Source organism: Gossypium arboreum, chromosome 1 (assembly GCF_025698485.1).
Source record: "Gossypium arboreum isolate Shixiya-1 chromosome 1, ASM2569848v2, whole genome shotgun sequence".
Lineage (NCBI taxonomy): Eukaryota > Viridiplantae > Streptophyta > Magnoliopsida > Malvales > Malvaceae > Gossypium > Gossypium arboreum.
The window spans coordinates 103,676,412-103,748,500 of record NC_069070.1 but is presented as its reverse complement, the minus strand read 5'-3'; the positions used below and the strand labels follow the sequence as shown (position 1 = coordinate 103,748,500).

At 33.0% G+C, this 72,089-nt stretch overlaps 1 protein-coding gene, 2 long non-coding RNA genes and 1 other non-coding gene across 5 annotated transcripts; 3 read left to right on the top strand and 1 right to left on the bottom strand.

The window, feature by feature from the left end:
- The first annotated feature begins 36,406 nt into the window (after nt 1–36,406).
- LOC108480537 (ent-kaur-16-ene synthase, chloroplastic) lies at nt 36,407–42,662 on the top strand. 2 transcript variants are annotated; one of them, XM_017783570.2, is made up of 14 exons: nt 36,407–36,687; nt 36,878–36,933; nt 37,038–37,323; nt 37,394–37,574; nt 37,839–38,047; nt 38,135–38,255; nt 40,323–40,420; nt 40,513–40,736; nt 40,854–40,966; nt 41,067–41,165; nt 41,317–41,532; nt 41,656–41,797; nt 41,956–42,201; nt 42,293–42,662. In XM_017783570.2, the coding sequence occupies exons 1-14, from the start codon at nt 36,642–36,644 to the stop codon at nt 42,596–42,598; spliced, it is 2,343 nt and encodes a 780-aa protein (XP_017639059.1). In that variant the 5' UTR covers nt 36,407–36,641; the 3' UTR covers nt 42,599–42,662. The 2 variants fall into 2 exon arrangements, with proteins under 2 accessions (XP_017639059.1, XP_017639061.1); XM_017783572.2 differs by having other exon boundaries at nt 36,669–36,687; nt 37,249–37,323.
- A 4,651-nt stretch (nt 42,663–47,313) lies between these two features.
- LOC128284201 (uncharacterized) lies at nt 47,314–48,853 on the top strand. The gene is made up of 3 exons (XR_008274569.1): nt 47,314–47,426; nt 48,073–48,195; nt 48,300–48,853. It is a non-coding gene; the product is annotated as an uncharacterized LOC128284201 (long non-coding RNA).
- Nucleotides 48,854–49,871: 1,018 nt separating this feature from the next.
- LOC128282202 (small nucleolar RNA R71) lies at nt 49,872–49,978 on the bottom strand. Its single transcript, XR_008272424.1, has one exon. It is a non-coding gene; the product is annotated as a small nucleolar RNA R71 (small nucleolar RNA).
- An 8,942-nt stretch (nt 49,979–58,920) lies between these two features.
- On the top strand, nt 58,921–61,756 carry LOC128294076 (uncharacterized). The gene is made up of 3 exons (XR_008284275.1): nt 58,921–59,527; nt 59,952–61,319; nt 61,419–61,756. It is a non-coding gene; the product is annotated as an uncharacterized LOC128294076 (long non-coding RNA).
- Nucleotides 61,757–72,089: the final 10,333 nt, after the last annotated feature.

Here is a 72,089-nt window from a genome sequence, read left to right as displayed (position 1 = left end):
TTGTAGTGAAAATCTTTTTAGAGTTTAACTTTGAAAACCAAAAATCCATTTTATTCGATGTAAGTAATTTTGTAGTTTCATTTTAGAAATTGTCAAATACTGACGAGATTATCAAAGAGCAAGGTGAATTTAGAAACAAATTACAAACCCAAAAGATCAAATCATAGATACATCAGTGCAATCCCAATCCAAGCTCCTATACACTGTCCAATCTTAAGTCAGATGTTTACCTAAACAGATAAAGATAAGACAAGGGTGAGCTCCCAAATTTGGCGTATGGCCAAATTCAAATACAAATAAACAGTTCATAACATCTAAAACATAGTAATGTAAATAATTTAACAATAGTTATATAACCAGTACAGAATAGACCTAGAGTATCACAGAGATTCAACAATGATAGCACAACAGCACAGAACAAAACAAAATAGAACAGAGTAGAACAAAACAGAACAGAGTAGAACAGAACAAGAAATGTATGTCTATATCATTACAGTATTTGTCAAAACTATTCAGAGTGTAGATCTATCAGAAAACATGCTACCCAACTTCACTACACACCAAAATAGAGTTCTCCAGAACTCGTCTAACCAAATTACACCAATAGATAACTATGGACAGTGCCACCTGAATTTGTAGTTAAAACTGCCAGATCAAATAGATGTGGTCAAGCCACAATATTGCAGTCAAGTTTCCAGAACAGAATTGTGGATAAACCACCAGATAATGCAAATCATTAAACTGCCAAAAACATTCTCCTTTCACATCATCCCAAATCCCATGCAATATGTCATGGCATGCATATATAGAGTCAGAGTAATAAGCATGTAGGTCATGCTATCGAACCATAACAGAATCATTAGGCATGGGAATCCATGTTTTGTAAAAAAGATTTATCAAACCTCAACAGATTGCATCAGATTGTCATGAAGTCACATACATGGTTGTATATCAGAATCAATACCAATCAATTCAACATATTCAAATATCACATATTCTTAATCAATAGAGTAACACAAGAGCGTACCATCAGACTTAACAGAATACAGATTGTACCTAGATAATTCACATACCTCAATGCATCCAAATAGTGTACATTGTACATTAACAATCATCTTTACTTATCTTAAATCAAAACAGAAATATGTATCACATTGTAACACCCCAAACCCGGCCTAGACATTATGGCTGAATCTGGCGATGTCACATGGAATGGAATTTGAAATCGAATTTATCAAGTTAAAATCGTTTCCATTTGTTAGCTCTTATTTATCTTTCATTAATTTCAAAACTATTTCCTCGTTAATTTAATTTGTTTAAAACATATTATGTAGCAGAAGCTTTTAAAATAGTGATATTTAAAGAAAATCGTTCTTGTTTTAGGAAAACGTTGTATTTAATAAAACCTAGTTTTCATTGCAGTTCTAAAGCTCATGAAAATAGTTAAAATCCAAAGTAACGGCAATAGTCCAGATTACATCAAAATACTCTAAAAATAATAGGAATTAAAAACCTTAAATGGAATTAAATCAGTTCAGTTGCCATGTGGTCACCATTGAGTCCTCCGCCGCATTGATCTATTTAGATCTGGGGGTTACCTGTACAGATAAACCAAAAAGGGTGAGTTTATGTAAACTCAGTGTGTAATCCCCATAGAAGACATGCATACAGTCAAACAATAATTATCAGTCAAATACAGTTTGGGCCTAACCCCATTACAAATTCAGGTACAGTTTAGGCCTTAGCCCAATCAGATATAGTCTCAGATATAAATTAGGGCCTTAGCCTATCTCAGATATAGTATACATACAGTATACAGAAATCAATATCCTACCCACCAGCCTCTACATATCATCTTCGACCATCTCTACACACCATGTGAGGTTTAAAACACCGACCTAGCCCTACACACCAAGTCGTACTGAATGCGGCACTTATCAGTAATATTGTAGTTGAGCTGCCAAATAATAGACATGAAAGCCTTTCAGTACACTTCCTCCAATAATCAATCATCCCACCCCAATGCAGATGCAACTAAACATGCTCAATGCAGATGTACATTATTACATGCTTATATTCAGTTATCAGTTATACATACAGATCAATAAACATACATTTATTTAACATGCTCAATACATATAGTATATGTTCAGATCAAACAATTTAGGTTCTAAGTAACACTTACCGACCCTACAGTAGGTTCACAGTTGACTTGGGTGACCCGTGCAACCCTAAGAAACATTTTAGCTAACTGGGCCCAACGCCCATGTGGTTTGCCTGTGTGAGCCGCACGTCTGTGTGGCCTACACGCCCAGATTGGCCTTGGCCCGTGTGGATTATACAGCCTGGCCCAAATTTCACATACCCGTGTGGACTACCTATGTGGGCCCACACGCCCGTATGCACTACCCGTGTGGGCCCACATGCTCGTGTGGCTTACACGCCCAGTTCGTTCATGCATGTGTGTCACACACGACCTATCTGGCCATCACACGGCCATGTCACTCGCACACGGCCTACCACACGGGTGACCACACGCCCATGTGGCGTCGACAGTTCGCAGTTTTGGCTTTAGCTGAATCCCATTTTCTGTGTTTTCGAGTACACACCTGGTATTATTTTAGTGCGAAAGCTATCCTGAGCCTTCCAAAACCTTGAATCAAAATATCCAACAATAATTTAGCAGATTGCTTAAGCAAAACGACACAATAGTTAACCAAGACCAGACTTACCACCAACGACAAGTTACTTCCAACGCGAACTAAACTGTCGAAGAACTACTCATTGCTTCACAATTTGCTCCTAAACACGAATTATCACCACCAATTACTACAAATCGACATCGCTAAAATACCAAACAAAAATTAAACACATAGAACTCTAACAACAAAAAAATGATAACACGATAGAACCATCAACCGCTATGAAGAGAGAATATAAATTAACGGCTTAGTCGAAGAGAGGAAAATGACAACAACCACCAAGAAAAACTGGAAGAAGGAAAAAAACGTCCACAGAGAAATTTTTTTGGAAAGGGAGAGAAAATTTAAAAATAAATAAATAAAAAGAAAGAATCAAGATATGACACAATCCCCTTATTTTTCTCCTACTCCCCATATGATCTCAACTTACTCAAATTTTCAGTCCAGCTGAAATTCTATTTGACAGCAGAACCAAAAATAACACTCTCTTGCTAATGCAGGGATTCGAACGTAGGACCTCCTTACCACACACAGACTCCTTACCACTTGAACCAGTAGGCTCATTCTGATGTGAAATTAAAAGTAATTAAATATAAGCTCGCCGAACAAGTGTAAGGCTTAAGTCAGAAGAATGCCAAAATTTGCCAAAGGTAGGGCTTAAACCCAAGACCTCTCAGACACTCCCAAAACACTTAACCACTAAAGCAGACACACAGTTGTGTCAAAAACTTACAGAAGCATGATTATAAAATTTGGGGCGCTACACACATAGCAGATTATTCACCAATAGATCAACAATTCCTAAGTTTTGTAGCTTAATACAGATCATACAGACCCTACAGAAGGCCTACATTTGAGCCAAACGACGTTCACGGCCTAAGGGGAAATTTCAAAATTTTGACCCACATGGCCTGGCACACGCCTGTTTGGTCCTCTTAGTGTCTCACATGGCCTGGAAACACGCTTGTGTCCCTAGCCCATGTGACCCTAAATAGGGCATCACACGGTCTGCCACACAGCTGGACACACAACCGTTTGGCACACACGGCCTACCATATGGCCTAGAACATGGTTGTGTGGTGTCAAAGGCCATGTTTTTTTTACATTCACGAATTATAAAAATTCGGGTTTTTGTTACCCACCTGTTAGAGATTCAATGCAGAAGCAGCAAGGAAGAATTTTTGTCTCTAATACGACATTATAGTGACAAATCAGACGACTCATTCATAAAAAAATCGTTAAGATTAGCATCCAAAATTGAATTTACGTCGAAGAACTTTCGACACAAAACCTTAAAATTGAAACTTATCAGCAGCCAAATTGAACCAGGCAAGAGAAGTCAAATCCCGTACAGAATCAATTTGGCGTGTAACAGCCAGTTTTCAATGAAATCAAAATAGTGGTTTCGGGACCACAAACTGAAGTTAAAATATTTATTTTATTATTATTTTATTTCTTATAGCATGATAGTAGTATTGTTGAAACATTTTGTTAAGAATTTTTACCGTTTACATGCTTAATTTGATAAAAAGGACTAAATCGCGTAAAGTGAAAAAGTTGAGTTCTAATAGCTAAAGGTATTAAATAGATATAGAACCTTAAATTTTGAGTCCTTATGTGGCAATTAAACCATAAATGTTGATATTGGAATATGATGGCTTGGTATAAGTGAAATTATAAATGTTTTTAAAGGTTATATATGTAATATGGTAAATAAATGACAAATTAAATAAAAAAATCAAGCTATCATCTTTTACCTTTCTTCAACAGAAATTTTAAATAAAAAGAAACCATGAAAGCTTCCTAAGCTCAGCCATTGTGTCTTTGGGTGCATGGTATGTATTTTAGTTCTGTTTTTAATGATTTCTATGTTTTCGAGATCATTGTAGCTTAATCTAGCTAGCCCGGGACTAATTTGTGAAATTGTTAAATTATTAGAGTTTTTTCATTAGTGAATATGTATGAGTTTTGATGATTTATGAAATAAAATGATTAGTTGTGAGATAAACAACTTTTGTTAAGTGATTTTTGGTGAAATTGTCAAATAGGAATTAAATTGAAAAATAGAAAATTTTTACATGGTGAAAATTTTTCTAAAATGTAAATTTGGGTTAAATTGAATAAAATACATATTGAATTAAGCTAAATTTATCTGTTTAGATCAAGACAAACCTAATATGGCTTTAGATCAGGGTAAAGATAAAGTTTCGATTAGTCGCTTCTGTATCTACGTTTAATCGTCGAGGTAAGTTCGTGTAATTATCTTGTATTTATATGTTTTAATTGAATTATACATGTGTTGTGAATTTCCATATATATATATATATATATATATATATATATATATATATATATACCGATTGCATATCCAACGACGTACGATAATTACCTAGCTCCGTTTGAACCTTACAAATTCGTAGGATACAAATGACATGTAATTAGGGTTTACATGATTCGGGTGTTGGTCCTAAACATCCTACCGATGGCTGAGGTCCGGAATGTGTTGCAAATACTCTATAGCTCATGTGAGCATACATGTACAGGATTTGATGGCTGAGGTCCGGCATGTGTTGCAGATACTCTATAGCTCGTGTGACTATCCCGAGTATCCAACGATATTCTAATTGGTTCAACGGGCATGATTTGGAAAGAGGACGGTAAAGGTTCGATATGAACTATGATATAAACACATATGAATTTCATTGAAATGGTAATACATGGTATATTGAGAGTTGATATGAATAATATATGTATTTGATACATGATAAAATGTTGTGCTCATCCAAGATCATATTGCCTATGTTATATGTTTAAATGGCTAACATGTTTGTGTACATGCTTAGGCTTTGGCCAAATTGTGGTTGGAATATACCATGTTAACTTACCTATTATGTGTTTAAATGGTAAGTGCTATTTTATATTATATGAACTTACTAAGTAATTATGCTTAGTCTATGTTATTTTCGTATTTTATAGTAAATCTGAAGCTCGTTCGAGTTAGAAGCTTGTCGAAGTTATATCACACTATCCATCAGCTATATCAGTACTTTTGGATATTTCTAAATTTGGTTATTATGGCATATATAGGTATTTTGGTTGATAAAGTAGCCATTGTTCTTGGCTTGTGTTTATGGCATTTTGAGTGATGATATGGATTTAGTTTTGGCATGTATATATATATATATATATTTGGCTTTTAAGTGGTTGATGTTTTGGCTTATTATGGTTGAATGATTGAAGATGAAATGGTAACTTAAAATACATGTATATATGGTCTTGTGATATGTTTAAATATGGTGTCTTGATACTTTTGTTCTAAATGTCATGAATGGCTATAAGTGCTAGTTGTTGAATGGTACATTTGGTACCTTTTGGTATGAAATTGATAGGTAAATCAAATGGCATGTATTGGTATAAACTTAGCTAAAGGTTAGTTATACATTTGGTCAAATTTTGTTTATAAGTGTACATGTTTGATTGTTAACATTGAGGTGCCCTTTGGGCATATTGGTTGTATGCAAATGTATCATATTTGATTTGCTTGATTATGTATGGCTTTGATGTATTTTGATGGCTTGTTGAATTGTGAAAAAATTATTGTAAGTACATGCATGAATAGGTGAGAAAAATGGCTTGGAAATTGCTTATTTCTCATCCATACGGGCAGAGACATGGGCGTGTGTCTCAGTCATGTGTGACACATGGCCATGCGACATGGCCGTGTGACCTAAGTTAGTGAGTTACATAGGCTGGGACACGGTCGTGTGTCCCTACTTTGAATGTCCGTGTTTCAGGCCATGTGACCCCTGCAGTTTTGAAAATTGTCATTATTTTCTGAGAAATTCTATAAGTTTTCGATTTAGTCCTGACTTGGTTCTAATGTGTTTTTAGGGCCTCGAGGGCTCATAAAAGGGACTAAATGTATGTTATTGATTACTTTTGCTATGTTCAATGATATGAATTTAAATGTTTAAAATTTTTGTTAGTTTGAATCATAAACTCTAGTAATGTTCCGTAATCCTGTTCCGGTGACGGATATGGGTTAGGGGTGTTACATGGCATAACATACCAAAAAGAAAGGTAACTTGAAGAGAAGAATCAAAGCGAAGAAAAATAAAGAAACAGAAGAGAAATCGCGAAAAATAAATGGAAAATGAATGTGGAATAAACACATGAGGTTTATGGGAAGATTAATTAACCACAAACAATTGTAACACCCAAAATTGGGCCTAGTCAAAACAGTGGTTTCGGGACAGCAAATACGATGTCAAAATATTTATTTTATGATTATTATGAGGCCTAGAATATGAAATTAAGCATGTGTTAAAGTTTCATGAAGAAATTCTTAGTATAAGGTGTCCAATTGGAAATTATGGACCAAATTGAATAAATTGTAAAACTTGGATTCTAGAAGCAATTTGCATGAAATTGCTTTAGATTATTAATTAGAAGGTCTTAAAGAGTAATTTTCCTAATTTCTAAGTTTTTCGACAAAAATGGGCATGCATAGAAAATTGGAAGTTTAGTAAAGAAAGGCATTTTGGTCATTTGGTAATAAAATCAATAAAAAGGGAAAATGAAGGCAAAAATCAGCCATTCTTCTCCCCTTACTGCCGAAATTCCAAGGGACACCATAGCTAGGGTTTCTTCACTTTCCAAGCTCAATAGTAAGTGACTCCTAGCCCCATTTTTAATGTTTTTTGTATTTTTGAGATCCTTGTAACATATTCTCTCCATTATTTTAAGCTAGGATTCATGTATGCAAAATAACCCATGTGTAACATGTTTTTTCTTTGATGCTTTATGGGGGAATATGAAAGTTAGATGTGTTTTAAACATCTTTTCCTAAGTGATTTCCAAGAAAAACCCCTAACAGGACCTTTTTGAAAAAGGTACAAAATATGTGGTAGAAATATGAAATAGAGGAAAATGTGGGCTAGTATGAGTTTATAATACATTCAGCTAGGCTTGGATAACCAAGAAATTGCATGTATTTCATTTTACGAGCTTAGGCATTAAGTTGTAAAATTTTGAAATTTAGGGGCAAAATGGTCATTTTGCTTGGGGTGAATGTTAGGTCCGGAATAAATAGCATGAGGTATTAATAATTTATTTTTACTGATAAAGACCCCAAGGAACCGATTCGGGAGATCGATCGTGGAAAACGAAAGGTTTCAGAATAATTGAAATACGAAACCTAAGCAATTACCAGGTAAGTTCATATAACTTGAATGTAAACTATCTTTAAATACATTAAAGATGTATGTACATGTATGAACTATAATAGTAATATTTATTGTATGACAACTCATGAAATAATAATATTATGATGAAATGTCCTGGTTGAATAAAAAGGGATGTCTGATGGATTACTCGAAAATGAAATAAGGGTATAAAGGATTTAGCCCGGACGGGTGATCCTACAGTGATCTACCATCCCAAAGAATATATGTGCTTTGACGGATTTAGCCCGAACGGGTAATCCGAATAGGATTTGAATTTAGTCTGGACTGGTAATTTAGACCTGAACTCGTAGGAGTATATGTCATTATTGAGAATTTAGCCTGGACTAGTAATCTTGACATTACTCTGTGAGTTACGTTGTGGGGGATTTAGCCTGGACTGGTAATCCCGCCATAAAAGTGAGGTTCACGGGAGTGCGTATTTAAAGGATCACTTGCATGATTTGATGGTAACGAGATATCCATTGAGATTCCAAGAAATTCGACGGGATTAAAATGTTAAATGGAAATAGACATGTTTGAATTGATGAGCTCATCTATGTAGGATGTTACATTGTACTGGCATGAGACTAACTTGATGGGTGAGTACATGTGATAGGTAATTTTACTACGAATGTTTGGCCTAAATGTCTTATATAATTTCATGCTAAATAACCGGTAAGTTTACTTTCTCATTATCCAGACTTACTAAGCATGTTAAAGCTTACCCCCTCTCCTTTCCCTGTTTTACAGAGCTCGTGGACTCGTGAAGATTGGAAGATGATTGGAGCATTGTCAACACTATCAACTTGTCTTGCTTTGGTATATAAATACTTTATTTTATTTTAAATGGCATGTATAGGTTTTGGTTATTTTGTGATATGTGTCATTGGTTAGCATATGTAAAGGCTTAAATATTAAACTTATTCTTTTTGTATATGGCTATAAGACATAGCTCATTTTTTATGTAGGCTATGACCTACTAATTGTGCTTTTTTGTGGTTAAATGTTCTAGTGATGATTAAATGTGGTATATTATAAATAGATATATGAAATGTGGCCAAATCGTTTGGGATGGTTAAGTCCTAATTGGCAAAGAGTTATAACAATGAGCCAAGTTTGAATGAGTTTTTGAATGAGATGGAAATCCTAAATACAAAGAGGATAAATTAGCATGTACATAACCAATTATATGATGTTAACATGCAATAGATCATTTAAGGTAGTACTTGGACCTATTTAGGCCATGTTAAACCTCATTGAGGTTCATGAATATAAGTGGTTGTTGAGGGTGACCATTGGCTTAGATTGTAGCCTCCAAAAAAGTCTATACGGATAGACACACGGGCGTGTGTCTAGGCCGTGTGTGACACACGGTCAGCCCCACGGGCGTGTGGTATGGCCATATGTCCCCTTCACCTAAAATTTTTAGGTCAGAATGCATGGTAGTAAACACACGGGTAGAGCCACGACCGTGTCTCTCAACCGTGTGGAGGACACGGCCCAGCACACGAGCGTGTGTCTTGGCTGTGTATCCCTAAATACATGATGATGTCATAAACAAAATGCTTAAGTTTTTGGGCACAGGTGACAACAAGGGTGTGTTTCAAAGCATATGGGCGTGTGCATTGCCTCCACACAGGCATGTGAGGCTTAACCTAGGAAATTTTCCAAAAACTTTCTCAAGTTCTCGGTTTAGTCTCGGACCATTCTCAATGTATGTTTAGGGCCTCGTAGGTCCATAATAGGGATATTATGAATATGATTAATTGGTTTTAATTTGGAACGAAATTTTTTAGCCCAAAATTTTTTGAAAAGGTCATGTTCGTACTCAGTAATGGGGTACGGGTAATTATGAATATGATCTCGGGTACGAGTAAGGGGTGTTACATTTAGTGGTATACGGGTAAGAGGTGTTACATTTAGTGGTATCAGAGCTACAGTTTAGTCAGTTCTAGGACTAACGTAGCATATGTTGAGTATATCTATACATGCCATTATACAAGTTATGATAGTGTGACATCTTTTAACCATTTTTAATTGCATTTGAATATAGTAAATATCTTCCAATCAAGCTCAAGATGAGAGAGCCGAGAGCCATGCTCCAGCTTTTATTCAATGAGCTACTGCTAGTAGTAGTAGAAGGCCTGTGTCTAAAGGCCGAGAAGAGGCAAGAGTTGCCTTTTTTGAGATGATGGATGAATGGTTTGGGGATTATTTGAGAAACTGCCCTAATATACCCAAACCTCCTCCACCCCTTGTTCGACCTGAAAGAGAAGTGCCACAAGGTGTGGTACCCGTAAGAATTGGTAAGGCTCCTATGGACAAACTTAGGAACTATGGAGCCGAAGAGTTTAGGGCCACAATTGATGACGATCCGGAACGTGCCAAATTTTGGCTTGAAAATACCATGAGAGTTCTTGACAAACTGTTATGTACTCCTAAGGAAAGTTTGAAATGTGCGGTTTCGCTATTGAAGGACACTGCATACCACTGGTGGAAGACTGTGTTCTCAATAGCACCGAGAGAGAGTATCACATGGGAATTATTCTAAGCGGAATTTAAGAAGAAGTATATTAGCCAAAGGTTCTTGGACTAGAAGCGGAAGGAGTTCCTAGAACTCAAACAAGAAAACAGAATTGTGTCAGAATACGAAACAGAGTTTGTGAGACTAAGTCAGTATGCAAGTGAGTGGGTCCAATCGTAGGCGAAAATGTGTAAGCGCTTCGAAAAAGGTCTGAATGAAGAAATCAAACTGTTAATCGGGATTCTGGAAATAAGAAAGTTAGCTACGTTAACCGATTGAGCCAAGAATGCTGAGGAATTGAATAATGAAAGAAAGCAAGAAAAGAGAGAAGCTAAAGCTTCGAGTAAGAGATCTAGCAGCAGAACGCACTCCTTTCCCATGAAGAAATTGAAGAGTCAACAAGAACGTTCCACTACATCGGTGGGATATTCAGGCAAAACAAGAAGCTCTAAACGACACAACCCAAAGTCTTCCTCCCCTGAAGTAACTAGTGTAGGGAGTGTAGATGATCAAAAGCCGAGATGTAAAAGCTGTAACAAGTTTCATTTCGGGGAATGCCGAATGAAGAGTGGGGCATGTTTTAGATGTGGTTCCCTTGACCACTTCTTTAAAGATTGCCGGAACGAGCCGATAGAGAGGTGGATTTAGCCCCAAAGTCTAATGTTCCTAATCCTCGAGGTAGACCCCCACGACATCCTGGAAGTGCAAGTGGTAGTCGAACTGCTGTCAAGGATACGATTGTAAAATTAGAGGCTCGACCCCCGGCAATGACTTATGTTATTTCCTTAATTGATCCAAGATCGACCCATTCCTACATATGCATGAAATTGGTGTCTAGCATGAACATGTCTGTGGAATCAATGAAATTTGTAATTAAGGTGTCGAACCCTCTAGGTAAGTTTGTATTAGTAGATAAATTTGTAAGAACTGTCCTTTGACGATTCAAGGACATTGTTTTCCGACAAATCTTATGCTTTTGCCATTTGACAAATTTGATGTAATACTTGGTATGGATTGGTTGACCATCCATGATGTGATAGTAAACTGCGGTAGCAAGTATATGGAATTAAAATGTTTAGATGGTGACATTCTCCGGGTTGATTCGAATAAGTTGAATGCACCGTCGACTGTGATTACTTCTATTATGGCTCAAAGGTATATGAGGAAAGGATATAAGCTTACCTTGCGTTCATATTGAATACTAAAGAATCTAAATTGAAGATTGAGTCGGTACCGATAGTCTGTGATTAACTGGACGTGTTTCCAAAAGAGCTACCAAGGTTACCTCTTGTTAGAGAGGTGGAATTCGATATTGAGCTAGTATCGGGAACGATGCCTATTTTTGTTGATCCGTACAGAATGGCCCCAATGGAGTTGAAGGAGTTAAAATCATAGTTGTAATAATTGACTGACAAAGGTTTTGCAAGACCGAGCTTTTCACCTTGGGGTGCTCCCGTTTTATTCGTGAAAAACAAAGATAGATCGATGAGGTTGTGCATAGACTACCAGCAACTCAATAAGGTGACTATTAAGAATAAGTATCCCTTGCCAAGGATTGATGACTTGTTCAATCAGTTGAGGGGAGGCACCTTATTTTCAAAAATAGATTTGAGATCCGGCTACTACCAATTACTAGTTAGGGAGGCAGATGTGCCTAAGACTGCCTTCAAGACGAGGTATGGTCACTAGGAGTTCCTCGTCATGCCTTTTAGTCTAACAAACGTCCCAGCTGCGTTTATGAATTGGACAAATTTGTAGTAGTATTCATAGATGATATTTTAATTTATTCTCGGAATGAGTCCGAACATGCTGAACACTTGAAGACTATTTTACAGACTTTACGGGATAAGCAACTCTATGCTAAGTTTAGCAAGAGTGAGTTTTGGCTTTAAGAAGTCAGATTTCTTGATCATATTGTGTCAGAAGATAGCATCCGAGTTGATCCGAACAAAATTTCTGTTATTGTCGAGTGGAAGCCGCCAAAGAATGTAATAGAGGTTAGAAGCTTTTTAGGCTTAGCTAGTTATTACCGACGCTTTGTGAAAGGATTTTCGATGATTGTAACTCTCTTGACGAGGTTACTGTAGAAATATGTTAAGTTTGAATGGTCGGACAAATGCCAGCAAAGTTTCGATTAATTGAAGACATTATTGAAAAAAGCTCCAGTTTTGGTACAACCCAAATCGGGAAAAGAATTTGTGATTTACGGTGATATATCCTTAAATGGACCGGGTTGTGTGCTTTTGCAAGAGGAAAAATTGATAGCTTATGCCTCGAGGCAACTGAAACCACACGAGAGAAATTATCCGACTCATGACTTGGAGCTAGCTGCTATTGTATTTGCTTTAAAAATTTGGAGACACTATTTGTATGGTGAAACATGCCGTGTATTCACCAATCACAAGAGTCTGAAGTACTTGATGACTCAAAAGGAATTGAATCTGAGACAGCGAAGGTGGCTGGAGTTGATTAAGGATTATGAGCTTATGATCGATTACCATCCTGGTAAGGCGAATGTAGTTGCCGACGAGTTGAGTAGAAAGTCCTTGTTTGCTCTGAGGGCTATGAACACGCGTTTGATGTTATCTGATGATGGTTCAATTTTAGCAGAGTTGAGAGCCAAACCGACATTTTTCTAAGAGGTTTGCGCAACTCAGATAAATGATAGTGATTTGCAAGTCAAAAGAGCACAATGTGAAATGGGAGTTGAATCAGATTTTCAGATTGATTTTAATGGTTGTTTAATGTTTCGAGATAGGGTCTGTGTACCCAAAGATGATGAGATTATTCAGAAAATTTTGCAAGAAGCGCATGATAGTCGTCTGTCAATTCACCCGGAAAGTACTAAGATGTACAATGATTTAAAGACCATGTACTGGTGGAATGGTATGAAAAGAGATATCTCTGAATTTGTGTTGAAATGCTTGATATGTTAGCAGGTCAAGGGTGAACACCAAGTGCCTTCAGGTTTATTATAGCCTGTAATGGTTCTTGAATGGAAATGGGACAGGATCACCATGGACTTCGTGACTAGACTACTGTTAACCCCAAAAAAGAAAGATGTTATTTGGGTTGTAGTGGATAGACTAACGAAGTCGGCTCATTTTATTTCTGCACGGGCAGATTACTCTCTTGATAGATTGGTCGACTTATACATATCCGAGATTGTGAGATTACACAGGGTATCGTTGTCGATCATTTCAAATAGAGACCCAAGATTCACTTCGAGATTTTAGAAGAAACTACAAGAAGCCTTGGGTACAAAGTTGAGTTTTAGTACGTTGTTCCATCCACAGACTGATGGTTAGTCTGAGCGAACGATTCAGACCCTTGAGGATATATTATGGTGCTGCGTACTTCAATTTCAGGGTAGTTGGGAAAATATTTACCATTCCGCCTACAATAACAGTTTTCAGACGAGTTTAAAGATGGCACCTTGTGAGGCGTTCTATGGCTGGAAGTGCCAGGCTCCATTGTATGGGATGAAACTCAAGGAACACCCAATTCACAGGGTTAATTTAATCAAGGAAACCGAAGAAAAGGTTAAAGTGATCCGCAATTGTTTGAAAGCGACATCGGATAGGCAAAAGTCATTTACCGATTTGAAAAGGAAAGAGATTGAGTTTCAAGTCGAAGATAAAGTGTTCTTAAAAGTGTCTCCCTGGAAAAAGGTTTTGAGATTTGGCCAGAAAGGCAAATTGAGCCCGTGGTTTATTGAACCATACGAGATTACTAAATGAGTTGGGCCTTTAGCCTACCTATTAGCCTTGCCATCCGAAATGGAAAAGATTCATGATATATTCCATGTGTCCATGTTTCGGAGATATAGGTCGGACCCCTCACATGTGATTTCACCAACGGAACTTGAGATTAGACCGGACATGACCTATGGGGAAGAATCGGTCAAAATTTTAGCTCGAGAAGTCAAACAATTAAGGAAAAAGAATATAGCCTTAGTAAAAGTTCTATGGCACAGACACGGAGTGGAAGAAGCCATATGGGAACCTGAAGAAACCATGAGAAGTCAATATCCAAACCTGTTTACTGGTAAGACTTTCGAGAACGAAAGTCCCTAAGGGGGAGAAATGTAACATCCCAAAATTGGGCCTAGTCAGAACAGTGGTTTCGAGACCACAAATCTGATGTCAAAATATTTATTTTATGATTATTATGAGGCCTAGAATATGAAAGTAAGCATGTGTTAAAGTTTCATGAAGAAATTCTTAGTGTAAGGTGTCCAATTGGAAATTATTGACCAAATTGAATAAATTGCAAAACTTGGATTCTAGAAGCAATTTGCATGAAATTGCTTTAGATTATTAATTAGAAGGTCTTAAAGAGTAATTTTCTCAATTTTTACGTTTTTGGACAAAAATGGACATGCATGGAAAATTTTGGAAGTTTAGTAAGGAAGGGCATTTTGGTCATTTGGTAATAAAATCAATAAAAGGGGAAAATGAAGGCAAAAATCAGCCATTCTTCTCCTCTTGCTACCAAAATTCCAAGGGACACCGAAGCTAGGGTTTCATTTTCCAAGCTCAATAGTAAGTGACTCCTAGCCCTGTTTTTAATGTTCTTTGTATTTTTGAGATCCTTGTAACATGTTCTCTCCATTTCTACCCATATTTTAAGCTAGGATTCATGTATGCAAAATGACCCATGTGTGACATGTTTGTTCTTTGATGCTTTATGGGGGAATATGAAAGTTAGATGTGTGTTAAACATCTTTTCCTAAGTTATTTTCAAGAAAAACCCCTAACAGGACCTTTTTGGAAAAGGTACAAAATATGTGGTAGAAATATGAAATAGAGGAAAATGTGGGCTATTATGAGTTTATAATACATTCAGCTAGGCTTGGATAACCAAGGAATTGCATGTATTTCATTTTACTAGCCTAAGGACTAAGTTGTAAAATTTTGAAATGTTAGAGGCAAAATGGTCATTTTTCCCGAGGGTGAATGTTAGGTCCAGAATAAATAGCATGAGGTATTAATGATTTATTTTTACTGATATAAACCTTGAAGAACTGATTCTGGAGATCGATCGTGGAAAACGAAAGGTTTCGGAATAACTGAAATACGAAACCTAAGCAATTACCAGGTAAGTTCGTGTAACTCGAATGTAAACTATCTTTAAATACATTAAAGATATATGTACATGTATGAATTATAATAGTAATATTTATTGTATGACAACTCATGAAATAATAATATTATGATGAAATGTCCCGGTTGAATAAAAAGGGGTGTCTGATGGATTACTCGAAAATGAAATAAGGGTATAAAGGATTTAGCCCGGACGGCTGATCCTATAGTGATCTAGCATCTCGAAGAATATGTGTGCTTTGACGAATTTAGCCCGGATAGGTAATCCGAATAGGATCTAAATTTATCCTAGACTGGTAATTCAGACCTGAACTCGTAGGAGTATATGTCATTATAGAGGATTTAGCCTAGACCGGTAATCCCACCATAAAAGTGAGGTTCACGGGAGTGCGTATTTAAAGGATCACTTGCATGATTTGATGGTAACGAGATATCCATCGAGATTTCAAGAAATTCGACGGGATTAAAATGTTAAATGGAAATAGACATGTTTGAATTGATGAGCTCATCTATGAAGGATGTTACATTGTACTGGTATGAGACTAACTTGATGGTTGAGTACATATGATAGGAAATTTTACTACGAATGTTTGGCCTGAATGTCTTATATGATTGCACGCTAAATAACCGATAAGTTTACTTTTCCATTATCCGGACTTACTAAGCATGTTAATGCTTACCCCCTCTCATTTCCCTATTTTACAGAGCTCTTAGACTCGTGAAGATTGGAAGATGATTGGAGCATTGTCAACACTATCAACTTGTCTTGCTTTGGTATATAAATACTTTATTTTATTTTAAATGGCATGTATAGGTTTTGGTTATTTTGTGATATGTGTCATTGGTTAGCCTATGTAAAGGCTTAAATATTAAACTTATTCTTTTTGTATATGGCTATAAGACATAGCTCATTTTGATATAGGCTATGACCTACTAATTGTACTTGTTTATGGTTAAATGTTCTAGTGATGATTAAATATGGTATATTATAAATAGACATATAAAATATGGCCAAATCGTTTGGGATGGTTAAGTCATAATTAGCAAATAGTTATAACAATGAGCCAAGTTTGAATGAGTTTTTGAATGAGATGGAAATCCTAAATACAAAGAGGATAAATTAGCATGTACATAACAGATGAGATGAGGTTAACATGCAATAGATCATTTATGGTAGTACTTGGACCTATTTAGGACATGTGAAACCTCATTGAGGTTCACGAATATAAGTGGTTGTTGAGGGTGACCATTGGCTTAGATTGTAGCCTCCAAAAAGGTCCACACGGATAGACACACGGACGTATGTCTAGGTTGTGTGTGACACACGGTAAACCCAACAGGCGTGTGGTATGGCCATGTGTCCCCTGCACCTAAAATTTATAGGTCAGAATGCATGGTAGTAAACACATGGGTAGAGACACGGCCGTGTCTCTCAGCCGTGTGGAGGACACGGCCCAACACACAAGCGTGTGTCTTGGCTGTGTATCCCTAAATGCATGATGACATCATAAACAAAATGCTCGAGTTTTTAGGCACGGGTGACAACACAGGCATGTCCCAAAACACACGGGCATGTGCATTGCCTCCACACGAGCGTGTGAGGCTTAACCTAGGAAATTTTCCAAAAACTTTCTTAAGTTCTCAGTTTTGTCTCGGACCATTCTCAATGTATGTTTGGGGCCTTGTAGATCCATAATAGGGACATTATGAATATGATTGATTGGTTTTAATTTGGAACAAAATTTTATAGCCCGAAATTTTCTGGAAATGTCATGTTCGTGCTCAGTAATGCCCTATACCTTGTCCTGATCTTGGGTACGGGTAAGGGGTGTTACAACACTAAACTACCACACAAAGCAAGTCAAAATAAAATGCTTCCCTATTACTTTCAAATGGATTCAAACACCCAACCAAAGAGTACACAGAAGCTTAACCATTGAACCACTAAGCTCATTATTGTCATCAATTGATCGAAATCAACTTATAAATCACATGTCCAAAGATAGAGTTTTAATTAAAAATAGAAAAATTTCAAGACATAGGATTCAAACCCAGAACCTCGCATTTATAACTAGAACACTTAATCACTGAACCAGATCAATTTACTTATAAATATTTTCCAAAATCTAGACTCAAATTTTAGAGATAACTCGGTTTTTAGGATGTTACATGACGTGTCATGTAATTTTTTTGGTTTTCTTCTCCTAGTTAAACATTAAATATTTGTTGCAGTCGAACTCTGATTAGTGTAGATTATTTTAATATTATTTGGCGTGCAAATTTAGCCTATAAATAGACACTTTTCTACCCTAGAATTTTTGAACCCATTACACATTTAGGTATTAGCTTTGACAAGATTTCAAAGAATTTTGTGTTTACATTTTGAGGGTTTGTATTTCGAGTTTCAGGAGTTTAGTTTTTATCTCCATCGTTGTACTCTTCTTTTTTTTGTTTTTTATAGTGAAATTATCTTTACCTGTGATTTTTTATCCTCTTGGGGGAGGTTTTTCCACGTAAAATATTTTTGTTTGATCTTTTCAATTTCTTTGTTATTTTACTTGTTTGTTGCTTAATCAAGTTTATCCCCTATAATACATTTATATGAAATGCCTTATGATTCATGTAATTGAGATGATATTGTAATAGCATGATAGTCGAAATTAAGTGTTATAAATGACATGTTAAACAAGCATTAAAGCATGTTAATAAAAGGCATGAGACAAGAAATGTTGATATGGTTTATATATATAGTGCACATGCTTAACTTAATTATACTTGTTTATATTTTTTTTCAAATTATGTTAACACCACTGAACTCTATTGCTCAGCGTACAATTTTGTTTATTTTCGTGCGTAGGTATTAATTAGGACTTGAGAATTTGAAGAAATTGACAACATCTAGAACTCAATCCTCGTCTCATCAAAGTGTGTAAAGTTGTTTTATATGTTTTATTAAGGTTGGCATGTACCTAGTGTCAAACTAGACTTTAAAATTACTCTTATATGTTTTAGTATTCTGAATGCTCAGAATAGTAGCTTGGGCATGTTTAAGCAAGTATGAAGTTATGCAAATGTGTAATTATATAAGTATGATAGTAGGCTTGACCATAATGGTAAGTTAATGCCATGTTTCATGTTTTACTTGCATTCCAAGTAAGTAAAATTATTGGTTGAAATAGGAAATATTGTGATAATGATTGTAGGTATGTTGTTGAATGTGTTAAACTAAGTTTGAATGGCTTTAGAACTTGATTTTGATGTCTCATAATGTTTAGAATTGAATTGGTACATTTTTGGACTAAATTAGGTGAGTTTTAGGGTTATTTTTGGGTCTTGGCAAACTTGTTTCAGTAGAAGTGGTCAGATATATCGGAACAAGTAAGTTAGTAGCCATAAATGAACAATAACACCCAGAAGTATCGACACAAGTGCCCACTTGTACCGATATAACTAGGTCTAAAAGGGGTCATTCTCTTGTTGTGAATTGTTTTGACTTCCAGAGACCCGAACTTGGTCACGATCATCTTGAACACCTAGAACTCGTTCAAAAATGTTTCTAAAATGTTTAAAATGACTTGAAAATGTTTTTAATAAATATGAATGTTTTGTATAGTTTGTTTGACGGTTGTATTGAATTTGAAATATAAGTTAGTTCAAGGTGATTCGATAACGAATGTCATGTCTCATATTCAGACCTGACAATTTGGTCAGTTGTGGGGTGTCACACAAAATTTTTTATTGATGTACATATTTCATGTATTATTATTTAGTTTCAAACCATACGTTTCATTATTTATTTTATGTTATTTTTAAAGTAACCTCCTAATTTTAATTACTTAGTTTTCGTATACGTAAAATGAGGATCTTTTGGTAATTTAACAATGGAGTTGGTTCTTGGTTATGCATGACACCAACTCAGTCAAAATCTTTATATATAAACCCCTTACTAAGTTGGTGTCACGAGTCAATCGGGTACCAACTTGATTAAGGAAACAACAAAATGTCCTTCCGTAATTAAATAAGTTATATTATTTGAAGGCACTTTAGTCATTTTCAAAAAAAAAAACTAATACAAAATTTATAAATGGTGGAATTTGAACCCATGCTATTTAAATCAATAAAACAATAAATTTACCATTGAACCAAAACTTTATAATAATATAATAATTACATTTTTATTGTACTATGCATACTTCATTCCTTCACCGGTTGTACATCTATACTATTATTTATGCAATTTTTATCGATGTACATATTTAATGTGTTATTATTATTAATTAGTTTCAAATTATATGTTTCATTGTTTGTTGTATGTTATTTTTAAATTAACTTTTGTGTTTTAAATACGTAATGTCCACGCGTATACGCATGCGATAGAATTTCTAGTTTATACTATTATTTAAACCCTTGACTAAGTTAGTGTTATAAGTCAACCGGACACCAACTTAGTTAGAGAAATTACTTTGATGTCCTTTCATATTTAAAACAAGTTATATTATTTGAGGGTGTTAGACATTTTATTTAAAAAAATAAAAAATGCATAGGGTGGTATTTAGACCAAGGTAGTTAGTATCGCACTGGTAGGTGCACTGTTTTTCTACTAGAACCAATACATACCGTAATCGGTCTGTTTTAGTTTCTTGTTTCGAAATTATCGATATGTTTAAAAATATTTAATTTAAAAATATATATATCAAATAAATTAGATTAAATAATTTCGAATATAAAAATATTTATTGATTATATAAAATGCTCATCAATAAACTTTACAAATTAAATTTCATCATTTAACAAATCTAAATTAAAAAATTTATATCTCACACATTAAACAATAAAATTATATTAAAAATCTACAATAAAATCATTCCATACTAAATATATAAAATAAAATTTTAATAAATGTTGTGTTCATGGAACTTTTAAAATTATCTTTTTTAGTTTGTTTGTTATGTAAATTTTTATTTTTATTTATTAATTTAAATTTTAAAGTTTCTCCATTACCTTTATTAAAGTTTAAAGTTTAATTTTGGTTAATAAAAATTTTTAATGTTGGTTAAGAAAATGATAATTTTATCTATTTTTAATATTATTTATGCACCGGTTGGTGTGTAATGTTTTAGTCGGTGCAACCGAAATTGGTTGGAACGAGCAGGTGTAATCGGTACAGAGTAGAATTGACACCGGTGTGGAGAAAAGTAGTGGTGGTTTCAATTTATTACTAGAATAGTGGGCAATGGCATATGAAACCGAAATTGACTACATTGATTTGGACGCATGCTAATTGCATTAGTAAAACCGTAAATTTTTCATTTAACCAAAATTTTATTTTAATAGTTTTTATACATTTCAATTTTATTATGCATATTTTATTAGGTTTGTCAACTGTATATATTAATAATATTAATAATGGTGTTGATTGAGTTTGTGTTACAAGTTAACTCAACATCACAAGTTCATTCGACACCAACTTAAGATTGATGGCAATAACATGATGAGCAATTATATTCATTTAGCATTCTTAACCTAATGTATTTATATGTTTAAATTTTATTTCTTACAATTTAATCTAATTTTTTCCTTTTAATAGTGTACATATTTCATATGTTATTATTAATTAGTTTCAACTCATATGTTTCATTATTTATTGTATGTTATTTTAAACACACCTCTATATTCTGATTTCGTGGTTTCAATACGTATATACGTGTGATAGAATTTCTAGTGTTGTATATAAAGATTTTAACTAAGTGGGGTGTCACTCATAATCGGATCCCAACTCAATTGTTAAACTACCAAAAGGTCATTGTTTTAACAAAGCAATAAATATTAATTTAAGTGTATTTTTATCTTTTATATAAAATCTATAAAATATACATGCTTATAAGAGATTTGAATCCAAAATACCAAACATACCCTCTTTCAAATTTATCATTTAAACCAAAATAATATCTAATTCTTATGTGATTTTTAATAAATATATTACACTAGTTTCCTACCCGTATAATAAATGGGTTAATTGTATATATTAATTAAATTAGATCTAATTATTTCTTAAATTTTTCATAAATTTTGCCACGTATCATTAATATAATATGTTTACAAAATTAAAACATAATAATATATAATTTTATTTGATTGAATATAAATAAAATTTGTTTAAAATATATAAAATATAATATGAGATTGTGTGAAAAAAGTTTATATATATTTTAAATAAAATTTAATCAATAATTAAATATATATATATATATATTATCAATTCAACTGTTGAACTTATCAATATAATTTTACTTATCATGCAGGTAAAATTGTAACTTAAAATAGTATCTATATAAATATATATCTAATAGTTGAAAATTTTTCCATAAAAGAAATAGATAAGAAATTTTAATTTTCTTCAAACCCGATATAAAATATGATGATTAAATTATTATTAATTATATAAAATATTATGAAAGTATGTAAGAATATTTTAATTTTACAATAATGTAGATCTAACCTTTCTCATACAAATAAAATATGGTAATTTATTTAAAAAAAGTTAAGGTCAAATATGAATTTACTATTTTCTTCAAATAAATATAATTAAAATATATTAAAAAATTGAAAGGGCGAGCCCCTGCTTGGTGTGCATTAGATTCCCAAAATTCGTCTTTGTCAGTCAGTTTAAAAGACTACATAATAGTTTGTTCATTAGATTCCTTAAAAGCACAGCTTGTCTTATTGTCTATTTGGTCTTATATATTGTTTTGACTCATTATTAAAAAAGCAAGTTGCATTAGTCATCATCTTAAAAAAGTCTTAAGCTAAGTGATCTTAAAAAACTGTCATATAAAAATTGTCTTTCTTTATGACTGAAAATGATTTTAATGTATAATGGCTTCCGTTAACATCGAGGACGATGGCGATTATTCGTCGGATAGCCAGAATACTAAAAAAGTCTAGTTTAAGGATAAAGGGGGGGATAGCGCAGAAATGCTAATTGACTCGGAGCTGACCACTATTGTCTCGTGGAAAAATATGTTATTGGGTAACTTCGTTGAATCTGCGAAGGAATTTGGGGAGAAAGATGGGGAAATTTTTTATTTTATCGAAGGGGACTTCACTAAATCATCCGTTAAGGGAATTCCCACAATTGCTTTTTCAAATCAGGTTCAGAATTATTTTTTGAAGGGCATGCAAACCACGATTGTGGTTAAGCTTCTAGGATGCAACATCAGTTATAATATTCTGCAAAATAGGGTCTCGAATTTGTGGCGGCCCTTAAAACCGTTCCAACTTATAGATGTGGAAAATGGGTATTATTTCATAAAATTTAGTTGCATAGAAGATTATGAAAAAGTTCTTACCCAAGGATCTTGGATTGTATTCGGCCAATATTTTACGGTTTAGTCGTGGACATTGGAATTTAACCCATGTCAATTCTTTTCGTCGGTTGTTAAGGCATGGATCCGACTACTAGGCCTTCCCAAGTATCTATACAATAAAAGGATTCTAGAGGAGACTGGTGGGCTAATAGGGAAGGTTGCAAAACTCGACTTCAATACTGATAGTGGATTGAGGGGACAATTTGCTAGAATGGTAATATTTGTAAATTTGGATAAGCCATTAACCTCCAAAATTCTGATCAATGGCAATCTACAAAGAATTGTGTATGAATCTTTATTGTCTATTTGCTTCTCTTGTGGGCAGTACGGTCATGTTAAGGAACTTTGCCGAATATCCACGGGTGACAAGGATTTAACTGGAGAAAATAAGAGGGCAAAAATGGCAGAATCGATAGTTGGAGTTACAGTGGAAAACACGGCTAAGTTTGGTCCTTGGATGGTTATAGAAAGGCGTTCCTACCAGAGTCCAAAGGAATCTCGCAAAACGGCGACTAAAAATCTTGTTAGTATTGAAGGAAGGTCTAGATTTAGGGCTTTAATTTCAAGTGTTAATGAAAAAGGGGAAAAGAAAGATATAGAGGCTAATATTTTGGGGATTCATTTTAGGAGGGGAGATTTTATTTAAAAAGTTGAACGAGAAGCCGATGGAAAAATAAGGGATAGCGCAGTCGGGCCAGAGAAAGATGAAATGGGAGTAGGCAAGATGGGTCATGAAAGCAAAGTTGGGCTTGGAAAACAGGTCATGTAACAACCCGTTTTTAGTCAAATTGGAACAGTGGTTTCAGGACCACAAATTCGAGGTCAAAATAATTATTTTATTATTAATTTAATGACTACAACATGTAGTATGATTGTGTGAAAATTTTGTTAAGAAATTTTATCGTCTGAATGCTCAATTTGATAAAAAAGACTAAATCGCGTAAAGTGCAAAAGTGGTGTTCTAATAGCTAAAGGTGTCTAATAGCTATGGAACCTTAAAGTAGAGGTCATTAGTGGACATTTATGAGATTGGTATTGTTGAAATTTTATTGAAATTAAAAGGTTAATTAAGTAAATTAGTAAATTAATGTTAAAATAAATAAAACAAAATCAATTTTTATCTCTTATCATCTTCTCCAACCAAATATTCAAGGGAAAGAAAGCCTTTTTTTGTTCATCTAGGGTTCGATCACTTTGAGGCTTGATTGGTAAGTAATTTTTGTCTCGTTTTTAATGGTTTCTATATTTTCCGAGTCGTTGTAGCTTAATCTAGCTAACCTAGGGACTAATTTGCAGGGTTTTACCATTGATGAATATGTGTGTATTTTGATGATTGATGATAGAAAATGAATGGTTGTTGTTAAATAAACAACAATTGTTAAGTGATTTTGGGCAAAATTGCAAATTAGGGATTTATTTATGAAAAATGAAATTATGTGGTAAATGTGTGAAATAATGAAAAAATAGGCTGCTATGATAATAAGGAAAATTCGGCTAGCATGGGTAGGGACTTAATTGCATGAATTTGTATTTTTATGAGCTAGGGACTAAATTGTAAAGATGTTAAACTATTAGGGGCAAAAGTGTAATTTTGTCATAATGTGATTTTTGGGCTAAATTGAATAGAATGATAATTGAATAAGTTAAATTTGATATTATATAGATCAGGAAAAATGAAGTTCGGATCTAGATTGGGGGAAAAACAAAGTATTGGACTAGTGATCCATTTCGTCGTTTTTGTGATCGAGGTAAGTTCGTATGTTAATAAGTACTAAATTAATTGTGTTTTAAATGATTTAATATTGAATTATTTGCGAATACAACCTTATAGAAATGTTCGACGAAGATTTGGTAATGTGAAATCTCGGTTGAACCTTAGGAATAGATTAGGATACAAATGACATGTCATTAGGGGTTATGTGATTTGGGTGCTGGTCCGTACGTTCTACCGGTGGCTGAGTTATCCAGCATTTGTTACGAATCCTCGTCAGCTTGTGTGAGTAGCACTGTATAGTTACGTCTTGACTGTCAGCTTGTGTGAGCAGACCCGTTGATAGCTCGAGAGTGAGCATTATATGATATATGATATTGAGATAGTTACAGCTATGTGTTGGCACTTAGGGTGCAAGATTCCTGAGTATCCAATATTATTCCAAATGGTTCAACTGGTATATCAAGGATATGGATGAGTATGAGATTGATATGAGTTACTATTGAATCGAAGAAACTTGTGAAATTAATATCTAACCTTGTGAATGAATATGTGATAGGTTTGTAGATCAATATGAGTTATATTATGATATGTTAATTGCTTAAATTGTGTATATATGGTAAGTTTTACTTTAAACATACGAGTTTTCTAAACTTTATAGCTTACTCTATTTACTTTTCCATGTTTTATAGTGATTATCGAAGCTTGCTCGGATTTGGGAGTCGTCGGAGATCTCATCACACTATCAAGCTATCATTTTGGTACTTTTGAACTTATGTATTTGGTTATATGGCATGTATAGAAGTTATGGTTATATGGTATTTATGTTGGTAATGGATTTAGCCATTTGATTTGGCTTGTAAATGATGAATGTTTGGTTATGTGTATAGCCATGTGATTTGGGTTATTTTGGTTTATTTTGTGATGTATATATATGTGCAAATGGCCTTTTGTTATGTGGTTGATAATGGCTATGTAATGCTTGTTGTGGATTGATATTTTGGGCATCAAATAGTTGAAAGTTGAGATTGGTATGCTTGTGGTTTTAGGAAAAATAGTGCATAATTGAAAGTGACCATTTAGGTGATTTGAGAATGTGAAATTGGTATGAATTGAATGGTTTCTTGTGATATTTAAGTGTCTTGTGGCTGTTGGTATGGAATTAGCATGAATTAAGCCTGGTTGAGATTGGTTTGAATGCATATTTATGCCATGTTATGTGCCATTTGATTTGTGTAGGTGAATGCAAATTTGGGTGAGTAAGATGGCTTGGTAAATAGCCTATTTTTTCGACACGAGCAGAGACACAAGTGTGTGTCTCAGCCGTGTGTGACACACGGTTAGGTGACACAGCCATGTGTTCCCTGGTGTTTAATTAGAAACCAAGTCAGTATGCTCCACATAGTCCAGCACACGAGTGTGTGACTTGGCCGTGTGGCATAAGTCAGTATACCTTACAGTTTTGGCACGGCCTAGCACATAGCCTGGCACATAGCCTGGCACACGGGCTGGTCACACGGGCATGTGGTTGGCCGCGTGACCCAAGTCAGGGAGTTACACGGGGTCAAACACAGGCTGAGACACGGCCATGTGATCCCATTTTGAATGTCCACACGGCCTGTGACACGGGCGTGTCTTTGGCCGTGTGAGACACACGGTCGGGCCACACGGGCTTGTCTTTGGCCATGTGAGACACACGGCCGAGCCACATGGGCGTGTGTCCCCTGTATTTTAAAAAATTTTCTAAGTTTTCCAAAAAAATTTTGAGTTATCGGTTTAGTCCCGAACCATTTCTAATTGCATAATTTGGGCATCGTAGGCTCGTATTAGGGACGATATGAATGAATGTGAATGATTTTTTTTATATTGTAATGGAAGATGTATGAGAAATGTATGTTCATTTAAGTAATAAGTCCGGTAATGCTTCGTAACCCTATTTCGATAATGAATATGGGTTAGGGGTGTTACAAGTCGAATATTTGGATGCATTCAGTAGTGGTTTTTAGGGATCATATTAGGATTAATGATAATGATTCTTTGGAGGTTGGTGACCCGAAAAATTCTGAATCTGGTATTTCAATTTCAAAACTGCGTGGGAAAGTTAGGAAAGACATTGTTATTAGGAAATCTCAAGTTCTTAATAAAACCATCAAGGATCGTGGCGAGCATTTTAAGATTGTTAAAAACACCAAGGTCTCTCTTTCAGATTTGATGAACTCTATGGTGGCTTTAATAAATTCCCAGATTGATACCGAGCCTAATAAAGTTATGGCTATTTCAAATAGCAAGCACCAGATTACTGGAACTGCTTAGTAGAGTTGGAATGATAGCTTCGTTGTTTTTTCTAAGTAGTGTTATTGCAATGTCATTTTCATTCACAAAAAAAAAGAAAAAAAAAAGGTCTTAAGCTAATAATTAATTCATATAGTTGTAACCAACTTGTAACTTAATGGACTCAAGTTTCTAAACTTATTATCATACAAATAAAAATAAGATACAATAAGGGAATAAACTTTTTGGTTCTCAAATTAAATTATTGTTAAAGTAAATGAGTTTTAGTTTAATAATACAATTGAAGTTTAAAGGTTTTATGTTTTGTTTTTGGAAAATGAACATAATTTATTAATAAAACACTAACATAAGGTTGGACACATAGTTACCTTTCAGCATTGTCTTATCTAAGAGAAGGCGATGTAAGTAGTCAAGGGGAATAGAACAAACATAAAGTACACAATAAGCAGAAAGTTTATCTAAATACAAGGACAAATGAAAACTACTACTAAAGTGGGCTAAAAGCATTTGCACATTTGTTCCCTTCCAGAAAAAGATGTATCCAATAGCTATAACTCATATAACGGTGGAACGTCCTACATTCATCAATCAAAGAAGATAACACAAGATTTCGGTTAGTAGGGTTCTACATAAAATAATGCACAGTAGTAGCATCTATTTGTAACACCCCTCACTCGTCTTTGTCTCGGAATCGAATTACGGGATGCTACAATAATAAACAGAACAGGAACATGTGAATTTAATTAAAAAATTCAACAAAACATTTATCATATCTCAATCATTCAAAAAAACATGTTTTGCATATAATTTCGAGCTTAAATCGAGCTTACAGAAGCTCTAAAATCAACCCAGAAACAATCAAGGACTAAATTGAAACATTTAAAAAAAATGGTCAAAAGCGTAAAATAGGAGTCACACGGTCGTGTAACAGACTAAGACTATGCGGCCTTGGCTCACATGGTCGTGTGTCCAGGCCATGTAACTCACTAAGGCCGTGTGGGTCCAAATGTAAAATTTCAAAAAATGTCACATGGTCGTATGACTGGACCGTATAACTAATTCTGTCTGTCTGATCTAAAAGTAAAAAAAAAAAACAAATTTCACAGGTCTGTGTCAACCACCTGTGTGTGACACACAACCGTGTGGTAAATCGTGTGACCCAAAAATGTACCTTACTATGCAAGCTATCAACCCAAACCTTTATCTATGTTATGAATTTGCATATAATCATTTTTTAAACTTGTCCAAAATGCACAACAATCATACAAAAACATAACATTTCCTATTTCTAACCAATATGCCTCAAGGCCTCATCACATACATGAATCAACTTCAAGATACTTTTCCATTTCATGACAAACTCGAACATAACCATGCATATGCCTTATAAACAATCAAAATACCAAGTTTCTATCATCTAAAATTTGACCATATTTTCTGACCAACAGTCTATAACACTAAAAACCATTTCACATATCATACTTTTAACATCCAATTCAATCATCAAAATGTTATACCATGATTTCCAACAAAATCTTACATATTCAAACATTCTATATCATAATCAAACCTACCAAACTTCATGTTGTTCCATCACATTCCATATTTAATAATCACATTCAAGTTACCATATCAAAACCATAATCAACATACCAAAATGTCAACAAGTAAACATTCTTTATATAACATCATTCACACCTTGCTATTACAAACACTTATTGTCACATCCCAAAAACCGGATTAGAAGAAATTTTGTTAATGAAACCAAGAGTGGTCACATCCTGATTTTTAGTTAAGATTGTGAAAATTTTGTTAAGTAAATTAATCTAGTTCAGTGGTTAAGCGTGTTACTTGTGTGTTGAGGTAATGAATTTTATTACTTTTTCTTATATTTTTGTTATTTTTGTTTAAACCCCTATCTTTGAACGTCTGATTTATATATTATTTTCGTTCAATTGATGACAAGAATGAGTTTGTTGGTTCAATGGTAAGGCCTCAACTTACCTTTCTGTCTTGTGTTTGAATCCCCATATGTGTAAAGTGGGGTTTATTTTTGTTTTAGACTCTAAAGAAAATAATATAATATGGATAATTATAGGAGTTAGTGGGTGGTTTTTAAAAACAAATAAAAAGAGAGTGTGTCTCCCAAAATTTCTCTCACACACACTTTCTTTCTTTCCCTAGTCAGACTTCTCATCTTTTTATCTTTCCCAATTTCTTTTGTTTTTTTCTTTGGTTCCAATTTCCATTTTTTCCAATCATCCCATATTTGGTTTTCCTCTTTTTTGCTTCTACATCATTGTTGTCCACTTTGCTAAACCCTTCATTTCCATTTTGTTTTGGTGTAGATTAGTGCTATTGTTCATTCTATCCAGTTTTTTATCGTGGGGGGTGAAAATCTTGAGATGAATTTTTCTTCGATTTTGTAAGTGCGTTAATCTCTCCGCCGTTCAGGGTTCTAGTATTACGACTGTTAAATCGACATTGAAAAACAACTAGGTGTATAACGAAGAACTTGAAAAATAGCGAATGACGTGATGCTGAAAAAGCCACTATCGACGTCACATGGTCGTGTGCCAGGCCATATGTGTCACACAATTTAAGCTATTTTGGCTGTGTGGGCCATATGGGTTGGCTAATTGGACCGTGTGTTCCCATTTTTTAAAATTTTACTCTAAGCCCGTTTATGATGTACGATGTGTAATTAAATCTTCTGTAGGGTTCATATTGCTTAAATATGACTTGAAAACAAGGTATTTGTTAGTGTGCTACTATATGCGATGTATTGAAATGTAAAATATATATGTATGATCTGTGTTCTATCAAATCTGATGGCATGTCTCTATGTTGCAATGTTGTGTATGAGTATAATATTTTGAATATGTTGAATTGTAAATCTCTGAATTTTGTTTATGACCATGCATGTGACATTGCGGTTTTTCTGGTCAAAGTGATTAGTTATCTAGCATATCTGTCTACAAAACATGTAAACCATGCTTATTGGATTTTGTTAAGATTATGGATGCATGTTTAACATGTTTATCATATTGATTCTGTATATGCATGCCATGTCACATTGCATAGGGTTGGGATAATATGGTAAGGAGGAAGTTCAAACAGCTTAGCTGCAATCATGGTGGCTTGACCACTTATATTTGTTCTGGCAGTTTTGTTGCGATATAATGGCTTGACCACATATATATGATCTAATAATTTTAACTCCAAATTCTGGTGGCTTTGTCCACAAATATCTATTGGTGTGATTTTGGATGGACGAGTTTTAAGGAATTCTATTTTGGTTTGTTGCAGAGTTGGATAAGAAGTTTTCTGAAAAATCTGCACTATAATTTAAAAAAAACATAATAATTGTTGTATGATTGGTCAAAAAGTAGGATGGTACCACCAACATATCCGTTGCCAGAACAGGGTTACAGAGTATTATCGGAGTTTACAGAAAAATATAGTTAATTTATGTTATTTACTATTCATATCCGAAACCAATCATATTCAATCGTATTGTCCCTTAATTGGACCCTCGAGGCTCAATTTATAATTAGAAACAAGTCGGGACTAAATTGAGAACTTAGAAAATTTTTTGTAAAATTTTCAAAATTTCCTTATATGTAGGGGACATACGCTCGTGTGATCAAGCCGTGTCGGCATTCAATGTGAAGCACATGGCTGTGGCCCAGCCCGTGTCCATACCCGTGTAACTCTCTAACTTAGGTCACACAACTAACCACACGCCTGTGCTAGGTCATATGGACAATATAATTTTCAAAAATTAAGTGCAGGATTCACACGGCCAAGTCACACACCTGTGTGTTGGTCCATGTGTTTCACATGGCTGAGACACACGGCCGTGTCTCTGCTCGTGTGTCCAATTCTGAACATTCTGTTTCTCAATTTTTAAGATGCAAGGGACACACAGCCAAACCACACGCCCGTATGCATGGTCGTGTGTCACACACGGCTGTGACACACGCCTATGTGTTTACCTGTGTGGACAAAATAATGTCATTTCCAAGCCTTATTTCTCACCAAAATTTTACCTTGTACCTATATTAACATTTTAATACATTTCCAAACCCATTCAAGTCATTTAAATCAAACCAAATACAAGTATTGTGTATAACATATTATTACATATGTTCAAGTGATTAAACTTACCAAATTTGCATTTATGTTTAAATGCAAATTTTATCAATTATACTAATTCAAACCCATTCATCATATGGTTTATATACCTTCACCATAAAACCATTTTCAACACCCATCAAACATGATAGGGCTTCATATAATTATATCAAAGTATGCTTAACACTATTCATTGCAATGGCTAGTTACAACCAAAATAATTTTATGCTTAACACTATTCATTGCAATGGCTAGTTACAACCAAAATAATTTTATCATTTAATCTATTTAACCTATACATGTCATTATATCAAAAGTTAGCTTGTTTCATATACCAAGAGGTCCAAGGGATAGTGTGATGTGACTCCGACCAAGTTCCAACCTTCACAAGCCTCCGAATACTATAAAACAGGGGAAAATAAAACAAAGTAAACATATTATGCTTAATAAGTTTGCATAACGGGAATTTAACTTACCATACATTTACATTTAAGGTAAGTATATAAAGATATATCCAAACAATTTGGTAGTAACCTAAAACACGCAACTTCATCAAACATGTTAGTCACTATTCCACATAAATTTCAAATATCAAAGATAGACTTATCATATAGTAACTTTCATAATGATATGCTTTCCATATTCCATGTACATTTCCATGACAAATCATTTCAAGTTCAATTTGACCATGTCAGAACTTTACCCATTGAATTTATTTAAAATATCGATGGATACGCTTATGTAGTACACTTAAAGTGCACAAAATTGAAAACCCGTCAATTCATATCCAGGGGTACCCATTAAGACACATAATCAGGAAGCACTATCTCGAGCCATATAACAGGTTGCTCGTGTGAGCCATGTAATAGAAAGCTTATCTGGGCTAAATCAAGAAACTTATAAGAGTTTAAAATATGAAGCTCATTACTTAACAGGTAACTCCGAAGAGTATTATTAAGAAGCTCCAAATAGCCATATAACATGATGTTCAAGCGAGCCATATCAGGAAGCTCACAAAGAGCCTATATCAGGATGCTCATAAAAATTCTATATCAAGACACTCATAAAGAGCTGCGTTTGTGTCCGCAATATATGCAGGATCACAACTGATCATATAACAGGACGTTCACAAAGAGCTGCGATAGTCCGCAACACATGTAAGATTACTACCAATCAGGATACTCGTAGGAACCATGTAACAGGAAGCTCAATAGGTCTTATAACAGGATGTTCATAAGAACTATGGTGTGTCTGCAACATATGCTGGACCACAAGCAATACAGGAAATTTTGTATCCATCGACTTTTATATATTTAAAAAGGATTTGACACTTTTCGGGCATTATCGGATATGTGATCATTTCGTATATTTATGACATTTATACAATTTACAATTCACATAAACACATTCAATTCAAGCATATAAATATACACAATTTAGTTACACAAACTTACCTCGATACTTGTTCGTTTTAAGAATCTACTAATCCGACACTTTTTGTTTTCCTCGATCCAACACAGTACTAGGTCTTTCCGGATCTATATAAATGAATTTAACATCAATTTAATTCATTTCATACTCAATTTAATTCAATTCACGTCTTAGGCAAAATTACCATTTTGCCCCTATACTTTCTATAAATTACGTTTTCGTTCCTAGGCTCGAAAAATGAAATTCGTGCAATTTAATTCTTATATTCCAAGCCTAACCGATTTTTACATATAACATTTACAGCACATATATTTCATAAAAATAAAAAAATTTCCATGAATTTTATATCTTTACAATTTAGTCCCTAAATCACAATTTCATAAAAATTCACTTTACATAAGTTGTTTATCTATCAACAACCTTTCAATTTCTATCACAAATTTCAAAATTTCAGCATATTTATCCATGGAAAAGTTTTAATACTTTGATAACTTTACAAATTGATCCCCAAAATAACTAGATTAGGTTATTCCGAACTCGAAAATATAAAAATTACTAAAAACGAGACAAGATTACTTACACAATTAGGCTTGCTTGATTTCTTTCTCTTTCCTAGGGTTTCCATAGAAATTTTGGGGAAGATGATGATATGAAATTATTTTATGGTATAATTGAGATATAAGGACCTCAAGTTTTGAATTCCATAGCTATTTGATCCTTCTAGCTACTAGAATTCAACTTTTGCATTTCATGCAATTTGGTCCTTTCTATAATTAAACACAAAATCGATAAAATTTTCTTATTGAAATTTTCATACATTTTTCCTATCATGATGCAGACCATGCAATAATTTTAAAATAAATTTTCTTTCTAACTCAGATTCGTGGTCCCAAAACCACTGTTCCGATTTCACTGAAAACAGATTGTTACACACTGTGTTAGATAAAACCGATGAGTACTGTAGCAAATAACTAATTTTCGTAAAAGAAAAAAAAAGTTCCCCCATCCCATTTCTGTGATTTATTAATTTTTAATATTATTTTTATAAAAAAAGGGTTATTCTTGTATCTTTTCTTGAGTTCTTTTTTACTTAATTGTACTTTGATTCATTTCTTAATGAATGCTTAATTCCAAACAAAAAGAAGTCTATCAAATATCAATCTACCATATCAAATTTAGGGGTGAGCATTCAATCTAATCGAGTTAAATCAAGTGAAAAAAATTTGAGTTAATGGAGTTGACGAGTCCTATTTTATCATCCTAACTCAATTTAAATTTTTTTTGAATCGAGTCAAGTAAAATGAAATTTGAGTCGAGAAGAATCAAGTGAAATTGTTCGAGTTAAATTAAAAAAATTAAACATGTCAAATTAAAATCTTATTACAATATAACTAATTTCGTGTTATAGCATATAAATTTGAAATCATATATATTTGAAAATTTTTAAAGCTAAATAAAAAAATACTTTAGCATGATAATCTTGAATCATTAATTTACCTTATTTAGGTCCCAAAATTATTATTTTAGAAAATTTTAATTTTTAACTTTCTTTATATATTTTAGAATTTTTAATATTCTTTTAAAAAATATAAATTTTGGAATTTTATAAACATTTTCAATTTTAAACACTATTTTAAATTTTGAAAATTATTTTGAATTATTTTGTAATTTTTATTGCAAAAGAGATCATTTACTCATTTTTAAATTTCACAAACATCAAAAAATATTTACAAGAATTTGTTATTTGAATTATTTGAGTTAATTGAATTGTAAAATTTAATTGAATTCAAACTCGAAACTTGAATAACTTATTCGAGTTTACTCGAATAATTCAATTAAATTGATTCATTAACTCAAAATTTAATTTTTTCAATTTTTTGAATCGAATAAAGTTTTACTCATCTCCAATCAAATCAATTAACTAAAATGAAAAATATAGAAGTTTTGATCTTTGATTTAAATCTTTTAACATTATTTATTAATATATTTAAAATTAATTTTTATCCTGTGATGCACTTGTTGGTTGTTTGAATTTTTTTAAAAATTCAGATTTAAAAATAATATATTATTATTTATAAATTACTTTATAATATATTATTGTGTGTATTATGAATAAGGACTTGTCCAAGCTTAGTCCGACTTGAAATATGAACTTAAAATTTTATTCAAATCTATTCATATTTGTAAATGATTAATCTAAACACATTTTACACCCATCGATATTATATTTCAATTATTTTTAAAATATTTATATTTTATTATTTTAACATCAATAATTTTATTTTATTTTATTGAAAATTTTTATATAGTGATCTTAATATTATTTTAATGTTTATATTAGAGTAGTATTATATATTTAGTATAAGTTTATTTTTTAATGTATTATAAATTACATAATATATCAAAATAACATAATATAAAATATTATAAACTTAAAAGAGGGTCGGGTCAGATCAAACTCTGGCCTTAAATATTCAAGCTTGAGCGTGACCTATATTTTAAAATGAATTAAATTTTTTTATCCAAGCCCATTTTTTAAGCACCTAAACCTTTCCAAATTTTGAGAGACTTAAAAGGTAAATAACCCAACCCATAAACAGATTTAAATCTAACTATTTTAAAAAAAACTAGACATATTTTACATTATTTTCCCAGAAAAACTTTTTAAGACATTTTGAAAAACGTTATAAGAAGAATGCAAATTTTATACTTTTATTTTTAAAATTAAACCTCTAATTTATAAAGATTATATATATTATTAGTAATTAGTTTATTTGAATAAATCTTGACCAAAATTTAACCTTAATCCAAATTAGCATTTATGGAAATGGTTTTAGTGCTTTAATGTTTTCCAACTTATTTCATTAAAGGAATATCTATAAATTTCCCATATTCATATTATTTTATCCAAGTTTGACTTTTTTTTACTTTTTAAATTACGTAATTAATTTGTACTTAAATATTCAAATAACTTACTGCTATGTCTCAAAAATTAAGTGTGACAATTGTCAACAATTTCATTACTCAAAAACTAATTTTCATTATTTGTATCAATATATTACTATAAATAATATATATGAAGATTACACTTACATAAATTTTAATATTTTAAAAATCTATTATATTTAGAAGCCAGTGAATCATAAATAAAATGATACAAATTTTCAAAGTGACGAGGACGAATTTATAACATAGTAAAAATAAAACAAAATCCTTGTATAAAATTATTGGATAAACATAAATTTTGCCCTTAATATTTATATATTTTATTAATTTGATTCTTATTTTTAGTTAAATTTTAGCTTTCAACAGTTAAATTGCTTTTTTAATGCAATTCTTGACTAAAATATTAAAATTTTACAATATTAGCATGATAATCGAATAATAGTCCACGTGCCTTCATGCTAACATGTCACTACTTGAATTATATGCACGTCAACAAAAATGTAAAATTATAAAATATTTAAACAATAAAAATAAAAATAAAATTATATAAAATATAAAATTCAAAAAATTAGCATAAAATATAATTAGACTATCATACGGGCTTTCATGTTAAAAAATTAATATTTTGGTCTATATTAATGTTAAAGAAACAACAAATTTATTTTTGAAAGGATAATAGTTAAATTTGATTTTTGTTTTTTAAGATTGACCATCAAATTTAACTAAAAAATAAAAATTAAATTGATAAAAATATAAAGCATAATTTCTCATTATGCCTAAAATTAAACTACTGTTTGTTTTTTTCCTGAAAATCTACCTACCTCTTCCAAAAGTATATATTTAAAAGAATCATTTTATGGTAAAAAGAATATTTTAATAAGGTAATGATGCTTACTATAGGTAAACAAATATAAAGAAAAGTAGCAACAATAATTACAATTTCAAAACTATTTTTCCGTTAAAATAAAAACTTTAGCATTTTAATAACAAAAAGTTGAATGAGGTGACATGAGGATCGGAACTTGGCAGTGGAGCATTTCTTTGTCTTGGTGGACACAGTAACACTGTCCTTTCATTGGTTCAAGTTTCAAAGCTGACCTTTACCCTTTCAACACTGTGTTCTCTTCTGTTTCCTTCCTATATGCAGGCTGTCGCTTAGGCAAAACTTCCTTCCTCCATCGGCATCGCCATCGCCATCGCCATGTCTCTCTTCCACCCTCATAGCTGCTCCAATTCTTTCATTTCAGGTTCGTTCTGTCTCAGCTTTTGTTTCTCATCTGAATGACATAATGATGCATGTGGATTTGCAACCATCGAGTTGCACACATTGTTTCTGGTCTCTACTTTCATCACTATCAATATAAGTATATATATTTCTTTTAAGACTTATTTTCTTATCTTAATCTTCACCTCGATTAATCCGGATTATCCGAGCAGTTTCCACGGACTGTGGAGCAAACCCAACAGCAGACACCAACAGTAGTAATGATTTGGTATAACAATCCAGCCTCTTATTGTTATCTATCAATTTTGCTTTTATCTATTTTCTAATGGAGTTGACATTGTAGAAGAGATTATAATATTCTTGATTATGCAGTGCTTTAAGGATTCTAAACAAAGGATTAAGAAGATGTTTAATCAGATTGAACTTTCTGTTTCTTCTTATGATACTGCTTGGGTTGCAATGGTTCCATCTCCCACTTCCCACCGCAATCCATGTTTCCCTGCCTGCTTAAACTGGCTGTTGGATAATCAACTCCCTAATGGTTCTTGGGGTCCTTGCCGTCCCCATCCCTTGCTAATTAAAGACACTCTTTCCTCCACGTTGGCATGTGTCCTTGCGCTGAGACGATGGGGTGTTGGTGAAGAACACATGACAAAGGGTATATTTTCATTCACCCATTTTTCCCTCATTAGTGTTTCATGGATTAACATTATTCTTTTCTTCTGCAGGGCTTCGGTTTATTGAGTCACATTTTGGTTCGGCTTCTGATGAAAGCCAACTTACACCTATTGGATTTGATATCATATTTTCTGGTATGGTTGAATATGCTAAGGATTTGAATTTGAACCTCCCTTTGAGATCAACAGATATAGATGCTTTATTTCATAAAAGAGATTTACAGCTCAGAAGGTATACTTTTGGTCTCTCTTTTTTTCCTATTATTTTTAGTGTAAATGTGGTGTCAACCATTAGGCATAAAATAAGCATACCATTAGCCAAACCAAATTGTTGGGCTGATCATTTTGACCAGCCTTTGTCTTTGTCGGACCTGGTTTTGTTGTCTAACTATTGCTTCATTAGTAAATTTTGAATGCCTTTTTGAAATCATGGAAGCACTTTGAAGAAACGAATAAATTTTGGCCTTGACGTCATGTCTTGATTTAATTGCCACAGAGAAAACTCTAAAGGGAGGGAAGCCTATTTAGCATATGTTTCGGAAGGAATTGGCAAACACCAAGACTGGGAAATGGTCATGAAGTATCAGCGGCAGAATGGATCATTGTTCAATTCACCATCTGCAACAGCAGCCACTCTTTCTCACCTTCCAAATTCCGGTTGTCTTCGTTATCTCACTGCACTCTTAGACAAGTTTGAGAATGCAGGTTAGTATGCCAATGCTACTTCACAAATTTCAATGTATTCTGCAACATTATCTATTTCTATATTACTAATGTTCATGTTCACTTCAGTGCCCACACTTCATCCTTTCCATGTTTTTCCCCGACTTTGGATGGTGGAGACTGTTGAAAGTTTGGGAATTGGTCAGCATTTCAGGGAGGAAATTACAAGTGTATTAGATGAAACATATCGGTAATCTTCTTCTACAAAGATAGTTAATGTATATAATCTATGTAACTCGGACTCTACCTTTTTTCATTTTTTGACATTTGAAGAAATATTGAATATAGCCATGTCAGACAAGTACTTTTATCCGACATTCTGATATGGACGCTTTAACTGCAATAGGAGTTTTTAGTTTTATTTATTTATTATATCAGGTTTTACTAAGACTTTTAGTTTTACTTTTTTTTATATATTATATTAGGTTTTTATTTTATCTATTATATTAGGTTTTTGTTTCCTTCATAAACTCTAAGTTAGGAATTCTATTTTATGTCAATTAGGACTCTTTCCTTTATTATTGACAGTCTATAAGAGGCTGCCAATATAAAATGAAGAGGTAAGCAATTATTCTATCAAAAGAAACGTTATTTTGAGAGGGGGTTTAGTTAAGGACTAATCTGCCTTTTGGGTAACCATTGGTCGAAGCAAGAATTTTTTCTCGTCTAGACCTGTGACTAGATCCTACGCCAAGGCGCATAACAACTTGGTATCCGAGCCAGCTATCATGGGTGACGAAAAGACTTTGACAACCAAGCTGGAGGCTTTCATGGAACAAATGGCGATATTATCTCTTTCGGTCCAAAAGATAATGAAAGGAGATTCAAAGAAGAATAATGAAGAACAGGGCAGTAGTGGAGGCAGGAAAAGGAATTTAGACTTGCAACACGGTGGGTGCATGGTGCCATGATACTCTAAGATGGAGTTTCCCAATTATGATGGTGTTGGAGATCCTTTAGGGTGGTTGAAAAGATGTGAAATTTTTTTTGGCAATCAACGAACTAATGAAGAAGACAAAGTAAGCTTAGCATCATTCCATCTTTTAGGAGAGACACAATTGTGGTTTGATCAAATGGAAGAAAAGGAGGCAAATCTTAATTGGGGGCGCTTCAAAGAGTGTTGTCATGTAAGGTTTGGGCCACCTATGAGTAATAACCCCTTGGGAGAACTTGCCAACTTGAAACAAACTGGGATTGTAGAGGTATATCAATGTCAATTTCAATCACTATTGGCTAGGACTACTGATCTTAAACCTCAACAACAAGTAAACCTTTTTATTGCTGGGTTGATAGAGGAACTTAGAATTGATATTGAGATGCAACAACCAGAAAACCTTGGAGTTGCAATGAATATGGCTTGAACATTGGAATGTAAACAAAATGCCTCTTCCAAACTGTCATCTCGAGCCATCCTGAATTGGCCAACTTCCCAAAGCACTAATAGCAATTCAATCATTCCAACAACTAAGAACATTGCAAAGGGAGGGGGACAAACAATAGAGCCAACAGGGAACAACGGCAAAATAGGTTCTTCTGCACCATTTATTAAGAGATTGACACAGATAGAAATGGCGGAAAGAAGGGCTAAAGGGCTGTGTTATAATTGTGACGAGTCTTATTCCATGAGACACAAATGTAAAACCTTATTTTGGATAGAAGTACCAGATGTTGAAGGCAAGCAAGATGATGATGAGATAGATGATTTTGGATAAGTTCTGAAGTTTATTCTAAATTTGAGTTTGAGGACAAGCTCAATTCCGAAAAGGAGAGTAATGATATGGACGCTTTAATTGCAATAGGAGTTTTTAGTTTTATTTATTTATTATATCAGGTTTTACTAAGAATTTTAGTTTTACTTATTTTATCTATTATATTAGGTTTTTGTTTCCTTCATAAACTCTAAGTTAGGAATTCTATTTTATGTCAATTAAGACTCTTTCCTTTGTTATTAACAGTCTTTTAATATAGAGAGTTAAGCAATTATTCTATCAAAAGAAAACGTTATTTTGAGAGGGAGATCAGTCAAGGACAAATCTGCCTTTTGAGTAACCATAGTTCTTGCTTTCTCGTCTAGACCTGTGACTAGATCCTACGCCAAGGCGCATAACACATTCATCCTAAGTCTGGGTAATATAGCATAAAATGTGTTTAGAAGGCTGTTTTATTGTAATAGGTTGACAGGATCTTATGTTCAATCTGTGAAAGACAAATGTATTTAAAAACTTCTCTTTAACTTCATCGATCATGTCTTAAACAGATGCTGGCTACAAGGGGAGGAGGAGATATTCTTGGATCTGCCCACATGTGCATTGGCTTTCCGAATACTACGTGTAAATGGTTATGATGTTTCCTCAGGTATGTTTATGCTTATTGGTATTCAGATGATGTTGATAAGGGATAGGATCCTTCTAGTTAAAGCCTTTTTTCTGCACTATCTTGTGGTGTAGAAGCCTTAGCAGGATTTGCTGAAGAACACTTCTTCAATTCACTTGGAGGATATTTGAAGGATTTGGATGCTGTCATTGAGCTATTTAGGGCTTCACAGATGATCATACATCCAAATGAACAACTCCTGGAGAAACACATCTCATGGACAAGTCATTTCTTGAAACAGGAATTATCCAACACTTCTAAATGTGCATATAAACATAAACAAAATATTATGCAGAAGGTTTTTTTCTTTTTGGATTGATAATCAGTTAGTTTTGAAGGAAATTGTCAAGTTCTTTTCTTTTCCATATTTGATTCAGGTACTTACTGTAGAATGGTCGCCTTCTATAATTTTCAGGTGAATGATGCCCTTGAGTTTCCCCATTATGCAAGTTTGGAGCGCTTAGTATACAGGAGAAACATAGTGAACTATGATGTAGATGATACACGGATGCTTAAATCTTCATATAGGTACTCCTTTGGTATTTTATTCTTCTACTAACATATTTCCTTTAAATAAATAATAATGTATACCTGATTTGCATCTTATTTTACTGTCTTTGCATGCTAGTTCTTTGAGTATTGGCAACAAAGATTTCCTAAGACTAGCAGTGGAGGACTTCAATGCCTGTCAATCTGTATATCGTGAAGAACTCAAACAACTCGAGAGGTAAATTTATTTACAAAGATGGAAACCATGATGCAGTGACAAGAATTCTTATGGAGTTCCCAACTCATGGGAGTTACATTTCGTTCGCTACGGTAGACATCAGTAAGAAATGCTTTTGAAATTATTGCATGATATCCCTTCTGTGAAACAGGTGGGTTCGAGAAAAGCGATTGGACAACCTGAAGTTTGCCAGGCAGAAACTGGCATACTGTTACTTTTCTGCAGCTGCAACACTATGCTCTCCTCAATTATCTGATGCTCGCTTAACATGGGCTAAAAATGGCGTGCTTACTACTGTGGTTGATGACTTTTTCGATGTTGGAGGTTCTGAAGATGAACTGTTAAACCTAATTCAATTGGTTGAAAAGTAGGCTCTTTTTCCTTTTCTTGTTCATTTATATCTAACCACTTTTGGTGTATAACTTTCTGTAGTTCTTTTAACTAATCTTGCCTATAACAAAGTAATGGCTTATGAGAAAATGAAACACAGGCATGATTTAGATGTCAGCATTGCTTGTTGTTCTGAGGAAGTTGAAATCATATATTCAGCACTTGACAACACAATTTCTGAGATTGGGGAGAAAGCAATTGCATGGCAAGGACGTAACATAAAGACTCATGTTTCTGAGATTGTGAGATCCAATATTTATTTTACTCTTCATATTAACAATGAATAGTAGAATCCTGAAGAGTAACTTGTGTGAACTAAATCTGAAAATATAAGACATTATTAGTATTGAAGAAAATTTGGAATGAACCAGTGTTTAAACGGACAATGTTTACGTTGCAGTGGCTGGATTTGCTTAGGTCCATGTTGCAGGAAGCTCAGTGGTCGAAGGAGAAGGCAGTCCCAACTGTGAATGAATACATGAGAAATGGTTACATTTCGTTTGCCTTGGGACCAATCATCCTCCCGGCTCTCTATTTTGTTGGCCCTAGGCTTTCAGAGGCGGTTGTTAAAAGCGGGGAATATAGTCTTCTATTTAGGCATGTAAGCACTTGCGGGCGTCTTCTCAATGATATTCATAGCTTTAAGGTATGGCTTCTCTGTGGACCAATAACATGGCTAGTCTCATGTGAATGGAAGTTTGGAAATATTTAGTAATTAATGTCCCATATGGTTGCAGAGGGAATCTATGGAGGGAAAACTGAATGCCGTATCTTTGCACATAATTCATGGTACCAATTCAGTAACCGAAGATCATGTAAATCAAGAACTGAAGCATTTAATCGAGGAAAGGAGGAGAGAACTGCATAGATTAGTGCTGCAGAAAAATGATAGCATTGTCCCAAGACAATGCAAGGAATTATTCTGGAAAATGAGCAAAGTATTACATCTCTTTTACATGAAAGATGATGGTTTTACCTCACATGAAATGGCGAACGCTGTAAAGGCAGTAATACATGAGCCTATACTTGTTGATCAACTCTAATTATTGCAAGGTTAGGGAAGTTATGGTAGTATTCAATCTTATCATATCTTAAGCCTATCAACAACTGAAATAGTGTTTGCTTTTCCTTTATTTATTTTTTTAATTTTTAATTCACATCTTCAATATATATAATAAAATCAGCTCCTTTAGGAATCACTAGAAATAAATAGGGCATTATAGTTATTTTGGTATTTTAGTGGATTTCATAGGACAACCCTCATATTTTAAATATTCTAAAAAACAGACATATTGAATTAAAAGAAACGTCAAAATAGATAAATTTAACGCATTTTTTTCCTTTTACTGTATCAATAAATATATCATTTCCAATGATTTATTTATATTAGCAAATTATTTACTTAAAAACTTCTTCAATTGCTTTCTACATTTAAAATTAGTTTTTCTTTCAATGTTTTGAAATAATATTTAACTTTTTTATTAATTTAAAATGAAATCTAGATCTCTTTTATTTTATTTTATTAAATGTGAGATAATATCTAACATTTTTTTTGAAAGTATTTGTTAATCTGATTAAGTGATAGGACACTTATGTTATTATATATAATAATAATAGACTTTCTTATGGAACTATAAAATGAGATATTTAAAAGAAAATATATTGTAAAATGAGAAAGAAGAAACGCTCTCTTGATTAAAAGACAAGTGTTTTAGAATAGAAAAGATAGGCGTTACATTAATACACAAAAATAATTGTAACCACAATTTTAATAATATTTATATACATATATTTTGACAATTTCTATGATATGTAATGCCTAACAAGTTAATAACATTAAAAATTGTTTATTAATGTAGGAAGACGTGAGATGAGTGTCTTGAATCATATTATTCTCTTATTTATAATTAAAATAGATTATAAATAATTTTAGATATTATATCAAAAAATTAAATATAATTAAAACTTATAATAAATTTATTTTTGTATTTTACATTGTAGATTCAAAGCCTTCAGTTTCAGTTTCAAATATTTTGAGTATATAACTAAATCAATTGAAGATGATATAAAATGATTTTTTTTCTCTAATCCCCATATTTTGTATGGTATGATTTATAATAAATTATTCTACACCTTGATAAAGACAATAGTAGGTAATCATAGTAATATTGCACGGATAATTTTATTATCTTTCTGTAGTTTAAAATTTTTCTTAAATTGTATGTTATGTAGACTTTTTAAGTTGAGGGTAAAAATTAAGAGTGTAAAAATAGTGGTGATAAAAAGATTTAATACTATAACATGAGATAAAATGTAATTATATATGTTTGTAATTATAAAAACAGTAGTTCATTATTTCAAAATTAAAGATTGGTATTATGAGTTATTGTAACAACTAAAGTGAATTTGTATTAAATGCTCTAATTATATTTATTAGCAATAAATCAAACCTATTTTTATTAATTATAAATAATTTTTCCTTTAACATAACAACATATTAACTATATATATACGATAGTATGAATTTTGAATATTTAACTAGTGGCCGCCCAGCTCCTTAAAATAGAAAATTATCCATTTAAGTATTTTAAAAATTTTAAATTAGTAAAGGTAAAACTACACTTTGGTACCCTTAAAAATAATAAAAATTAATTTAATATTTTGAAAATTATAAAAATATAGACTATTAAAATTAAAATTTAATTTCGCTCCCTTAAAAGAATTTTCTAACTTCGCCTTGTATTTAACAATGTAATGTAACAACTAAATTAAACTTGTATTGAATGGTTTAATTATATGTATTTGTAATAAATTAAATCTAATTGTATGAATTATAAATATTTGTTTTATTTTTGTTAAGGAAAAAATTGTTAATTTTATCAATAAAAAATGTTTCTTTTGATTAGCTTGAGCTTCGGAAAAATAATTAAATGAAATACTACTCATTTTAACTATTGTATTTATATTAGGTAGCGATTGCTAAGATTTGTGTACTCAAAACAGGCTAACAATTTTAATGTGGGTTTTTTTATATATTTTTAATCAATGAAGTAATATTTTAAATCCAAAATTTTGAAGTTATACAGAATTAAAAAAAAAAAATCAGATTCTTTTACTTTAAAACGCCTTAAAACTTTACTATTTAAATTTACAGACATGAAAGAATAAGCATTCTTCAACAACTTATAAAAGTAAATGGTTGAAGTTTTATCTTAACAACTTAAAAGATACGTACCAAAAAAGAAGGTGCTATTGATGATGATATTGGTGAGTTCATTGAAGTCAAAGTTAAAGCCCAGGCCTAAGCATGCGGAAAAGTAGATGTTGAAGTCGTTGTTGCCAATGGTCTAGAGCGGCAACACAAATCAATAGTTCTTGCTTGAAAGAGTTGCAGTAATTATATATGTCGAAACTATTTTTTAAAGGGATGTTTGAAAAATGGGGATCAACTTTTTGAAAAGCGAAAACGGGAGTCGCCACCAACCTTTTTAGGTGTGATTGGAACACCTTATAAAACGTTTTGGTCTACGAAAATTAAGAAAACAGGTTTGGGAGTCAGTTACGTACGAGGAAGGATTAGCACCCTCGCAACGCCCAAAATTGGTACCAAATTGAATAGTTTTCGTCTTAATGTCAAAATTTGAAAGGATTTAAAATAGGATCCTTTTTAAAATCGGAATTATTTAAGTTGAAAATCGAGATTCCTTAGCTCGAAAGAATACAAACATCACATCCAAGATGATAGGACATGATATTCTTAAACTCTCGTAACTGAAATCATCTCGTGATTTATAAAATCTATTTAAAAAGATACTTTAGGCATTTAGACAAACGGAAAATCGCATCCCAGCATGTTAGGGCACTATTCCCCGAATTCCTAAATACAAAAAACATTGCCTCATTTTAGAAAAACTTTTGGATAAAATATGACGATTAAATGAAATATATATATTTTTAAAATAATGATTTGAATAAAATTTAAAAAATAATTTACTAAAAGTAATACTAAAAAAAATTATTAAAAAATAAAAGAGTTTGATATGATACTAAAATTATTAAAAAATTAAAATATATATAAAAAAAATCAAGGAAACATAGATTAAATCAAAATAGAAAGGGTTGAAAAACGAAGATGAACAAAGAATAAAATAAGAACAAACCGTAGAAAATAAGAACGTAAGAGGGAGAGAAATTTGAGTGAAAGCTCTCAAAAATTTTTATTGTTTCTCAAAACTCCAGTGTGTTTACAATGAAGGGAGAGGCCTCTATTTATAGTTGAACCTCCTCAAATCCAACGGTACAGATCAATTATATCAACAGTTAAGATTAAAAGGTATCTACAAATTAAATCTCTAAGATTACAAAATCATATCTTCTAAGATTGCATATCATATCTAAGATTGCAATCATATCTAAGATTGTATCATATCTAAGATTGCATATCATTGAAGATTATATTTCCATATGAGTTAAGCTTGTAGATGGACCTTAAATCTTTTCAAGTAATGGGCCATTCCAATCGGGCCAAATTATATTTGTAATTCTGGACTGAACTTGAACTTCATTTTTTTTTTGGTTTATTAATTTTATTTTTTGACTTATTTCTGGGCTCAGATAAAATTGAGTGTCTACAATATATATGGGACCTCAAGCTACTATCAAACATTGGGTGTTTGCACTCGTGGGAATGAATTTTCTAAATATGCCAATGAATTGATAGATTTAAATCACCTTCCGTTCAACGACAATGGTGGCCAACTTTTTCTATCGAAAGATGTTGTGCAGACAACAATCAAAGATTACAGCATTTGAGAATTAGTGGGTTTCAAGGTTATGGAATCCAGTGCCAATATTTATGCATGTGAATGCATTAATTATAACAAAGATTGCAAATAAAAAATTCAATCAACCTATATTAAGAGCAAATCCATAAATATAACAATCCATATATGTACATTCTGATTATTGGCGTGTAGAGATAAAAATAAATTTATAAAAATTAATTAAATGTTTCAAGGTATATAACTATACCACTATTTTTAATATTTTATTTGCCCTACCTATATTTTAATATCCAAAAAATTATTAACAAATGAACTTCAAAAATATAATAAAACTCAATAATTATTTATAAAGTTTCTCTATAACCAAATATATAAACTTCATCGAAGTATAAAAGAGACCTACTTCCATATGAGATTTTCAATAAAACCATAACGAGGACTAAATATAATATTAATATATTATTTTATTATGGGATCACAAATGTTAATGATACTACACTTTATCATATCTTGAAATTCATGTCAGTGCAATATTTATACTTACGATTGTTGAAAGTCTTGCATCAAGTTTGATGCAATTATTGTCATAGTTAAATGTTACTATTTACATTGGACGAAATTATGTGTTGATATATTTGATAGATGTGACCCCTGTAGTATTAAAGTTAAAGTTGGATCTGAGTGTCGTTTTCTTTAAATGTATTTTCTAGAATATTAATTTGCATTTCCTTGGTGAGAAAATGTAAACATTCTTAGTTTGGGCTTTTGTTGGTAAAAGCTGATGAAATTAAGAGAACAGGTAAAACTCAATTCATTACATAAACCATATAGATGAGCCTCTAAGTTTGTGTATGCTTAAACATAATATTATTGGGTGTGGTATGAATGGGTGTAGGACTTGAATTAAAGTGGGTTCCTTAATGATAAGGCCCAAATCAAGTGTCCCATAAATAGTAAACGGGGGTGGCTTGTCCAATGAATAGCAGCCATCAAGTTTAAGTTTTTGGATAAAGGGAGAAAAGAGTAGCTATTTGAAGAGAAATTTGTACAGGCCGAAGCAATTTCTTCATCGTGTCTTCCAACAGTGGTATGATTTTATTTTTATTTTATTTCTCGTATGATTATATTTTAATTCTATTTTATGCCATTTAAATTAAAGATATCATTATCTTTGTTAAAAGTTCTAAAATTTGTTAATGTCCGTTGGTTTTAAATTATTTATTTGTTTAAAGTAAATGAATTTTTCACAATTATATTACAAAAATATAATCAAATATTTTTTAACAATTCATAAACGAGTATGTTAATAATTGTTAACAATCAAATAATAATAACAATTAGGGTTATTTATTAATAAATGGAGAAAATGTTTAATTAATCATTAATTTACTTTTTATTTATCTTAACATTACAATATCCTTTCCCAATGAGGCCTTGAGTTGGAAATGGTCTTCAACATTCAACTTTTGTAGTCTGTTTTCCTTCAAATTTATTATGATTAATTAGTTATAGTTTGAGTTAAGTTGCTTGTTTGATTTAATTATTTAATTCAATACTTATAATGGTTAATTTTATTGGAATTGTTATATAGTTGTGACTTAAAAAATACAATATCCTATAAATAATGCAACTTTTATTAAATTTTTGCAAAGTAAAATGGATTCTCTCTGTGAAATCCCTTGATCTGGAGATGTCTCTATAGAAGATTTAACCCTTAAGAAAGTTCAATTTAGGGAAGAAGGTGAGAACGAAGGTGAGAACGAAGGTGGAGATGTGTTGGCCGAGCTACCTATTGAACCAAGAGTTTCCTGAAAGGACAAGCTAGTTGGTAAAACAACAAGTGATAAACCATAAAAGTAACATATTTTAATCTTATGCTTGGCATGTTTTTGGATGATTTATTATGTGAATTAGTGAATTTGATGCTCCTAATCCTTTAAATTTATGTTTCTATACTTAGGTGAGCATAGGGAAGTGAAAGGAGTGAAAAACGGGCCAAAATCAGACAAAAAGAGCTATCTTCAAGAACCACATAGCCTGGGCACTTCCACACGGGTTGGGTACACACCTGTGTGAGCCACACCGACTGGGCACAGGCCCCTATGAGCCAAACGGGCTGGCCACACGCCCATGTGCCAGCCCGTGTCAATTTCGAACCCTGCTTCTCTTTTACGCAGAAAAACCCAATTTTTAGGGTTTCTGAGCATTCTAAAGTTTATAAATACCTATGAGAAGAGGACTAAAGAGGGCACGCAGAGTGGAACGAAGAATTTACTATAAGAACGCCAAAGAATTCAACTCAGAAGTAAGATCTCCTGCAAGATTGAAGATCTCTATTCAATTTCTCTAGAAGTTTTTGGGTTTCTTTATGTTTTGTTGTTTTCCTGATTTTGAGATGTTTTCCTTCCAAATTATGAACTAAATTCCCTAGATACCTAGGGAAGATGAAACATATAATGAATCTTATTATTTGATTTTCTAGATTATATGATAAATACTTGTTCTTGTTCTCAATTATGTATGCTTATTTCTTGCTTTAATATTTTCAGGATATTAATTCAAGTGTGATGTGCTTATTTCAGTGGAGCAAAAGTCTCTGTTTAATAATAGATATGGCATAATTGAGTGGAGTTGCATGCAATCCTAGAAATAGGACAACATAAATCTACCCGATTAGAGTCAAATCTAATAGAGGAATCCATAGATCGTGTTAATGTGATAATAGGGGTTTTAATTAGAAAGAGATTTCAATTAATCAACCTAGAGTCAGTTGTTTTTACTTTCGAAAGAGATATTAACATAATTTAGGGATTTCTACGGATCAAGGCACAAGTGAATAAATAGTCTAATTCAGATTCAGAATAATAAGTAAAGTCTAGGTGGATTCTTTTCTGGGTATTATCTTTCTCTTTGGTTATATTCAAGTATTTTCTCATTCTATTCTCTGTCGCGTTCTTAAGAGTTAGTATATGACTAGAAGAAACCCGTCAGGACCTTTAGTATTGACAGTGAGATTGAAAACACAGCTCACAGAAACCGTAAAGAAGTAAGGCAGAATTGGCAGAATATAGTGGAAGAGCAAGATGACATCATTAATATTACTGAGGAGATGGTTGAAAATCAAAATAATCAGCTACCTCTTATGGTTGCCGTAAATCCTACTCCTCGTACTATGTACGATTATGCTAAGCCCAAATTAAGTGGGGCTGAATCGAGTATTGTGAGACCTGCTATTGTTGCAAATAACTTCGAACTGAAGTCGAACACCATTCAGATGATCCAACAATTTGTTTAGTTCGATGGTTTGCAAGATGAAGATCCAAATACTCATTTGGCTAACTTTTTGGAATTCTGTGACACTTTCAAGATAAATGGCGTTTCTGATGGCACCATTTGCTTACGATTGTTTCCCTTCTCATTGAGAAATAAGGCTAAACAGTGGTTGAACTCCCTACCATGAGTAACTATCACTACATGGGAACAAATGATCGAAAAATTTTTGTTGAAGTATTTTCCACCGGTTAAGACAGCCAAGCTGAGGAATGATATCTCTTCCTTCATGAAAATGGATTTAAAGACCCTATATGATGCATGGGAGAGGTATAAGGATTTATTGAGAAGGTACCATCATAATGGATTATCTCTATGGCTACAGGTTCAAACCTTCTACAACAGTTTGAATCCCTCAACTAGGTAGTTAATCGATGCAGCCACCAGTGGGACTCTGAACAACAAAATACCTGAAGTGACTTATGAGTTTATAGGGAAAATGTCACTGAATAATTATCAGTGGCAAGTCATGAGAACGAAGCTGATGAAAACAACCGGTGTTTTTAACGTAGATGCGGTCACCATGTTGTCGAATCAGGTAGAACTTTTGAATAAAAAGATTGATGGTTTATATGGTTTACGTAGGTACATCCGGTGATGCAGTGCGATACAAATGGAGGAAGGATGAACAATCCAGAATGCTTATCCTATAGCCCTAGCACAGAAAACGAACAAGTTAACTATATGGGTAATAACTCTAGACCTCAGAATAATCCCTATAGTAACACTTATAATGCAGGTTGGAGGAACCATCCGAATTTCTCATGGGGTGGTTAAGGAAATTAGAGACCACAACCCCCTTCTGGCTTTCAACCACCTTACCAACAAGAGAAGAAGCTAAACCTTGAGGAGATGCTGATGAAGTTTATTTTGGTGTTAGAAACTCATTTTCAAAACATCAAAATCGGACTTAAAAATCAATAAGTGTCAATTTAAGGACTCGAGAACTAGATAGGTTAGCTTGCTAAGCTGATTTCAGAGAGACCACAAGGTAGCTTGCCTAGTAACACTGAAACTAACCCAAGAGAACAGCTTCATGCAATTATGGTTCGAGATAAAGAAGGGTTAGTTGAACCTGAACCAGAACTCAGGCAAGAAAATGTGGTAAGTCAAGGTAAGGTTGAGGTGAGCCATAGTGAACAAAAACTGGTAGGTAAGGAGTATTAACCTCGTGTACCATATCCAAATGCGACAAAGAAAGACCATACTAACGAGCAATTTAGTAAATTTCTTAAACTTTTGAAAAAGTTACATATCAACTTACCGTTTATTGAAGCTTTTTCGTAGATGCCCAATTCAATTAAATTTTTAAAGGAGCTTTTAGCAAACAAATGGAAGTTAGATGATTCATCGCACGTGGAGCTAAATGTAATGTGCTCAGCCATTTTACAAAACAAATTACCCAATAAGTTGAAAGATTCAGGGAGTTTTACTATTCATTGCTTAATTGGTAGTTTAAACCTTAATAATGCTTTAGCTGATTTAGGGGCCAGTATTAATCTCATGCCCTACAAAATGTTTAAGCAACTAGGTGTTGGGAAACCCAAACAAACTAGGATGAGTATTCAATTGGCAGATAGAACCATTAGATTTCCTAGGGGCATTGTTGAAGACGTACTTGTTAAAATTGATAAATTCATATTCCCAGTTGATTTTGTTGTTTTAGACATAGACGAGGATAGTGACGTACCTTTAATTCTAGGTCAGCCCTTTTTAGCAACAGCTAGAACTATCATTGATGTTGATACAGGTGAACTGATAGTACGTGTAGATGATGATGTGATTAAACTCCAAGCTCGTGCTTTTGCTAAGATATCTAGTGATCGAGATGATTATATGAGTTCTGTTAATGTACGTAACCTTGTGGCTCAACCTTCTTTGTAGGAAACTCCACGGAAAAGTGAGATGGAGCCATGTTCCAAACCATATGAAAAAAACAAAACGACTAATGAAGAACGAATGCTGCAGATCAATGAGCTAGACGAGTGGCAAATACATGTCAAGAAGAAACCGAAAATACACGATGCAGAACTAAGACGATGCCATGACGAGCATAATGATGGAACAAACCAATTTAAGGTTAGGGATCAGGTATTATTAGATAAAATAGATCCTCGAATTGCTAATTCAGAGCTTATTACAAGTGGAACGACTCCTTTTACGGTACTCAATGTCTTCCCATACGGTACAGTCGAGGTAAATCATTTTGAATTCGGTACTTTTAAGGTAAATATTACTCGACTCAAGCCTTATTTTAATGAAAGAATTGACAGTGAGAAAGAGGAGTTTCGATTCCGCAAACCACTGTGACTGTGCGAATACAAGGTAAGTCAAGCTTAGGCTTTAAATAAGCGCTTCTCGGGAGGTAGCCCGAGTGCTAACACTGCTAATTTTCTTAATTTTATTTTATGATATTTTTAAAATTAATTAATTTTAAAAAATAAAAAAAATTTAACCCACATGGCTTCGATACACAGGCGTGTCCTTGGACATGTGGAATTTTCAAACTTAGTTTTAAAATTTTAAATAAATCGACAGTGAGTTACACGGCCTGGACACACGGGTGTGTCCTTTTTCGTGTGGAGCCTGAGACCTAATTTTTCCAAAAATCGACAGAGGCACAGCTGAAAATAGTCTACGCGGCCTGGACACACGGGCGTATCCTAGGCCGTGTGAAACCTGGAGCTTAATTTTTTAAATTTAAAATAAGTCAGAGAGTTACATGGCCGTGCAACACGGCTGTGTATGCCACACAGCTTGGACACACGTGCGTGTCCAAGGCCGTATGAAGACTGGGCGTGTAATGTTAAAATGCATACGTGCGTGTGACACGATCGTATGGCCCAACACGGGCCTAACACCACTATGTCACCTCTTTAAAAACAAACCCTAATTTTCCTTTTTACTTTTGTCTTCTTCTTCAACTAATCCTCCCCTTAGCCGCCGCTCTTACTTCCGGTTATTTCTCCGACCATCGTCTTACCCTATCGATCAAACCCTGACAAGCTTCTCCTTTCCCTTATTTCCTTCCTCCAAACTATCACCCCACTCTTTCCCCTCTCCCTTGCGCGCACAACCCAGACCCCACGCCACATTTCCCTCCATCTCCAATCAAGCCGCTCGCACACCACCCCTGACTGCCCCTTCTCCCAGCCCCGGCCCAGCTACCTAAGCTTCTCTCTTCCTTTTCTTTTTCCTTCTCCTCTTAACCCCCATTCCAGCACGAACAACCCCTCACCTTTCCCTTCTTCTCCTTCCTGTTTTCTACACCCATGCACGACCCATACCGTTCAACCGACCCTATCGTCACCACCGCCGGCTGACCTTCTGACCACTGTCGGTGTTCTCCCTTTTACCCTTCCCTTTTCCTTATTTAATTATTTCTTTATTCTTTATTCCTTATTTATCATTATTAGTATATTATGTTATTTCTTTATTGTTTATTGTTTATTTTTATTATTCTTATTATTATTAGTTATTTGAATTATCTTCTCTAACTATATTTATTGCCTACTATTTTTTACTCTTTCATTCACCTTTTATTATTCATGCTACTATTTTAGTTTATGTTTAGCATCACTATTATGATTCATCCTTTTTTTTTACTGTCTAGCTACTGTTTCAATCACTATTGGAATTTGTTCTTAGTATTAGGATTATTTATTTAATTATTCATTCGTGTTTTCAGAATATCATGATTTGTTTTTTTTTAGTTATGAATTTGTTATTTGATTCCTTAGTGTTGTCACCACCAGATTCATATTTAGTTTCATTCTATGGTTTTGGAATGCTTAAGTTTTCATCCATACTAGTTTAGGGGTAATTTATTATTAGTACTACTTGGATTTTGCCTTCTCGGATGTTATTTGCATATTAGGTGATTATTTATTTATTAATGCAAATTTTTTACCTTTTCAGGCAAACCATGACAAACACTTGTGGCAAGTTTAAGACCGCAGTCCCTGCTTCGAAGAAGCAAAAGACTCATGGTGGGATCTCCTCCTTGAGCACTTTCGCCGAGGCCTGTCACCCTTATCTTCGATTTTCAGTGGGCCTCCAAGAGGTTTATATCAGCTCCTTCGCGTACAAACTCTCGGCTTAGGTCGCTGTATTGAATGGGCCGCATTGGAGCAAGTCCATCTCGCTGACGATGTTCGCGCCTTCATTACTACCACTCTGTAGGACAGATTTTTCTCCATTATTAAGCCCACTTACATGGAGCTTACCTTAGAGTTCTGTACGACGTTTCTGGTACAACAGGTCATGATGACTCATGAAGAGCCAGGCACCATTACTTTTCGACTTAGTGGTTTGGTGCGACATATGAGCGTCCCCAAGTTTGGTGCTGCTATGAGACTTTACACAGAGGAATTTATGAGTGTCGAGCATTTCTTTCAACTTCATTGACACATCTATTACGCTCCATCTTGTTTTTGGACCAATTTTAAAGCGAGTCAGACACCATATGACGTGAGTCGCTCGAAGGTGACTTCTCTTCCTCTAACTTTACGGTACCTTCACACACTTTTAGCATACACTTTAACTGGTAGGAGAGAGAGCACCAGAGTTTTCAGTATTTATGATGCATACTTTTTATGGAGCATGGCCACCGGCATATATTTGATTTGGCATACTTCATTGTTCTAGCCTTTCGCCATCAAACTGATCGCCACAGGAAGGGCCCCATCTGTTTAAGCCCTATTGTGACTCGCCTCGCTCGATACTTCGGTCTCCTAGACACACGGAAACAATCTTCCACACTCATACTTGTCGGTCAGATGTCCCCACAGAGAATCTCAAGCATGATATGCATGAGGATGATTAAGTAGCGTTGTGGAGTGGACCCCCCTCAGTATCGATTGTTTCATTATGACGCTTAAAATGAACCCGAGGACTTTGATGATGATGTTCCTTCCTATCACAAGGACCCACCATAGCCTCTACCTTTGAGTCACCACCCTATTCCTACGGCTCCTACTTCAGAAGACATCTTCGACTGGCTCACTCGCTTTGAGCAGTACTGTGTTCAGAGGTTTGACAGTCTTGACGCGACATTACAAAGGATCTGTCAGCATTTTCATATCTCCTCTCCAGTGCCGACGATTCATGATACAAATATGCCTGATGATGAGGACCATTGTGTCCATTCATTTTATTCTATTTTATTTTTATTTTTATTTTTATTTTTATTTTTATGTTTATTGTTATTTTCTTAGACTTTTTGTTTTTATATTTTGAACTATATTTTTATTTACTATGGTTGTTTATAATTGAGTAACACTTTAATCTTCTTCAACATTTGTGTTTATTTTCTTATTAGTTGCTCAGAATCATGCACTACATTTAAGATTTGTCTACAATTCTGCTTTTCACTATTTTGGGAATTTCATCCAATATTCAGGGCAGTTTCAATTCTCTCCCTCTTTTATGATATTCTGTTTCTACTGTGATTATTTTTGTTTGTACATTGAGGACAATGTACATCTTAAGTGTGGGGAGGTTATTTATATGATTATTAGAAAATCCTTGAATTATGTCTTGTGTTCAAGTGATTCTCTCATATTACTATTAGAATGAATTCTTATCGATTTGTGATTATCATTGATATGTTTTAGATTAAATTTATAGATATTTGTGCATTGATTGTTTAAACTTTAAGACGTAAGAGAACCAAGCATGATAAGTCTATTTTTAGAATTAAAAATTTTAGGTTGTTTCCCTGAATTAAGGTATTACCTTGAAGTTTGAGATTTACAAGATTAATATCAAAAACCATAAATTTTTTTGTGAGATTTTGAGCCTTTAGAACATACACTTTTCCTGCTCATTTTATTATTGGTTATAAGTGTGTCAATATTGATTTGTTATTCTAGAACTTGCTTCACTTATGCATGTCGAGACCACACATTTGATTTGATATACTGAGATGATAAAGGCACTTAGATTTTAGCCCACTTATCCCATAAAAAGCCTACATTCATAATTTACCATTAGTGAACCCCTTTTGAGCCTAACACACCATTTCTTGATTTACCCATTAATGATAACCCATAACTCATTTTTTTTTATTGAGAATTTTTCCCATTTAATTGACCCCATTTTTATCGAGATTTGATTTGGTTAATTGCTTGATTAAGCCTTTAGATTAAGTTGCTAAATTATTTCTTCTTATTTACATCTACAAAAATGAAATATATATATACATATATAGTTATTTAGTTCTTTTTTAATTGAGCTTGAACAGTTAAATTCATATTTTGAGAAGAAACTCGTGTTATTCTTGAATAGTTTCGATTTATGTAATTATTTGTAATTCAGCATTTTTTATTTTTCTAGTTTGGTAATTTATCAATTCGATATCGATTCTAACCCTCTTTTTCAGCCTTTTTCCACACCCTTAACTAAGCCCCATTACAACCTTTTAAAGACCTCTTGATTTGTGTATAATCTCATTTTATAGTGGTGGAGATTTGATTTTCATGCAAGCCTATGGTAATAAATTTTCATATTTGACTTTTGAGTGCTTAATTTTTGAACGTTAAACATTTTGAGTGGTTTGAGTGATCCCTATTGAGGATATCGATTCTTGTCGATTTTGAATTAAAGGTAACCACTTAGATAAGGGGAAATACTTATGTTTTCATGCTTTAAAATGTTTGACTTAGATTGTTTGAATCTTTAGTGACCTTTTAGCTGAATTATCAATGTATGATAATTTGTAAATTATGACAGAACATTGTTGATGAGAATTATGAATTAAAAGAGGTGAGTTGAGGATTTTACTTGAGGACAAGCAAATGCTTAAGTTTGGGGATATTTGATAAACCATAAAAGTAACATATTTCAATCCCATGCTTGGCATGTTTTTGGATGATTTATTATGTGAATTAGTGAATTTGATGCTCCTAATCCTTTAAATTTATGTTTCTATACTTAGGTAAAAATAAGGAAGTGAAAGGAGCAAAAAAAAGGCTAAAATCAGACAAAAAAAGCTCTCTTCAGGAACCATACCTCTGTGCACACACCCATGTGAGCCACACAGGCTGGCCACACGCCCATGTGTCAGCTCGTGTCGATTTTAAACCCTACTTCTCTTTTACATGGAAAAACCCAATTTTTAGGGTTTCTGAGCATTCTAAAGTTTATAAATACCTATGAGAAGAGGACTAAAGAGGACACGTAGAGTGGAACAAAGAATTTACTCGAAGAACGCCAATGGATTTAACTCAGAAGCAGGATCTCCTACAAGATTGAAGATCTCCATTCAATTTCTCTAGAAGTTTTTGGGTTTCCTTATGTTTTGTTATTTTCCTAATTTTGATATGTTTTTCTTCCAAATTATGAACTAAATTCCCTAGATACCTAGGGAAGATGAAACCTATAATGGATCTTATTATTTGATTTTTTTGGATTATATGATAAATACTTGTTCTTGTTCTCAATTATGTATGCTTATTTCTTGCTTTAATATTTTTAGGATATTAATTCAAGTATGATGTGCTTATTTCAATAGAGCAAAAGTCTCTATTTAAGAGTAGATATGGCATAATTGAATGAAGTTGCATGCAATCCTAGAAATAGGACGACATAAATCTACCGGATTAGTGTCAAATCTAATAGGGGAATCTATAGATCGAGTTAATACGACAATAGGGGTTTTAATTAGAAAGAGATTTCAATTAATCAACCTAGAGTCAGTTGTTCTTACTTTCGAAAGAGGTATTAACATAATTTAGGGATTTTTACAGATCAAGGCACAAGTGAATAAATCGCCTAATTCAGATTCAGAATAATAAGTGAAGTCTAGGTGGATTCTTTTCTGGGTATTGTCTTTATTTTTGGTTATATTCAAGTATTTCCTCATTCTATTCTCTATTGCATTCTTAATAATTAGTTTAGTTAATTTTGGATTAAAAAACTATTCATTCAATTTATCAGCTAGATAATAAAAAGATAGTAATTATTAGTACTTTTAGTCCTCGTGGATACGATATTCCCGACTCACTATAGCTATACTACTATTCGATAGGTGCGCTTGCCTTTATCCTAATTTTAGTTAGTTTAGTCACTCATCATCAAGTACAGAGGGAAATGGTCTAGAGGATAAAGACGACAAGTGGCTAGATGGTGATATTCAGATATCAGTTGTGAATGGAGCTCCTTCTATAGAATTTTCTGATAGGATCTATCAAATCCTTATTAAGGATATGGAAAATACTGTGGTCTTAAAACTTTTAGGACGTAACATTGGTTTTTTTTGTTCTTCAAAATAAAGTCTGCAGTTTATGGAAGCTATCATCACCATTCCATTTGATGGATATTGAGAATGACTAGAATGACTATTTTTTGGCCAAATTTCAGAACAGATTCGACTGTGAAAAGGTGATCTTAAAAGGTCCTTGAATTATTTTTGGTCAATATTTGACAGTACGACCATGGTCGATGTCCTTTAATCCAACACAATTTTTTGAGTATCGTGATGACATGGATCATATTTATGGGATTGTCAGGATATTTTTATAAGAGGAAAATTCTGGTAGAAATTGAAGGGCTAATTCGAAAGATCGTAAAGCTAGACATGAACATGGATAATAGAGTCAGAGATTGATTCACACGTATGGCTATGTATGTTAATTTGGATAAACCCCAAGTTAATGGGAAAATGTAGAATATTGAATACGAATTTCTTCCTACAATCTGTTTTCACTGTGGAAGATATGGTCATGTAAAGGAAGGGTGCCCTAGTAGGAATATTGAACCTATCTTTATCAGAAGTGAACCATCATCGTCGAAACCTTTATCGGAGGTTGTGAATATGGTAGTTAATGGAACGAGAGAGAAAAGCGAAACTTATAGCCCGTGGATGCTAGTGGAGAAGATATCTCGTCACAAATTAAGAGACTCAACACAATCTAGAATTGGATTTATGGCTAACAAAAAGAAAGGTTTGAAATTTAGATTTTTATCAAATACCGAAGGTAACATTGAATAAAAATCTATTTTAATTGGTAATTAATAGAATAATAGGTGGAAAAAGGTAAAGACATTTTACTTGAGGGTAACCTTGATAGTAAAACTGGCCATTTTAGTGCAGGCCTTCATTCTATTGGACCTTTAATTAGAGGCCCAAGCAATGCATTCAACAACATTCCTTCAGTAGACCCCACTATTGTTAGCCACCTTCCTAGTGAAGCAGGAGTTGGGCCCGTTGTGCTAAAGGATAGGCCTTTCAATGTTCATTAATCTAAAGTGGGAGCTGTCAAGGGCCTAGGGAATGTGGATCAGGTGATGAAGGCCATAACCGGGTTAGGGCTTGTTTCGACTATTGAGTTGGGGGTGAACAGTGTTTGGGTTTTTCAGGGTCGGATCACGAAAGCTTTTGGAAAGACTCCATCAAGCTCTGAAACTCCCGACAGCCAAGGATGGACCGAGGAAGGGTTTTTGTTGGGTCGTCTTCGTGTGGCCTTGCATTGCAAGATGACAGATAAAATAATTTTTACTCCGTAGCCGAAACCCTTTTCGCAGGAACCAGTGGGTGTCACGACGTCCAAATCGGGGACCTGTCTTGATCCGAGTAAACACTTGGTGATTATCTTCTAAAAAGCCAAGAACCAACAGTCAACGGTATGTTAGCAGGGGATACCGGAGTAATTTCAAGGAAAGGGAAGACAAAAACTATGGGTAAATGCTTGAGGAAGAGATTGACAGGCTCTCAATTTTCTAAAAATATTAATAAGGTTGTTCAAGGGAAGGGGAGCAAATTCAAGGCAGCAGGCAACTCTCGAGTTCTTTTACGGGAATCAATAACCTAGTTGGTTGAGGCCATTTCATCACAGGCCAATGGAGTTTTTGGCTTAGGTGAGGAGCATCATGATAATCGGGACCCTCTTAAACAGTAAACCTTTGATTTTTACATTATTTACTTTACTTTTATTTTATTATTTTTATATGTTTTTAAATCTGTTTTTTCGTGGAATTATCAAAGTTGTACAAGTAGTAAATTTATTAAGGTTTTTCGGGAATATGATTTAGAATTTGGACTGTACATAGTGTGCTAATTGGAACTGAGAGTTAGTGGTAAAAATGCAATTTTTATCATTGACAAATTGAGGTTTTGTTATTCTTACCGTGTTGAAGCTATTGGATTCTCAAAAGTAATTTGGGTGGGTTAGAAGGATTCGATTCAGATTAAAATTATCCAAAATCACCTACAAATCATACTGCTCTGTGTATTTGGTAACGATTTTCCTAATTCTGTTTTTATATCTTTTGTTTATGGCAGTCTGAACAAGAGGGAACGACAGGTTTTTTGGGAAGAGTTGAAATATGTTTTACCGTATGACCCTTTTCCTTGTTAAATTATGGGTGATTTTAATGCTGTTTTGTCACCTAATAATAAAAAAAAGCATTCATTCCTCTGGAAAGAGATGTAACCTCTTTGGCAATTTTGTAGATTCATATAATTTGTAGGACTTGGGATACGTTGGCCCTTCCTTTACTTGGAAAAGAGCGAGAACGTATGAGAGATTAAATCGAGCTTTGGCTAATGATTCTTGGATATCAGCCTTTCCTCATTGTGTAGTTTGTCACCTTCCACGCATTAAGTTTGATCACAGGCCGATCGTTCTGAAGACTAATCTGGATTTTTGTTCATCTATAGGAAGGGCCTTCAGATTCATTGTTGGTTGGACCAAACATGTGAATTTTCCTTCTTTTGTAAAAGATAAGTGGAATTCCTTCTTTCTGGTTTTACTTATCACATTATAGAATGGAATATGTCTGTTTACAGTTTTATAGGTACTTGTAAAATGAATCTTATGAAGTCACTCTCTAATATACAAAGAGCCTTGGACCACTCAGCTTCCAGTCGATTGCTTCAATTAGAGTGTGATGTTCGTGACGAATTAGAAAACTTGCTTGATCATGGAAAAAAGCTAGGTGTGATTGGCTTCAGCTTAGGGATTGTAATACCAACTTTTTCCATAGTCGAACGATCCAAATGAGGAAATTTAATCGCATCACAACTTTACGTGTTGATAATGGTGAGTGGTGTTCTAATCAGAATATCCTCAAAACCAAATCAGTTGGATTTTTCAAGAAATTTTATGGTTAAATACCAAAGCCCATGAAAGGATTACCGTCCAATTTATTCCCTCATCTTAAGGAGCAAGACATTGTGTTTTTGGAAAATGCAGTATTTGATGAAGAAATTAAGAAGGCCTTATTCGACATAAACCCCCTAAAAGCTCCGAGAAGTAATGGTTTTCATACTCACTTCTTCCAAAGTCAATGGGATATCGTTGGTAATGCAGTGTGTGAGTGGGTTCAAGGTGTTTTTGATGGTAACAACATTGACCCAGAATTGAACAATACTCTTACTCCAGAGAAAGACAGCCTAGAGAAGTTCAGTTAGTTTCACCCTATTAGCCTGTGCTCGGTAATATATAAATTGGTAATGAAAGTAATTGTTAATAGATTTAAAATGGTGTTTTCTAACCTCATTTCATAGGAACAAGCCTACTTCATTGCTAGACGAAGTATTTCTGATAATGTTATTATAGCTCAGGAAGTCATCCATTCCATGCGGACAAAAAGGAAAAGGCAAAAATTGGATGGCGATCAAGTTGGACTTGGAAAGGCTTATGACAAAGTGTGTTGGGATTTTATTGGTGCCTCATTACAAGCTGCGGAGATTCCAAATTTTCTTATTTAAGTAATTATGACAACCATTTCTTTGTCGATTATGCAGATTCTTTGGAATAGAGTGCTAACTCAGAAATTCAAGCCATATAGAAGGATCAGACAGGGATACCCATTATCACCCTATCTCTTTGTTTTATGTATGGAGTGGTTAGGGCATATTATTCGTGCAAATATTGACAAAGGTAAGTGGTGTCCAATTTGTCTGTCAAGAATGGGGCCTACTTTATCCCACTTTTTTTTCGCAAATAATTTGGTAATTTTCTACAAGGTGGAGCTAGATCAAGCTCACTTATTAGTAGGTATCTTGAATCACTTCTGTGAATTCTCTGAACACAAGATAAGTATGAGGAAAAGCAATATTTACTTCTCTAAAGGAGTTGAAGATGATATTTGTTCTCTGATTAATCAACTTTTTAGGTTTCAAGTAGTTTGAAATCTTGGAACTTATCTAGGAGTACCTCTTCTTCATGATCGGGTCAAGAAAAGCACCTTAAGTTTTGTATTCTCCAAAAATTTAATTGTTTTAGTAAATACCAAAAAGATTTTACTTATTAAATTTAGATATAATGACTTAGTTAGCTCTCCAACTTTATAAAAAAAAAAGTCATTTTAGCCTTCCTTTTAATTTCCATCCTTTTTAGCCTTTGAACTTGTATTCTTTGTCAAATCGCCCTAAAATAGATAGAAAAGTTAATGTTTGTTAACTTTGTTAATGTGACGTACATGTGGGTTGCCACATCAACAACTAATGAATTTTTTTAATTTTAAAAAATCAAAAATATAAATTTTAAAAATAAAATTTAATAAATTTATAACTATACAATATATTTTTAATATTTATAAAAAATAATTAATTGTTAACATAGTATACACATGGCAATCCATATGTATGCTACATTAGCAAAGTTAACAGACATTAAATTTTATATTCATTTTAGGGTGATTTGACAAAAATATAAGCTCAAGAGCTAAAAAAAGTGAAAAATTAAATAGAAGACTAAAAAAAAAAAAAACTAAAGAACCAAATAAATCATCATACCTTAAATTTAACATTAAAAACTCAATATTTATTTTCAATTTATGAGGAGTACCTTAATCCCTTAATCTCCTAATTAGATATTCCAATTGAAGCGCTAGAGACGTAAACAAATCTATTCTTTTTCCCCTTCTCTTTCACATTTCCCTATTCTTTCAACTACCGAGATACATGCTTCAAGTTGAAAAAAATATGCTTGAAATTCCGCGTGACTTATTATTATGCTTAAATTAACATAAAGGAAAAGGGAGTAGCGGATGCTAAAATTAAGAATTTTTCCCCCTTGAATTTTTATATCAAGCAACAGTTATATATGCAACTAGGCTTAAGAAAATTACAAATACATCTAATGCTAATAACAGGAAAACAAGCACAATAACCTGCTGCCACATATGTCGTCAATCAAATTGCCAAATAACTTTTACACTTGATCAAATTTGAGGTAAGGTCGCTTAACGTTCATTTTCATGTAATTCATCATTTTTTTAATTTTATCAGATTATAGCATTGAAATTCTATTATTAATAAATTAAAATAATTTGTGTTAAATTATTAAATAATTTAAATGTAAAAGTTGTCTTACCATGCAGGATCAAAGTGAAGAAATCTAAATTTAGAACTTTTAAATTTTAAAAAGAAAACATATAAATTAATGCATAACATTACACTTGATAAATCGATATATAATATGATTAATGTAAAACTATTACAAAACTATTAAAATAATAACTCTAAAATTATGTTATATGTAGGCGGAAGCAATAAGCCAATGAGGATTGATACACCCAACTAAAGATGCAACCATGAATATGACTAAGTGTTTATGATTTTCTTTTGTTACCAAATTCTTTTTTAATAAAGTAGAGGATATGGTAACCTGATTAGTCTTCCTTTGAATTCGGAAACTTGAATATTCCCTTATTTAGAGAATTTGAATATAATTTGTATCTATTCTTTTAAGAGATATTGTCTTATTTTATGTAGATAGATCATTCACACCTAAATTGAGTCATAATAAATCTATTTAGATTAACCCATCATAGGCGATTCTATGGCTACCAAAATACATAATCTTACATCTCTCACTTGCACGTGATGGTTATATGAGTCTATCATCCAAAACTTTAAAATTGTCACAAAAACACCACCCATTAGTTCATACTCAATCATAAGTTTGATATCAACGGTCATCGAAAACCCTCTACCACACATTTATTTGGAATATATAGTGGTTCTTTGTAATACCCCGAAAATCGTTATGCTATAAAACGTGATATTAAGTTGAGATCATACGTAGTGGAATCCTTGGTAAAATGATTGAAGAGACTAAATTATAAAGATGTGAAAAGTTTTGAAATCCAAATATAATTATTCGAAATTTGAGAGGTTAAAATTTAAATATAGGAAAGTTGAAGGACCAAAAGCTTAAATAACCCAAAAGTTCTTGTGGCACAAAATTGGTAAGAAGGAATGAATTGAATAGTTGAGAAATATGAAGGACTAAATTATAATTTTTCAAAAATAAATAGTGATTCAAGAATGGAATTATAGAGAATTATGAAGAGCAATATGGCCCTTTCTCAATTTGGATAAATATCAAGTGTAATAATTAAGGATGAATGGTGTAGAAATATTATTGGTTAAAATAATTTATTATTTTACTATTATTTTATTTTAATATATTTTTATATTAATTAATGATTAAGTAAAAGATGAAAAGAAAAGAATTCTCTCTTCCTTTCAATTAAGAGAGAAATCCTTAAAATTCCATTAAAATTTTTAATAAAATCAAGCCTTCAAGAATCTAGTGAACTTAGATTTCAAGAAGAAAGATTGCATGTTTATGTTGGAGGAGAGAGAAAATGAAGCTAAGGCTTGAAATTAAAAGAGCAAGGTAAGAATATCAAACCTCCATCATGTTTTCAAGTTTAATTTCGCTAGAAAATTCTAGAAATGATGTTAAAGTAAAGATTTTTCATGGAAAGTTTTATGCTCTTGAATTTTTTTTTGAAGAAAGAAATTGAGAAAGAGAATCGAGTGATAAAGACAAGTGGAAAACAAGTTATTTGAAGTGGAAGATAGGTAAGTACCATTGAATTCTCTTATTACCTAAGGATCAAAATGTAAACTTTATGAAATTTGTGGTAAACTAGTAAAATAAAGTGTAAAGTAATATGATATATGAAATAAAATGTTATTATAAAAGGCTTAGTTGAAGTGTAATTTGGTAGTAAACTAAACATAAAGGGATGTTAAAGTGAAATTATAGTAAAGATTGAATTTTCATGATGCTAAGAATTAAATTGTGAACTTTGTGAAATTTATAATTGAAAAAGAGAAGTGAAGTGCATAAAAAATAGATATATGAAATATGATATTATGATGAATTTTTGATTAAAGTGTTATGTGATAGGAATTTGAATGAAGGGTGAAACTAGAATGATATTACAACAATTATTGAATTTTTATAATGTTAAGGACTAAATTGTAAGATGTTTAGAAATGACTATAAGTATTAAAAATGTTGAAAATAATTATTCAAGTGGAGTTTTACATGGAAGAGGATTGATTTAAAGTGTCCAAGTATTGGATGTTGAATTTCGTGGAAAAAAAGATTAAATTAAAAAATATGTGAAATTTTACGGGTTATTATTTGTTAAGTTAAAATGATGTAGAAAGTACAAAATATATGATGTATTATGGACCAAGAATTTAGTGAATAAAATCTTGTGATTATTGTAATTGAAATTTACAATTATTCTTTAAATTGTGAAAATGGGGACTAAATTGAATAAATGCAAAAGTGTAGTGAAATTGTGAAAATCGTGAAATATTACATTTGTGTATAAATAATGTAAGTCTAGTGATATTCGAGTGCCCATGTGGACTAGTGTTGAACTTTGTGGACATAGTTACCATGCCATAGGAACTTGTGTGCTCTCGTGTATCCATCTTGTTTAAATGTATCTAGCATGGGCTAAAAGTTGTGGTAAGTGATTTTTTTAATAATTTCTGTTAAGTAGTAAAGTGATCAAATAGTGAATCAAAGTAATATAGTTGGAATTTTGTAAATACTAAATAACCTCCTGATTATTATAATATAGTTGCGAGATTATAATAATAATATTGTTAATATCGAATAAATTATAGAAATGATAAAATTTGAATTCACGGGTACTTATTAAGCTATAATGTAACTTAACGAATTATTGTGTAATGCATAGGTGAAAGATTGGATTAAAGCTTTCGATTGAAATAGCAATGGCAACACATCTCATTACATCCCAAGGACTTGGAGAAGAGTGACATCTCCATTAATTTTGATTTAAGAAAATGACATGTACATAGGTGTAACAATGAAATAAGTAAGTGAGTGTCTAGTTGTTTCAATATCGTGTTAAGTGTGTTTTGACTGAAAGATATAAGGTATTACATAGTTTCTGAGTTTTTGGTGGTGTTTGGATTGATTATGAACAAATTTGGTATGAATGAGAAATGTTTGGAAATAGAATTTTTAAGTCCCCTATCCCAGGTCTCGAGACATGAGGGCTTATGTCTCGAGACAGGCAAACTTCAAAACTAAAATGCTACAGTCCCAACATAATGTCTCGAGACATATTGAGTTTTGTCTTGAGACAAGGCAATATCGAATCAAAATTATGTATCTCTAGGGTAATGTCTGGAGACATATGGACCTTTGTCTCGAGACAGACAAGCTTGTACCAAGAAATTTTCTTATTTTGCTCTCTATAACATCCTAAAAACTAGGCTAGAAGAAATTGGGTTTTGAAACCAAGAGTGGTTATCCATTGATTTTGAGTTAGATTTTGGAAATTTTGACAAGTGAGTTAATCTGGTTCAGTGGATAAGTATTTTGGTTATGTGTGTGAGATTCTGGGTTCGAATCCTCTTTCTTAAAATTTTGTTATTTTATCAAATCCTTATTATTGATCATTTAGCATAAGTTCTATTTCCGATCAATTGATAACAAGAATGAGTCTACTGATTCACTGGCTAAGCATTTGTATACTCTTTGGTCTTGTTTCCAAGTCTTTACAAAAGCAATATGGAAATGTTTTTATCCTGCTGCCTCGTGAGGTAGTTTTGGTTGGTTTTAAATTAACTAGTTCTCTCAACTTTCTTTTTAGCTTGTTATATTCGCTTTATCCTCTCTTTTTTTACTATCATCTCAGGTTTTCTCTTTTTATTTGTCAATTCTTCCACCAACAATTTTCCGTTGAATCTTTGAGACATCTATACTTCTAACTCCTTCTCTGTTCATCTGTAATCAGTCATGTAAGTATTCTCTATCAAGTTCCTGTGTGAGTTTTTTGTTGGAAGGGGTTGTAATTCGTCTATGTGACGAATACGTTGACTTAAGTAATTTTATTTAGGCGAAGGTCTCGAGTTTAACGTTTTTTCAACAACATAAGGTCTGCAAAATTACAATTCAATTATTGGTAAGTGCGTCATCTGGTTTGGAGTTGCGCATCAAAGTTCTTTAATATAACTTCGATTTTGGATGCTAATCTTAGCAATTGATTTCGAATAAGTCTAATCTGTTATTGTAATATTGTTTAGGGACGGGAATTCATCCTTATTGTTTCTGCATTGGATTCGTATCAGGTAGGTACCAATAACCCAACTTTCATTTTGAGTTTAGTGATTGGAAAATTGACTGTCCATGCCACACGACCATGTGCCAGGCCTTGTGGTAGGCCGTGTGAGCCACACGACCGTGTAACTCACTGTTCATGAAAATTGGAGGCACACGGACGTGTGCCCAGACCGTGTATGGTTATGTGTTATGCAGGGTTCACACGAGCCAATGACATAGGTGTGTGTCCAAGCCGTGTAACTCACTGATTACAGATGAGGACCATATGGACAAGTGACACGGGAGTGTGTCAGGCCGTGTGGGACACATGGGCCAGCTATCTAGGCTGTGTGAAACGACACGGGCGTGTGGACCAATGTTTGGAATTTTTCCCTCGGGCCACAAGTGTCATTCAAAATGAACGCAAACCTACTGTAGGGTCAATATTATCTGAATTAGGCTATATAACTTGACATCTGATGATCTGATGATGAACAACTTGTGATTTGTACATATATCTGCTATGTTTTAACCTAAGTAAGTAGGATCTGTCAAAATGTAATATGCTATTATCTAATGTGTGCAAATTATCCAAGTACTACTGTATTTTTTTAAGTTTGTTGGTATGCCTTTACGTGACTCTGTTGCTTAAGAACATGTGATATCCGAATATGTTGAATTGATTGGTACTGATTCTGATTTATAACCATGCATGTGACTTCATGGAAAATATGATTCTGTTGTTAAGTTTTGATAAATCAGCTTTATAACGCATGGACTCCCATGCCTATTGATTCTGTTACTGTACAATAGCATAACTTATATGCTTATCACTCTACTTCTGTATGTGCATGCCATGACACATTGTATGAGACTTGAAATGATGTGAAATAAGGAAGTTTCTGGCAATTTGATTATCTGCATTATCTGGTGGTTTATCCATGTTTCTATTCTTACAACTTAGCTGCAATTTAGTGGCTTGACCACATGTATCTGATTTGGCAATTTTAACTACAAAATTCTGGTGGCACTGTCCACAATTATTTTTTGATGTGATTTAGCTGGATGAGTTCTGGGGGAACTTTATTTTGGTGTGTAACAGAGTTGGGTAGGATGTTTTCTGATAAATCTGCATTCTGATTGGTTTTAAAAAATATTGCATCTGCATAAACATACATCCTCTACGTAGCTCTGTTCTATTATGTTATGCTTTGCTCTGTTCTATTTTGCTCTGTCTTATTCTGGTGGGTCTGTGTTGTTATGTTATATTAGCATGATGGCAACCTCTGTAATACTCAGGTCTGTTCTGTTATGGTTTTGCACTCGCTATTAAGTTTTCTGTGTTACTCTGATTTATATACTATGTTTTGTTAATTGTAATTGATGTTGATTATACACTGGACTTCATAGCTCATCTTTTGGTTTTATCTTTGTGTGTTTAGGTAAGTCCCTGACTTAGGACCGGATGGCGTGTGGGAGCTCAGATTGTTTTACAATAATGTAAAAGTGCTTTTGATCTTTTGGGTTTGTAGTTTGTTTTTGAGCTCGTATTGGTTTTTACTAAATCCATCAGTAGTTGATAATTTTTAAAGTGAAACTATAAAACCACTCAAGTATAAAACCACTCAAGTCGAGAAAACAAATTTTGGTTTTCAATGTTAAAATCTAAAAAGATTTTCTACCACGAATCAAGTATGGTTTTGAATGTTTTTGGATAATTGCTAAAATCAATTTTCAATATGTTGGTGTAAATGGTGTAACTCGTCCAGATTCGGCTTAAACTTCTAGGCCGAGTTTGGGGTGTTACACTCTCGAAGGCCCTCGATCGACTCCCAATCAAAGCCAAAGCATAAGTAAAATTTAGAATGGTTTAAAAAGTCTTAAATGACCTTAAATCAGTCTAAAACTTGAATGTATAATTATAAATAAAATTAAAGTGATTGGTCTGTAAATGTAACATTTCTTCCTTGGGTTTAACTGTGAGTTCAAATAAGGGATGTTACATTATTTCTACCTAAAACATTTGTAGAGTATGCTTGCAATACCCAAATTCACTCTATCACATTAAGAGTCTATCAATCTCTTTGATCTATCTAGATCATATTGTATATTCATATTTATGTTTCACTAGCATAATGACTGCTGCCAAATGTTTGAACGTCTGGACTAGAACTACTACAATAAAAGGATAAATAATAAAGCAACGGTGTTCACAATTATAAGGGTCAAATTGTAATATAGTAAAGTGTTACAACGAAAATTTGACCCAGTTCTTCATTAGCTAAACCTTGACTAGCTAAATGGTATAAGAAGATGATTTTGGGACCCTTGTTCAACAGTGGTCCTTAATCCTTTTTCAACAACAAGGTCTTCATATTCAATCCTCATTTAAGGATCATTCAAACTAGTTCTCTTTACTCTGGCCATTCTTGAATCAAACTAAACTCACAAAAATTTGTTAAAGCTATTTAAGAGAAACGAGAGATAGATTCAAAGTGGATACTACAGGAATAACAAATTTAACAAGAGATAATTACAAATAAAAAACTTATCCTATTGAAAGATGAAACTTGAACTTATCACATAATTAATTCCCAACAAAAATAAGAGTTTTACTTTTAAAATAATTGTAATGAAAATTAAATTAAATGCAAAAGATAAACTAAAACTTTAAACTTAAAATTTAAATATTACAAATTCCTAGCCCACTTTGAAGCGTCTCAAACTTGTTTCCATCCAATGTTTTAGTGAATATGTTATTTTTCTATAGGTATATACTTCAACTCCATTATCTTTTTTTTTTCTATAAGGTCTTTTATAAAATAGTGATGAATATCTATGTGTTTTTTTCTAGAACCTAGGATTGAATTTTATTTTTTTGAAATATTAATAACACTTGTGTTGTCACAGTAGACTATGACATAAGAAGCATTTGTCTCATTTGAGCTAATTATGCACATCACTTTCCAACTACAATGTATTCAACTTCAACTATAAATAGGAGATAAAATTAAGCTTTTCACTTTACTAGGACATTAAATTGTTTCCAAGATAACAACAACTACTCGAAGTACTCTTCCTGTCATCTAAGTTACCAGTCCAGTTAGCATCACAATGTCCCACTAAATTGACATTTTTACCTTTGGTGAACCAAATTTCTAATTTCAAGTAACCATTGGCATATTAAATGATCCTCTTGACTACTTCCAAATGAGACTCTTTTGCAGCAACTTGGTATCGAGCACAGATCCCTACACTACGGCATAAGTCAAGTCTACTAGTAGTTCAATACAACAAGCTTCTAGAATTCTCAAGGATTTTGTTGCTTTAAGCCCAAATTTCTTCACCATGCCATTGCATATTTTTCTTGGAGTAACTGTTTTACCTAACAACCAAGAAAGGAAATTAACTTACCTACCATGCTCATTTCAAATAATGACTTCATGAGTTGAATAAATTCTTCACGAGATTTTGGAGAGGTAGATCCAAAAAAAAAAACATGTCATCCACATAGATATGAGCAACCATTTAGTTTTTTAACCCTTTTAGAGAAAATATTTTTGTTTGCACTCCCCTTACGAAAGCCTTTATCAAATAAAAATATTTCAAGCCTTTCATACTAAGTTCTGGGTACTTGTTTTAATCCATATAGAACCTTTGATAACCTGTATACAAAGTTATGATGGTTAGGATCAACAAATACCTCTAGGTTGAGCTACATATACCTTTAAAATGCAATTGAGGAGAGACCTTTTGGCATCCATTTGGTAGATTTTGATATCGAGATGATAATCTGTAAACTAACAAAATCCTAATTGATTCAAGTCTTGCTACAGGAGCAAATATTTCATGAAAATCTACTCTTACTTGTGTGTACCCTTGTGCAAGAATATTAGCTTTGTTTCTAATTATATTGACCAATTTATCAGTCTTATTTTAAAAATCCATTTGGTCTCAATAATGTTGCAATCATCTGGTTTAGAAACCAACTTCTATGCATTATTCCATTCAAATTAAAATGTTTTCTTTTTTATTGCTTGAACTAGAACTCAGGGTATGTTTCTTTTATGGAAAATGACTTACAGGAAATATTTTCTACATTTTCTCATGTTTGTTTCATGGAAAACAACATGGTTAATGGAAAATGGCGTACAAGTTAACAAAAAATAAACCTTTTTTGCATGAAATTGATTTACCCTTTTGAAAAGCATGAGTCATTTTCAAGAAAGAACTCATTTATAAGTAACTTGAATTTTATATAAAAATTAACTTGATTCAAGCTTAATATTATTATATTAATAAAAAAATTATAATTTTAATGTTTAAAAAATATTAAAATATTGATATCAAATATTATAATTCTCATTATTATTAATGTAACACCCCATATCTGGCCTAGACGTTACGGTCGGATCATGGAGATTACATTGTACAAGCCAAAGAAACAAACCTTTAGCTTTGGAGAAAACCAATTTTGACAAACGGATAATTTAATTGAACAACTCTTTTGAAAACACAGCGACTTTTCAAAATCACAACTTAATTGTATTATTAAAATCAACACCAATTTACTTGAAAACATTTGTGAACTAAAACATTTTGGAAGAATCTCAATTTGATTTGCAGCAGAAAAACCTTATAACTTTTTGTATATAAAACCGCGGTTCATTTTTAAATTTCATAAGTTAAAACATTCTTAAACATTTAAAAACTTTTGTGTAGGAAGTATCAAAATAATGCTAATGAACTAACCAAAAATTAAAATGTCCATACAAAAATCAAAAACCAAAAATAGCCTAAAATGTCCATAATGAACAAAATAAAAAGTCCTTAGATCTAAAATTGTGAAACTTGAGCTCCGGGGTCGCCATCTTATCCTAGGTCTGAGGATTACCTGAAACAAGACATACAAATCGTGAGCTTTAAGCCCAATGTGTGCTATGGCCTTTTTCTATAGTACATATAAAAATGTATAACAAAACATTTCATATCATATCTTTCCAAATATTTTATAACGTATCAAAATCTATATAGATCGTATCTTATCATATCATAGCATTTCATGTTATAATGAATTGTAGTAT

Excerpts from the sequence above, each read along its gene's own strand:
- LOC108480537 (XM_017783570.2), top strand. The coding sequence starts at position 36,642 with ATGTCTCTCTTCCACCCTCATAGCTGCTCCAATTCTTTCATTTCAG. Across the intron at positions 40,737-40,853 it reads AACAAAATATTATGCAGAAG|GTGAATGATGCCCTTGAGTT; the intron begins GTTTTTTTCTTT and ends TATAATTTTCAG. Across the intron at positions 42,202-42,292 it reads ATGATATTCATAGCTTTAAG|AGGGAATCTATGGAGGGAAA; the intron begins GTATGGCTTCTC and ends ATATGGTTGCAG.